The sequence below is a fragment of the Prionailurus bengalensis genome, chromosome D1, assembly GCF_016509475.1.
Source record: "Prionailurus bengalensis isolate Pbe53 chromosome D1, Fcat_Pben_1.1_paternal_pri, whole genome shotgun sequence".
Taxonomy (NCBI): Eukaryota; Metazoa; Chordata; class Mammalia; order Carnivora; family Felidae; genus Prionailurus; species Prionailurus bengalensis.
Genome location: NC_057346.1, coordinates 7,842,371 through 7,914,459, shown reverse-complemented (window position 1 = coordinate 7,914,459; position 72,089 = coordinate 7,842,371). Strand labels below are relative to the sequence as shown.

The window sequence follows — 72,089 nt, the reverse complement described above, 5'->3', positions numbered from 1 at the left end:
AGACACAAAATGTGAAAGCAGGCTCCAGGCTCTGAGCTGTCACCACGGAGCCCAGGGCAGGGCTTGAACTCTAGGACCATGATGAGTCAAAGTCAGTCGCTTAACCAACTGAGCCACCCAGGTGCCCCTGTTAGAGGTGTATCTGAAGGTTATATTCCTAGAAGTGAGACTTAGAGGTCAGGGGGAAGTGCATATGGAGTTTTAGGAGACACTGTCAAGGTTTCTTTCAAAAGGGTTGAGCCAATTTGCATTCCCAGCAGCACTGCACAAGTGCCTGTTTCTCCACATTGCTGTGAGGAGAATTTTGTCAGTCCAATAAGTCATTAATGGTTTCTCAGTGTTGTTTTGTTTGCATTTTCTAATTATGAGTGAGTTTGTCTTTTAAATGCTTTTATTTCCAGATGTCTTTATGTATGTTATTTTTCTATTATTATTTTTTAGTCTTTTGTCCCTCAATTTTTTTTTATGCCATCAAACTTATCAATTTTTTACTGGCCAGGATTTGGAGCCATAGTAAATAGCATGTCCCTACACTAAGGTTAAGTAAGAATTCACCTTTACTTTCTTATAGTACTTATAATTTAGTCTTGTATATGGTGTGAGATATGGATGTAATTTTAACTTCTTGCAAGTTGCCACCCCGTTGTCCCCAAACCATCTATTTTTGCCACCAGTGACTTGAAATACCTTTTTAAAAATGTTTTATCTACAAAAAGAATTTTAGCTTCATGCTATTTTTATTCTAAGCTCTTTGAAAATGTCATTTCATTGCTTTCTGGTTTCCATTGTTCCTCGCGAAAACTCACCGTAATTTGTATTATTGTTCTTACGTGCTCAGTATGTTTTATTTTCTCTGGCTTTTTAAAGATTCTCTCTCTTTCTCCCTTAAATAGCAGTTTGTGATATATCTACATATGGTTTTATTTCCATTTATGTCTCTTGGGATCACGGATCTGGGGTCTTTGGTTTGATAGCTGTATTAGAAAGTTCTTAGCCATTATTTCTTCAAATAATTTTCTGCTTTCCTTTCAGGGACTCCAAGTACATGCATGGATGACTTCTTGATATTGTTGCACAAACCTGCCACTCTGTTTTGTTTCCCGTTCTAATGGAAATGAAAATGTCCACACAAAGATTTGTACCTCAATGTTCTTAACAGCATTGTTCACAACAGCCAAACACTGGAAGCAACCCAAGTGTTTATCACCTGGTAAATGGATAAACAAAATAAAATGAAACACCATTCAGGATAAGAGGCAATAAGAGGGGACGAAGGACAGATATAGGATACAACAAGCTTGCCTGAATCTGGGGGTAGGGAGATGGGGACGGGCAAATGACTTTTTCTCTTATTTTTTTCTTCCTTTTCACCTCTTCAAGCTGCTTCTGAGCTCCCAGAGCAGTTTAGTCAACCTCTGCTTTCCTGAATCATAATTTGTATTTAAATGTGTTTCAGACACAAGCTCTTAAGGACACAAACTATGCTAGACACATATATATTATATATAGATAGATATTTGTGTCTATGTGCAGATGTATACAAAACAATGTCTTTATCCGTCAGTGGACACTTAGGTTGTTTCCACATCCTGGCTATTCTAAATGTTACAATGAATATAGGGGTGCAGATACATTTTTGAGTTCATGCTTTTATTTTTATTTTTGGATAAATACCCAGATGGGCAATTGCTGATCTTACGGTGGTTCTATTTTTAATTTTTTGAGGAACCTCCATTCTGTTTTCCATGGTGGCTGCACCAAGTTACCCTCCCACCAGCAGTGCACAAAGTTCCCTTTTCTCCACATCCTCACCAACACTTGTTATTTCTTGGCTTTTCTATAACAGCCATTCTGACAGGTATAAGGTAATATCTTATTGCGGTTATGATTTGCAATGCTCTGACGATGAGTGATGTTGAGTCTCTTTTTATGTACCTATCGGCCAGGCATTTTTCTTTGAATTAAAAAACAGATTGTTTGGGTTTTTTGCTGTTGAGTCATAGTTCTTTACATATTTTTTTACATTAGACTCTTATCAGATATATGATTTACAAATGCCTTCTCCCATTTAGTAGGCTGCCTTTTCATTTTCTTAATAATTTCTTCACGGTACAAAAGTTTTGCAGTTTGGTGTGGTCCCATTTGTTTCTTTGTGCTTTTGTTACTTTTGCTTTTTGTGTCAGATTAAAAACAAAAATCATTGCTTATGTCAAGGTTTACTGCCTAGGTGTTCTTCGGGGCTTTTATTGTTTCTTTTTCACTGTTTTTTTTTAATATCGCAGGTTTTGTTTTTGTTTTTTTTTATATATATTTCAGTTTAGATCCTTTTTTTATTATTATTATTATTATTTAACCTGTTTTAAGTTCACGGAGTCTTTCCATTGTTGGATCTAGTCTGACCATCTAATAAACTGTTCATTTCTGTTATTTCATTTTGCACTTACTGCATTTCTATTTGATGCTTTTTCAGTAATTTCCAAGTCTCTGCTAAAACTTCCCATTGGCTCCCACATTTTGTCCACCTTTTCCACCTCCTTTAGCACTTTAAAAATCACAATTAAGTTTTTCGTCTGACGTCAACTTCTCCATCAGCCCTGGCTCTCCGTCACTTGACTGTTTCTTCTGTTGTCTATGTGTCACAGTTTCTTTCGCTTCGTATGTATTGTAGTTATTATATATATATATTTTTAAAGTACACAGTGAAGCAAATAACATGCACTCTCAGAAAAATGGCACATTTCATGATGTGTCAGTCTTCTAGATTAGCTGCTTACTTTTATTCAGTTCTCCATCACCTTCAAGTGTTTCGTTGGGAAAACAGGGCTTTCTTTTCTGTATGACTTAAGGTCTGAGCACTGGTGGACTTCCAGAATCCTTATTATGATTTAAAGTTAAGCCACCAGCCTCACCATAAAAGATCTCCCTTTCTGCATTATAGCTGGCTGCCAGCTTATTAAGCAACTGGGGAGTTCTTACTGCTTTCTAATACCACTATCAGCTTTCTGTATCTCTGTACAGACACCTTGCATTTGATGAAGGCCTTTAATGCCTCAAAGGGATTTCTCTCAGTTCTCTTGCCCTTCGCCCAAACCTCTGAGAGATAAATTCCCAAAGAGAATCAGATGGATTTCCCTCAGCGCTCATGCTCTTTCCCTGTCTATGGAGAGTAGCTGACAATCATTTGAAGTAAGCACCCTTTGCTTCAGGGGGTGTCTCTCTTAATTCTCCTGTCATGTCTCTATGTGTTTAGTTTACTATCTCCGAGCCCTTGGCATATCCTTAAGACAAAGATTTGGAACATGCTTCAGATTCATTCTGTGGCTAGGGGGCACTGGAATTCTAACCTCTCAGGACTGTCTATATGCTCTTCAACCACTTGATGTTTTGGCTCGTTCTCCTTTTTCCTATCTATGGAAGCTTAGATTGCCCAATACTCTGTTAGATTAGAACAGCCACAGGTGTCCCTTCTTTTGTGAAAGATTCATCATTTTCTGCAAGCTAGTTACTTTAAGTTCTTTTGAATCATATTCTAAGCTCTTTATGAGTTAAAAAAAAGCAATTATTATTTTGGAGTTTATCCAGGTTATTTTGGTTGCTAGAAATAAGAGTTGTGGTCTCTTGTGCTTTCTACGTACCAGCTCACCCTTAGAGCCAAAGATATCCTCCTTGGAGAGATCCATAACCCACGCATATCATCATTTCTCTCACCTGGAAGCACCAGCTATCAAAAGAAAAAACAGGGATTGCTTTTGACATCCCCTACAAATACGATGAAATTCTCATTTCCCTCAAAAAAAGTATTTTATAAATCCTCTACTTTTTTTTGACATATTTATATCTGTAAACTTTACTTTCTCTGTGGATTAATGTAAACTGTATGTTCACTAGGCGATGTGTGAAGCATCACTTCTTTTTGAAAAATAATTCCCAATCCCCATAATTAGTTGTGACCTCATTTGACTACATTGTTCAAAACCCTGAGCAACGCTTACTACAGCTTGTAATGATATCTTTATACTTTCCCTAAAGATATACTGTTAGCTCTGTACTTCCAGAGCCATGAAACTCTAATTAAAATATTATCTGAGTATTTATATATAATGGGACCACTCATATTTTCACAGATGTTTCCCCTCCATCATCGAATGTCTAGATTTGTTATCAGGCTGAATAAATCCCGTGGCAGCCTCCTCACAATGTCATGCTGCTACGGGACAGAAATGTATGTTCGATTTCCTGCAGTTTTAGAGATATCTATGGAATTGTGTGCGTGTGCCTCAATTAGAACACCGAATGCTTCTTCACCTTGTATTACTGTCACTTGGATGTTTGGCTGTGTATGCCCCTTCGGATCAGGACTAGAGTGCTTGGGGTCAGGGACCAGTCCCTTTCAGTTTTGTATTCTATATTTTCAAAACAGTCAGGGCTCCTACATAAGGCTATGCAGCTTGCACACTGATCAACATGGCAAGTCACGGTTGAAAATGATCGCTGGCTCTAATAACGAAGCTTTATGCCCTGGCCCAGGGCTCAAAGAAAGGTACGAGTTAGTATTTCTCTGCCAGATAAAGTCTTTATCCCACAAATTATCTTCACGTAGGTGGTGCTTTTACTTTTAATTCCATAAAAGCACAGTAACCTTGAGTGCAGTCCATTATGAATAGTAGGTACTCAATACACAACTTTTAGTTTAACTGAATCCCATGAAAACTTCAAATTACAGTTCTACCTCTTTGCTAGTGTTCTTGGAGACCAAAAACGCTGTCAGGGAGTTCTTAAACTTGGTGTTCTACAAAGTCTCCGACATGAACACAAGAGCCTTCGTTATATTCCTGTGCGATTAGATCTTCTGCCCTCTAGACATGCCAACAAGTGTTGGAGCCATAAAACATGCATTCTCATAATGAATATTCTCATCACTTATTCTCTCTATATTTCTGAGTTTCTCAAGATCAACTATAAACCAACAAAGACTCCCTCCTACGTACCCTTTAAGGATCTGTTATGTAATAAATCTAATAAAAGAACATAAAAGCACAGTGCCTTTATTTGTGACACTTATATACAGTTGTGTCTCAAGAAAAGCTATGACCGAGGCTAATTCTAAAGGCTATTAAGCCGCAAGTTATTCATAAAGTCTTAAATACACAGGTACTCACAAACTGGATCCATGAGATACCGACTCCATCATGAATTGCAAGAAAGAAAGCAGATCTACTTGTTATCTACGATGCTTCATTTACTGTACCAGATGAGTGTATAAAAAAAAGAATAACACACAGACCCTGCCCACAGAAGTACTATAGTTTGGTTTGAATGAAAGTGAAGCGAATAGTAGTATCCCATTCCTTCACAGCAAGAACTGCGTGGTAATGAGATTCTTACCTCATTATCTACTTTTATGGACAGCTGACAAATTTGATTCATAAATTCATGGGAAAGAAGACTCTGTTGTGAAAGTCTAATTCCTGCCTGAGCTATAGATTTAACTCCATTCTAACTTCTTGGGAGCTCATTCCAGCAAGTATCTCTTCTAAGTATCTCTTCTCTCCTTCTTCTTTATAACCTCTCCTACATGATTCAGAAACATTCCTTTTCTTAACCATATATGTTTTTCAGGCTCTCATTACTGATCACAACCTTCTAAGTCATCTCCCTGAATCTAGGCATGATTTCCTATGCAGACGGTACCATACTTCTAAAATCCTAATCTGACGACATTACTTCCCTCGTCAGAACTTTCAAATTCTTTATAGAATAAAATCTGAATTCTTTTGCACGGTTATGGTTCTTCATAATTGGACTCCACTTAATATTTTTTGTCCCAATTCCCCCATCTCTCTTTTTTTAACAGCTTTATTGAGGTATAAGTGATATACAAAGAACTATGTATTTAATGTGTGGTTTAATGAGTGTGGGCGTGTAAACACCCATGATGCCATCATCATGTGGAATCAAGGAAACAGACATATCCAAAACCTTCCTTCTGTGTGTATGTGTGGTAAGAACTCTCAAGATGAGATCTCCTCTTTTTAAAAAAATGTTGAAGTGCACAATTACCGTATTGTTAACTATGAGCAGTATAAGGAAGGTCTCTAGAACTTTTTCAGTTTGCATTACTGAAACTTAGAGCCCAGGGAATAACAGCTCCCCATTTCCCCCTGTGACCACTACTGCAGTCCCTGTTTCTATGAGTTTATTTTACACAGCTCAGGTAAGTGGAATCACAGTTTTCTGTGAATGGCATATTTCACTCAGCGTAAGTCCTCCAAGTTCATATTTGGTGTAACATGTGGTAGGACTTTCTTCTCTTGCTAAGACTGAATAATATTCTATTGTATGTGCAGCCCGTATTTTCTTTGCCCACTCATCTCTTAGCAGGACACATCAGCTATGTTCCACGTCTTGGTTACTGTGAATAGCGCTGCAATGACCATTTTCCACCATCTCTTTTTAGTCTCCTCTCCTTACCCTGACCTTGAATGCTACACATAGCTAACTTTCCATTACTGTCACACATCATAATCTCTTGCCTCTTCGTGTTTGTAAGAAATATTCCTTTTCTCCATTACCACCTAGATAACTTAATCCTTACTTATAATATTCAGCCAATGCATCATTTTCTCCCAGAAATCTTCCCTGATAAGCAATTCTACCTCATCCCATACAGTCTAATCAGTTTCCCTCCTCTGTGGTCTCACAGCATCTTACATATACCTTAATAATACAGCCTATACCACATTGTGTGTTTCAGCAGCTTTCTCCCTCAAAGACTCTAAACACCTTGAGGATAGAGACTGTGTCTTTTCATCTTCTTATCTCCAGGATTTCTTACAAAGCCTGGCCCATAAAAGACTCTCAATAGATATTTGACAAGTAATTTAATTATTTCCTACATTTTATCTGAATCTTATTCTCTTCTTTAAAAAGGTTACTCTGTTGCATGGAGAATATACAATAGGGGCAGTAAGAATGGAAGCCTTATTTAGATACCCGAAAAATAAAAATGATCATCTATTTTATAATCCAGTTGAATGGCTACCAGTCATTCTTAAACCCATTGCTTAGGTAAGCAACTGTGTCTGAAGCACTGATTGGTTGCTGCCAGTGAGAAACAACTCTGAAGCTGAGGCAGTATGGAGATGTCAATTAGCATCAGTAGTTTTAGATACACACACACACACACACAAATCCATTTGATTCTGTATTGAACATATATTTTACCCCCTGCCCTTCGTTCCTTCAACCAATATTTACTGATGACCTACTGTGTACTAACGCAGTGCTAAGTGATAACAGAAAGATGAACAGACACAGACCCTACCATTTTGGAACTTTAGCATTCCTAGGATGCCTTCCATCAATACTAATGCTTACCTCCTTGGAAGCTCAGAACACTGCTTTCTTCCCTAGAATCCTTGCCTCTGGATAGACTCCTAAAGGAAAGGTTGGGTGCCTCTGGGACCGAACACCTGTACTTGTAATTACTAACTCATTCTCTATGCCACTTGACTATCAGTCGAAGAGGAAGAGAGAAGTGTCTTTCGTTTTGTGTCCCCAGGACTCAACAGCGTCCAGTGAAAGGAAGGCTGTAAATAGTTTTTAATAAGTGAGAAGATGATAAGCTAAGCACTCACTGCACTAAAACACACCCATTTCACCATCAGATAACCACAGTCGAGGATATAGCGCCCAGCTACTTTAAAGACAATTTTAAAAGATAAACGTTTCACCTCAAAGGAAAGAGGATGCCACTGAACCTGCAGCTTTGAAGCTGCAGCTTTAACACGTTAGTTTCTTGTTGTTGTTGTTGTTGTTAGAATAGGAAGCAGACGCAAGATTTCATGGCTCTCTTGCTGTTAACTTCCGTATTAGGTGGTCGTCAGGCTATTAAAGCCTGACAGACCATTATTAGCCCATTAATAACTATACATTGATTTATACATCGTGTTAGTGTGCCCTCTTCATGGTGAGTTAATGTACCTCAGGAAAAAATGAGAAATAATGTTTGTTGAACGTATAACAGAGTCCCATTTCCAAAGTAGGCCTATAAGTGAGGTTATAGGAGGAAAGCATTCACCCCAGAAATTTAAATGCTAAGGACTTGGGGAAAAAAAGCCTCAAACTCCATAAGAGAAATTTATTTTTCTGCATTCAGACGGGTACATAACAATTCCAGACAGACTGGATATCAATTTTCCACATGTTATTGGCAAGATTAAAAACGTATGAAGATCTTGGTGGTATCACTGAGAAACTGATTTTAAACTGTTAAATCATGTTTGAAAATGGTATTGTGTGCTTTTAGGTTAATACCTTCTAATAGAATTTGACTACTTGTGGCAAGGATCTCTAGGGATTAGGAAAATCCTTAACACAGGATCTCATGTGAAACTGAGTCCAGGTAGGGATATCTAAATTTTTCATAAGCCTATTTAGTCTAACAGATCTAAAGAAGAATAAGGTGTGATTAAGTTGTGTTAGAAAATGCAGTTAAAATTTCATTTAATATTGATGGGCTATAGTGATCTTTGGCCTCTTACCAGAAGCTCATTAAAATGATTATAAAGGATTTTTTAAGAAAATAAGACGTGAAGCAAACAGAAAAAGATGGCAGCTGAGATAGGATACTTTATCAGAGATCTTCCTGACCCTCCATAAGATAGTAATTCCCATCCCCTAGCTTGATTACACCATTCGCTTCTTCGCTTTATGGTACTTATATCATAAATAATCCTAGGAAGTAGTGAGGGGATCAGTAAATACAGCAATGAGGAATCTCTAGCCAGGTCACCCTTAGAAATGCAGGCAAGGGTGGATGTCTCAGCAGGGAAGCATGACTCTAGCATAGAACCAAGGAAAACTTCAGTCTTTAGGAGCAATTGCACATGGCAGGGCTGGCTTTATTAAGACTAAAACTCAGCTGCAGGGAAACAAGACAAATCCTGGTCAGGCTCAGTAAGAGGACCCAAGTACAGGGCCAGGGGGGAACAGGTGTGCTGACGAGAGGACCTGTCTTGGGGAAGAGTGGAAACCAGAGCCTCGGACAAGAGGACCTCCAAAAGACATCAGATAGCCCCAATTTTAGAAGCACAGAGGTGAGACAGCTGGCTCCTCCCACTGCTAGAATACTGGTTAAGAAAAAAAGTTTAAGTGCTGAAAGAAATAAAAAAAGAATTGACAGACTACTAAATAATGTTCCATGTGAAACTTCTCTCATTTGTAAATAGACACTTATTTATTTATTTATTTATTTATTCATTCATTCATTCATTCATTCATTCATTCATTTTGAGAGAGAGACAGAGCACGAGCAGGGAGGGGCAGAGGGAGAGAGAATCCCAAGCAGGATAGACATTGTTTTATAAAGCCCATTAGCATGTGTTTATTTTCAGCTGATCACACAATCATCCTGTGAAGGACTCAGGGCAGGTCTTTTGAACCAGTTTCATAAAAAATGAAACAATGGAGGAGCCTGGGTGGCCCAGTCAAACGCCCACCTCTTGATTTTTTGCTCAGGTCATAATGTCATGGTTTGTGACATCGACTCCCACATCAGGCTCTGCACTGACAGTGTGGAGTGTGCTTGGGATTTTCTTTCTCCCTCTCTCTCTGGCTCTCCCTCTGCTAGAGAGAGAGAGAGAGAGAGAGAGAGAGAGAGAGTGAGAGAGCACGTGCACGTTCTCTCTCTCTCAAAATAAACTTTGAAAAAAAAAAAGGAAAAGGACTTGCTGAGGTCTGCACAACTGATAGGTAGTAAAATCAGGATTCATGCTTGGGCCTCCTAATTCTTAATCCAGTGTTCTCTCAATGCCCCACTTTTCTTGCCAACTCTGTTAGCCATTAGTAAAAAGAATAGTTATGGTGTGATGGGGAAGATGAATAGAAAATGACTTTTTAGAAAGAGGATGGGACGGGTCTAAGATTTTAGTCTTTGAGGCACAAAGTATATTGCTGTGCATTATAGTCTGTCTAAAGACAGGCTAGTGAGTTTCTCATAAACTCACTGGACAGAATTGCCTTCCCATGCCAAGATTTTTCTAGATGTAGAGATGCTGCCCAAATGAGATCTGAAACTAAATTCAGAATCCCCAAGCCTAGCAGGAAGTTTTAGGAGGCACCAGAAGGAGAGATGCTCATACAAGTGTTCCTTAATAATAGCCAATGACTATTATGCACAGCAAGAAGTCACATGCTTGGGAGGGGAGGGGTAGGGAGGGAGCAGATGACTGGTATATTCTGTGTTACCAATCAATCAAGAAGCAGGATAAACATTGGTGGATTTTTTTCTAATTATCATAGCAGAAATTACTGTAGATAATATGATACACATTTTATGAAAATAGAGTTAAATATTGGCTGTTGAGGTCCCCCTTAGTTTTTCTTTACCAAACGGGGTACCCAGCTACTGGGAATGGTGGCTGCTAACAGTTCACAGCTGCACCACTGTGCTGAGAATTGTCCTCCTCAAAAGAAAGGCACATCCCCCAGAAATACCTAGAAGGTTATGCCTTCTCCCACAGGTATCCCACACAGGGACGGACTGACATGGGGTACAAAAGTGCTGCCCCCTTGCCTCAATATGGAATAATTCTGTGGAGCCATTCACATTCCGTAGCTTTCTGGGATCAGAGATTGGGCTAAATCTAAACTCAACTGAACTACATCTTTGCTTAGCTACTTTCTCTGTCCTATCCTGCCTTCCTCACTCCCTTCCAGGTTTTACCTGAGAGAACTCCCTCACAATAAATTACTAATACAAGAATGCCCATGCTGGGCTCTGCTTCTAGGCAACAAGTCCCCAAACCAGGAGCAATGTGTTAATCCAGTGGGATCATATCCCGTCCCCCAAACGCCAACCTAAGTCTTCATTTATTATTTAGCAGGAAAATGAAATCTACAGATTTGTGTTTTATCCATACATATTTTTCTCTTTCTTAAAAAAGGGCATAATGCCCTATTTTATGCCATGGGACATATCATGGCATGTTAATGACGGCTAGTACATATGTGGATATGTATCAGGCGTAAATCTCTAGAACAATAGTTTTAGTATGATGCCATTTGACTCTCACAACAACTGAGGTAGGTTCTCTTATTATCCTCCCCATTTTATAGTCAAAAGAACTGTGACCTAAAGAGATTAACTACTCCGTCCCAAAGTAACATGACTCCAGGGCCCAAACTCTTAACCACCATACTGTATTACTTCTCCACAGTAAGCCAGGTTTATACAAAATGATTGCTGAAATGCCCAAGTAATTTGAGAAAGTTCTTCACAAACTGTTCACTCTGTCTCTTCACTTGCATAAATCATGAAATTCTCCATCAATTTAGTTCACTGAAATGTCTGAAGCCCCTCTGGCCCAGAGCAACCTGGGTGAATGAAGGTCATGTTTGCCTGGAACATTTCTCAGGAGGGCTATGGTAGCATTTAGGGGCTGGGATCTCTTACTGCAGAGCTCCAGAGGCAGACGCCGGTTCATGTGCTGGAGGAGGCTCATATCTAAAACTGGAGTATTGTACGTTGGATACTCTGAGAAGCAGACTCTGAGACCAAGAGGTAAGTAGAATTCATTGATTTGGGAGGTAATTCCAGGAAGCACCACTGGAGGAGAGCAAAATGGGTCCAGGAGAATCTCCAGGAGAGTATATAGAACATAGTTCAGAATTGGTCCATCCTAGGCATGAGGAAACTGAGCTATTTATGTACCAACTCCCAAGTGTCATTGGTGGTTGCCTGTTCCTAGGGGTGTTAACCCCCTGGGACTTCAGGCTACCTGAGCAGGAGGCTTGGCATTCTCCCACAGCCTGAAAAAGCACTCAGAGAGTTGTGATGTTTACTGTAAGAAGCCATTCACGTGGAAGGGAATCCACATGACATTCAGGATGTCAGGGAATTGGGAGAGGCACCTACTGCCTCTGTTCTAGCTAACAGGACTGAAACTGGCTCATGGATGCAAGAGTTACAGGGAGAACGAGAGCCATAGCACGCAGCCAACGTGGAACAAGCTGTAAACACAACAAAGAGCAGAGAGAGAAGTAGCCCAACAAGCCGAGCGGCGTGGCCTGAAGCAATTTTGAAGAAGACTCCCCGTGGCGGCTGCGAAACAGCCACCTTGTACTTGTGTATCGGACCCATTTAATGGGGACGGACACGGCGGACTGTTAGGAAGCTGAGCGGTAACTCATGTTTACCGGTACGTGTGCCATCCCCAAGACCATGTCTGTAAGAGAGCGATAAAACCTACCTACCACCTTGGCGGTAAGATCAAGCTCTCTACTCCTTTGAGAAGATAACCATCTCATTCCGCACAAAGGCACCTCTAACCAGAAAAGCCCAAATCTCACACAGCGTGAGGTGCCTCAGACGTGCGCCCCTGTGTGTGTGCCTATCAATTTCATTTTGGTTTCAAGTCTATGGAGAAGGTCCTGGACCCGAAGCCCACGAGGGAACACTTCCTGTGCTATGAGGGTCGTTTGCTGGTCCTGTTTTATTTGCTCATCTCTCACCTAAGCTAGGGTAGGTGAAGTCCATTACTTAGAAGGATTCCCTGCTTTAAATGAGCTGCTCTTGTAAAACTATAAAACCAGTGTTTCACTGAACGTTCAGGTGCATTTAGGTTTCAAATTTGGAGGCCCATGAGGCTTCCTGGGATTCACTAATATGAGAAGGAGTAATAGAAGTCAAGGAGGTGAGGGGAGCCTGGGCGGCTTAGTCAGTTAAGCGTCTCATTCTTGGTTTCGGCTCACGTCATGATCTCATGGTTTCATGAGTTTGAGCCCCGCATGGGGCTTTGGCTCACAGGGCGGAGCCTGCTTGGGATCTCTCTCCCTCTCTCTCTGCCCCTCCACCACTCATGCTGTCTCTCTCTCAAAAATAAATACATACGCTTTAAAAAAAAAAAGTCAAGGAGGTGACAACATACCCAGTGAAACACTGAAAGGTATTCAGGGCCCTCATTCAAGGATAAAAATGAGTGATAACACCACTGACAATCACGTGCTAGAGTATCAACCAGAAGGCTTGAATTAAGCCAGGGTGATCCTTCCGAACCTGTTGTGTAACAGCAAAACTCCTCTGGTCTCTTCTGGAGCAGGTTATTTCAGAACTACAGGATTACAAGACCTGAGAGTCAGCCTCTCAAGTGCATCTTCCTTCTGAAGATGAACCGCATCCAACAGGATCCGTCGGGTCTGCTGCCTGGCTCCGCTCCACTCACTCCCAGCTGCCCTGAGTTGTTACTCAAGCCCTGAGAATAAACAAGGTCCCTTGGCTAACTTTATTGATCACTAACACTGTAGTCTATGTATCGGCTGTAAGGGCAGGTGGTCTTCGATGCCATATGTTTGCCTTTGGAGGCCTGCACGCCCTGGAATGAAATAAAGGGTGTATGAAAGGGGTAGGAAAAGTGCACGAGTTGAGCTGAGACTCAGAAAAAACCAAGATGGAACCATGGGTCTCACGCATCCTAGCCATGTGACTTGGGAAGGTCATTTCAGCTGGCCAACCCTAAATTTCTTCATTTATAGAGAAAAGAGTTAATAGAACTTATCTCATAGAACCTTATAAAGGGACATAATGGATCCTAAGTGCCTAACACAGTACCTGTCTGCTTTGCAAGTACACAATAAACACACTGCTGCTGTAGATGGGGAACCACGATCCATGTTCCCGTTGCTGTGTGAGATGCACAATATAAAATTTTTTAAAGAAAAAAACCATCAAAGTCACTGTATAAGCAGCCATTATTATCCCCATTGTAAGGTTGAGGAAATGAAGGCTCAGAGGTTCTAAGTAAGTTGTCTCAGGTCCTGTGGCTGGCAAGTAACGGAGCAGGAACTCAGTGTAGGCCTGACTAACTGCAAAATCGATGTTCTTCGCCCCACGAGATGCTTCTTCGTGTCTCCTGCAGAGGCGCTCACCCAAATGGCACTGAACGAGGTGTGGGCATTGCCGAAGGATGCTCTCTTTGGGGTTGTCCTGGGCAGGGCCTCCTGGTGCCCGTAAGTGGGTGGCTGTTCATGCTGCTGCCCTCCTCCCACATTTCCCATGGTGTGAAAGGGGATTTTCACAGCATCAGAGGAAGAGCACACTGCCCGAGGCCTGAATTCCTCAGAGTATCATCTGTGGTCTACGGTACCGGTGCCTACGAGAGTTTTCTCAATGGTCAGAGAACAGATCCAAAACTGCAAGCCTTTTTTTCTTTTTTCTCCAGTTCTCACTATTTTTATTTTTGTGTGTGATCACATAAGCCACTAAGGCCTTCAGTCTAAGGGTTACTGAGATTTGGTGTCCATAAACTGAGGCTCACACATTCCCAGAATTTGCTAACAAGTCTGACTTCAACGATTGGCAAAGCTGCCCGAGCCACACGCTTAGAGTAGCTGGTTAGAAAAGCCCCAGTTTCGAGCAAGCATGTGGTCTTAAGCCGGTCTTTTGAATTGTCATTAACCAATACTTAGACAGTTCCTGTTCTGTTCCAGGCTCTTCTCACACACTTTAGAAATGTTAACCTGTTGTTAACCTTTACAGTATTCCTTTGGCATAAACACTCTTATTATTACCTTTTCTCAGGGGGAAAACCGAGGCAAGAACAAGTTGAGCAAGCCACCCAAAGTCACACAGCTGGAGCGTGTCAAGCCAAGACGTGAAGACAGGTGGTCTGGGCCAGCATCCACACTCTCGTTTTATCTGAAAGTTCCTGTCGGTTGTGCTTGTTGTGTATTGTTTGAATAATCTTGCATATCACCATACTGACGACCCCAAACTTTCTAATTATTAACCTTTAATGACAGCAACAAACAGCAACGCTATCTACGGGGCATTCACTTTGCGCTAGTCACCATTCTAAGCACCTATTCCTTTGTCTAATATATTAACTCATCCATCCTCCCTGCGACCGTTCCACACTTACATCCCCAGATCAGTTTGCAAATTACAGGAATGAGGAGGAGGCAGCTTAGTGACACAGCTAGTAAGTCATGAGGCAGGGCTCAAACCCAGGAAGTCTGTCTCTCCAACGTATGCTCTCCACCACAGCCTATCACAGCTCAAAAATGGGTCCTTTGCACCTGTCTAGCTTTCTCCATCAGAAAGCAGGGACAGATACAGTACCTAAGAGGCAGTTTGGACCCCGCGCCACAGGTCATTTTCAAAACTGTAACAAGAGAGGCTAGCCAGACCCAGCATTCATGGAGCAGCCAGCATGCAGAGGAAAAATTCTCATTTTGGACCAGGCGTAGCCTGCTGTTAGCAAAGAATCATGATGGGGATGCAGAGACAATGCAGGAATAGGGTGAATCAGCCAGAATCAGAGCTGCAGGGCCAAATGGTCTCTGCGACTGGGCGTGTGGTGACAGGCAAGCCACTCACCTTTCCTGAACCCTGCTTTCCTTCCCAGGAGTTTATGGGTGGGGTCAATCCCACCTCAGAGTTTTGTGAATAATGAATAAGATAATAAAAGTGAAATTCTTAGCATCGAGACAGCTCATTATTACTGAATAAAGGACAGTGAAACATTTCCAAGAATTCCATTTCTGTTATTTTTTTTTTTAAACTTTTTTTTTCAACGTTTATTTATTTTTGGGACAGAGACAGAGCATGAACCGGGGAGGGGCAGAGAGAGAGGGAGACACAGAATCGGAAACAGGCTCCAGGCTCCGAGCCATCAGCCCAGAGCCCGACGCGGGGCTCGAACTCCCGGAACGCGAGATCGTGACCTGAGCTGTAGTCGGACGCTTAACCGACGGCGCCACCCAGGCGCCCCTCTGTTATTTTTTTAAAAAACACACGAGCTCCAATCTCTACTGAACACGTGACACAGGTCTCTTCAAACTCTGGATAGCGAATGACCCCGCTGGTGTGTCTGCTTAACTGAAGTACCTTTCCTCATTCCTGCCTGCACCTCGGCTGAAATGCTTCCCTCTCTTTCTGGCTTCTGGGAGGAGGATGCTGTTAGTACTTCTGGTACAGCATTTGACCTTCTCCGGTCCTAAAGGGGTAACTGATTGGTTTCACCAACGATGTCAACATACCAATAGCCATATTGGTAGCGTTTTGTTTCAATTCATTTGAAGCCGCCATGTACTTCCTCTTGGCCACAACTCTGTTTCATGCAATTTGGTGGGTGTCTGTGGCTTTTGGGTTTGTTTCAGAGGCAATGACTTTGCCAACCCAATCTGCATAATTCTGTTTACTTGCCTTTGTGAAGGAGAGACCTTGCCAGAGCCATGGACTCTGACATCAGGGTCTGAGGGCCGTGAGGTTCTTTTGTCTTTTTCATGCCAACAAAAAGGAACCACGCTCAAAAACGTGGGCAATTCCATTCCGTTCTGAAGCTGTGTGTTAGTACACAAAGAAATAGCATCTCTGTTCCACCTGTACAATGAATAATGAGCATACGCCCTCCATGGCATCCTGAAGAATACGCTGCTTCCCACTCTCATCTTGGTAGAGTCTACAGAAATTAGATTTCCCTCAAGGTCCTCATTCTTCTTCATGAGGCACCCCTCCACCATATGGCTTTAGTTGGCATTAGCCATCACTTGGGGGCTTCACTAAAGACGTGCTGTCCTAATACGTATTTCCAGACATAGAGATTCAGTAAGTAATGGGTCAGGCCCAGGTCACCTGTAGATTCAATACGTTGATAATCTTCTCCCTTCTACACACACAGTCCTGCAGGTTCTGAGGCAAACGGGTCTTGTACTACACCTTCGGGCGTGCTCTTGTACACACGGTTTTGTTAAGTCCTTTGTTACTGAGGGGAGGCTCACAGAAGTAATTATTTGAAATCGATGATAAAAAGCCACAGTATGGAAATAGAAGATGAGGAGCTCTGCAACTCGGCAAAGCTTCGTTCAAATCCAGGCTCTATCACTTACTAGCAGGGTGAGCTTGGGGAAATTACTTACTATCTTTGAGACTCAGTGTTTCATCTATAAAGCAGGAATAATACCCTCCCCAGCAAAAAACATTTACCCTGAAGGTGAACTGGGATATCTTGGTTAAATAAAAACAGGCACAAAGCACCCACTTTGAATGTGGATAGGATAGTTCCTAAGTGGTGCTGAAGCGTCCCCTCCTTTAAATGACGTTGTTATGTTTCTACAAGGAAAAAGAACAAAGGTCAATGATATCTGTAGGCTTAAAACAGGATTTTCCTGGAGATTTTGCCTCTGACTTGTTTTTCTTTGGCATTCAAAGGAAGGGAACAAGGCCTGGGTAGACTCTACTGTGGGCCCACAGACGGAGTGACCCAAAGAAGGCTGTCAGTGATGACCGATGGCCCTGGACTAACCCCTGAAGTAGTTCTAGCATCCAAACAGGCAAAGAGCTGACTGATTAGAGGCTGCAGGAGTGAGCACACTCAGGTTCCAAGCCCAGCTGATGCTCAAACCCGTGGCCAAGTACAGATCAGCGTCAACCTGGCCTGACAAGACGCTGTGGCCCCCACGTCTCTTCTCTGCATTGGAGGAACCACAGAGATGTGAAACCAAAGATGTCCCTGACTGGGATCAAGCCCTGCAGGTGTAGAGGATTGGTTGATCAACTTTCCACAGACAGTACCTCAGTCATGATCTGAAATATGAGACTTTGTACAAGTGACACTAGGTTGCCCAGTTACTCCATTAGGGGTGCCTGGTGCAGCTAGATGTTCTATCAGGCACACTGAGCGGGGAAAAAATAAAAACTGTTATCTGAACAAAACATGGAAATAGTTGCCACGGGGCAGGGCGGGGGGGGGAACAGAACTTTACTAATGGACTTCTTTATTTTACATTTTTGCATTATTTTTGTGTTAAACCACCTATGACGATACACTAGGAAGCCACATCTTTGTTTTTATTTTTTTAAGGCCAAAGGCCTATATAGATCTTCATCTGTCCTGGGTCCTGCCTGCTGAGGGCTGAGTAGGTGGTTACTCCCTTGATCAGATCTTAAGGTCCTGAGGCCAACAGTCCTACACCCCAAGTCCGGCCTTGAAATATGCCCTCCTACCCAAGGCTTCTGTGAAAATGGGAATGTTTTATTAAATTATTCATAGCCATTATTGGTAAATACCAAATATACATGCTCAGTACTGGCAAGAGTATGGTTCTAAGAAGGAAAAGTCAGGTAATACTACAAGAGGAACACACTTTCATACTGAATTTTCAGAGAGAGACACTGGTCCTAAATAGAAAGTGTGACTTTGGGAAGAACCATATCGTGATTTATAAGAAAGATATATATTTGGTCATTCAGATGACTAAACTAGACTTCTCATATATATTTGGTCTTGATCCATGGCTCCTGGCTCACAGTCCCAAAACCTATGAAATTTCCTGAAGTGTAGAGAGTGAGTAAGGTGTCTTTTGTTATGTTAATGAGGTGACTTTGGGAAAGCATCTAAGAATGGGGGTTAGTTGCCAGGGGAGTCAACCATTTTTTCTTTTTTTAATTTTAGACAGAGAGCCCTCACAAGCAGGGGAGGAAGCCAGAGGGAGAGGGAGAGGGAGAGGGGGAGAGAGAGAGAGAGAGAGAGAGAGAGAGAGAGAGAGAGAGAAAATCTTAGGCAGGCTCCATGCTCAGCACAGAGCCTGATGCAGGGTTCAATCCCACAAACCCTGGGATCATTACTGAGCCAAAATCAAGAGTCAGATGCTCAACGGACTAAGCCACCCAGGTGCCGTGAGAGCCAATCATTTCTTTAGAGGGTCAGAACTTCCAGTTCAACCTGGTGGGGAGAAGAAGGGTTGGAAGTGGAATCAACCCCAAATATCAATGATTTCATGAATCATGCCTATATAATCAAGCCTTCGTGAAAACCCACAAGGGTGGGGTTCAGAGAGCTTCCATGTTGGTGAAACCAGGCAGATGTGGGGAGATTACACCCATAGAGGGCAGGAAAGTTCACACCCTTTCCCCATACCTCGCCCTGTGCATTTCTTCAATCTGGCTCTCCCTAAGTTGTATCCTTTTATAAGAAACTGATGATCTAGTAAGTGAAATGTTTCTCAAAGTTCTGTGAGCTGCTCTAATGTATTAAACCTGAGAAGCAGGTCTCAGGAACTGCTCAGTTGCAGCTAGTAAGTCAGAAGCACAGATAACAACGTGGGCTTGCCAATGGTATCTGAAGTGGGGCTGGCGACAGTCTTGTGGAAAAGGGCCCTGTACCTGTGAGATCTGATGCTGTCTCCAGATAGTGTCAGCATTGAGTTGAACTGTAGGACACCCAGCTGGTGTCAGAGAATGCTTGTTAGTGGTGTGGGAAACATCCCCCTCCATACATTGGCACTAGGTCCAGCAACCCAAAAAGAGGACAGACCTTCAAGTGAAAGAAAGAGAGTGGGACACTGGGCACTTGAGAGAGCTTAAGAGCATCCTGGGGCAGGTGAAAGGATTAAAAAGAAGGAATGATGGATTGTGGCAATTCTGCCAAGGGCCTGTGGTTTTCATAACCACTGAGGTTTGCCTCAACTCCAAATCTTGCTGCCAGATCCAGATTTCTCTGTCTACACACGAGTGGAATCCTATGGCTCCCTTCTGGAATGTGAGAATGAAAGAAGATTATATAATGATCAGTTTGTGTTCATTCAACTTGGTTTTGCTTATACTGTTTCATTCTGGAAGTCTTGTCTCTCTAACGGAGCCATAATCTCTTTGAGAGGATTGGGTCCTACGTTCTTCTTTAGTGTCTTCCTCTGGGCAGAACCAATGGACACTGACAAACGCCGGGCGACTGGCCGCTCACCTGATTCTTTACCTTCAACAAGTGTTCATTTGGCCCCAGGGGCTCTATGGTGGATTCACTCTTCCTGTACCAGTTGTGAGAAGTATTAATGCTTAGGTCCTAAGAACAAGCTTTGCTGAGCTATTCACACCAGCATGGAGTAGGGACAGTATGTGGTGGAGAAGCATTGTATCTGCCAAGCATCTCCCTGAAGATTTAGATCATTGAAAATGCCAAAGATTCCAATGATGTCATGCTTCTTGCCATCTAGGAGTCAAGTGAAATTGGTGACTGTCACAAATATCCTGTTAATTTTTGCTTTTCCGGTGTATGACTCTGGCTAGATCCTAGAGCAGTGTCACAGACTTCATCAGGTGTGTGTCTGTAGAATTTTAACTGACTGACACACTTATTTGTTCAACATTTATGCTGAGTAACTACTGTATGCCAGGCACTTTGCTAGAGACTAGAATGTGATGTTGGAGCACAGAGAACATGACTTTGCTACTGATCATCCCCTAGGAAACTCTGCCCTCCCCGTGCCACCGAATCCTCACAGAAGTAAAAACAGGAACTACCATGCCCACTATTGGTAGACCTTTGCATGTATTTTCTCAGGTAATCCACACGACAAACCTTCACGAAACTGAAACATGGAAAGTTATGGAACTTGTCCAAGGTCTCACAACTACCAAGTGAGAGAGGCATGATTTGAACTCAGGCCTTTCCCCATAATTCCGGTTGTACTGGGTTTTCAACAAATTCACCAACATCCTGGGATTCCTTCTCAGCAGCGTATCGATTCTTGTCCCTGCCAATGGTGTCAAGTCTGATTATTTCTCTCCTCTAAGAGAACCAAGCAGGGTTTATCATAGATCCTGTACAACTTCACGATTCTCTGCAGGCATGTCTCAGAATTGCAACAAATGCCTTAGAAACTAATGTCAGAACGCACACACTTCCAGACATACGGAGGACTCCTCCAACTTGACAGACGATGAGTAGTCATCCAGGAATTACATGATAGTGACAGTGCTATTTCTTGAAGCTCATATGCCAAATTGCAGGCTGCTCCACAGCACTAGGCTTCACCAGTCTGAACATGGCCTGGGGACAAACCCATCGAGGCTGTGCCAGCAAAGCCCAGACCTCCATGTGAACGCTCATTATGAACGATTAACTTTGTCCCCGACTCATGACAGCTAAGCAGCACTCGGGCTAGGGTCGCCCTAACCAACAAAATAGGAAAGCATCCATCCGTTCCCTGCTGTCTCCTCCTTCCTTTGCTTCCTCTCCCTCACATCACGCATCTAATAATCAACAGCTCCATCAGTTCCATAATCTCACATGCTCGGCAATATACCATTATTCTTCACCGCCCCCCCCCCCCTACTGGTTCAAACTCTCATCATTTGCTGCACGATTACCGCGGCTGTATTCTATCTGGTGTCTCTACGTCCAGCTCTGCGACCACCAGTGATCTACTCTGCACGTTGATGCTGCCAGAGTAATATTTTAAAAATCCAAATGTATAACTCTATTCTATATTCAAACTCTCCACTGACTCCCCATTGACAACAGAAAGGCATCTTCTTAAGAGCTACTCTTGAAGGGCCTTTAAGAATATTCCTTCTACTTTTCAGACTTCTTTTATGTCACTCTCAGCGTGACATTCTCCAAAGATGCGCAACACTCCTCCTTCTGTGCTTTCAGATGACGTGCTTTTCTTTCTGCCTAAATTGCTTTTCCTTTTCTTGGTTAACTCCTACTCATCCTTTAAAGCCAACCTAAAGTCTTATCTCTTCTGGGAAACCTTTCCTAACCCTACCACACAGACCACTGCTACTTATTTTGTACACCCAGAGTAACTTTTGCAAGTATTTGCTACCACGGTGGAACAGAATTGAAATTTATTGTTGAATCAGACTATAAGCTCCTCAAGGTTAGGGGCAGATTTTTACCCCTCTCCCCTACTTGAGGAGTGACAGCTGACATACCGTTCAGTAAGCGTCAGTTTCCTGCCTTCTGCCTACCAAGATCCCTAGTTGCTTACTTACAAAATTACGGGCTTGGGTGAAATGGGTTTTACAAATCCTTATAGCCAAACGGTCTTTCATCAGTTAACTCATATGTTTGCATGGCTCCTTTAAGTCTTTGCTCAAATATCTGTTGTCAAGGAGGCTTTCTCTGACCACCCTATTTAAAATGTAGCATTCTCTCCCAGCACATCCCTTATCCTCTTTACTGAATTATTGTCTCTATAGCACTTTTCTCCCTATAACATAATCCATAATACTCATGTGTTTTATTTACTGTTTCTCTCCAAAACAAAACAAAACTCCCATGAGGGCGAGAAATTTACCTGCACTCCTGTATCTCTGGCACCAAAAATGATGCCTGGCATAGAGCTGGCTGTCAAGGAGTATTTGTTGACTGAATGAGCTCTCAAATGTTAGAGGTGAAAGGTTCAAAGGGATCATCTCATCAACCAGATTTAAAAAAAAAAGTCACTGACACCTAGTCAGCAGCCACACCAGGATCAGCTACAGAGATGTGGTCCAACAGTGAGGACTGCAGGCTGACTGACAACTCAGAAACAGGGTAGTGTAATTGAAGCAAGAAAATGAAGCTAACTGTGAGTCTAAGAATAGGACTAACCTGGGTGGCCCCTGAAAATACAGCTGTCACATCAAGCCCACATGGTCACACGTTGGGCATAATCATGATTCTCTGTGCATCTCCCCATAAAACACACTGTGTCAGAAAGAAGTGGGTGTAGCCCCCAAGGGCAAAGATGGAGGAGTATGTCTTCTAGCCTCTCCTTTCTTTGTTCTTCTCTGATGACGTGTGTACGTTTGGAACTTAGGGACCTACACTTCTTCGTCTTCTATGGCAGCACCCTACAAAAGGGTGACACTTACTATCTCTCTCATAGAGACTTGACTGGGGCCCACAACATAAACCCCCCTGGGACCAAGCTATTAATTTAGGGATTTCACACACTGCCAAGTAGAAGGGGGAGACGGTGTCTTTCTTTTATCACCAAATTCTAGCCATTCAACTCGAAATAACTACCTCTGTGTAAACAAGCATAACTATTAAGTATTTCTTAAGCACCTCTTAATGGAGGCCCATTTATTAGCAGGTCAATCCCTCTTCCACAATGTATTCTCCACTTAAGACTGACCTGTGTGGAGGCAGTCAGGGCACAGGATACAATATTCAGAAAGCAAAACAGCCCAAATCTATGACTTCTTGAGTGGTTTTACCTAAGGACCACATAAGGGACCATATAGAAAAAAAGTCTATCCCTTACAGTTCTGTGTAGTTTGGAGGGAAGAAGGGAGTCAAATGTTGATGGAGAGAAGGGTAGATTCCAAGGTTCTTGGCTGCCAAACCCTTTGATTGCCCTTGATTCAGGACAAACAGCTATTGAGAGACGTCCAATGATATGTACTCTGTTAGGATCAGAGAGTCCGAGGACTTTGAGGCCAGGAAGGGCTTTGGAGAATCTCCCTGGCTCTACTAGGGGGAACAATTACTAGAGACAGCTATAGTACTCTTCTCTCTCCTACAGAAAGGCAGTGGCACTGTGACAGGGGTGGTGACTATAGGCAACAAGAAGTGTTTTTATGTCCCATGGCGTGAATGGGACTCAGAGATACTCATTGGTCCCAGGTGAGGGGGCCCAGAGATGCTTAAACACAGGAAAAACAACAAAATCCTGCATTTGGCACAAAAAAGCCACTGTGGACTCAGGTTTGGGGAGACTCGGTGGAAAAAGACCAGAATCACAGGTTCCAGCAGTGGGTGCTACCCAGGAAACAGACTGGCCACTCTCTCACCCAAACCAGAAAGGATTGGTTTAAGACTGTCCAAGTCTGAGGAACCTTCCTCTTCATCCACCAGGATATAACATAAATTATTCCCAGACACTACTGTGGAAAGGAAGAGAGAAGAAGAGATAATTTGAGAGTATGAAATTGTTTTTTTTAAAGGGCTACCTTTTGAGGCCCCTGTGAGAAAGAGAAGCTGGATCACAGGAAGAAAGAATAGAGCCACATTTGTTTTTCACATCTGCACAGGAAAGGTATTTTTGCCATCGTAGTGCATTTCAGGGTATTTTTCAGGATTTTTAAAAGTCTATGTGAAACAAATTTTTGTATCATGGAGTGACTATATATCTCTAGGCTAAAATTAAAAACCCTAAGTCAGACCCATGACCCAGGGAGTGAGAAGATTCATGAATGCAGATAGAGAATTGTCAGCATCAAGTAGAAAAGAAGGGTGAAGAAAAGTTATCACTGGAGCCCCTTCTTGGTCTGTAAAGTTTTGAGAGGTGGAACCAATTTTTCAGAGAGCATTGCCCAATACTACCAGCATCAATTCAAGACTGGGGCATATTTAGAGAGGTATTTTTGGAAAAAAGAGAATGGACTTCAACAACTCATCATAAAGAGCATACGCAGCCAATATTTAATTAAGTCGACCCAGGAAGATCCCAGGAGTCAGGGAGTAGGTTCATTAGTAGTCTTGTGAAATCTAGCTGAGTCAATACTCATCCCCTCTCTTGAGGTAAAAAAAAAAAAAAAAAAAAGAGAGAGAGAGAGAGATTAAAAAGTATTTACTTCCTGGGAATAAAGCAGACCATGATTAAAGATTAGATTTGGCACCAACCAATCCATCTTTCCCAGTGTCTTTTGGTAAAGAAAGTCACTCATCTCCACTCTAGAAGCCACTAGAAGTTTTTCCTAGCTCAAGGAAAACATTTCCAACATACTATCTGCAACTCTTAGGTGTGGGTGTAGGGTCATGTAATGGACCAGTATTGGGAAGAGGCTGTGCCTTCTTGGGAGACCAAACAGTGATACAAGGTAAAAGATTCAATCCATCCCCAGATTTGCTAGCCAAACTTGGAGGGATTGGGTACGAGCGCACAAAGAAATAAATGTAGGATAATAATCAAGCTCTCACCTTCTTGGGAAAAGGGAGAGTAAGACCTTAATCACGAATTAATGTCTTTTCAAGAATACAAAGGTTTACTATGGTAGCAATACAGGTTTCAAACATCTCCCAATTTAGGCTCCCTTATCCATTAGCTTCTGTCTGTCTCCTATTCCCTAACTGCCATGAGGGGTTAGTCACAAGGCTGAAGTCAGAAAACAGACAAGGCCCACTTCAGAGGTAGGACGCCACCTATGGTAGAAGGAATCTCAGGTAGATAAAAGGGGAGCTTTAAGAGAAAAATCTGCTTCTTGCAGTCTGGGGTAATTCTGAGGGGGGAAAATGAGACAGAATAGAAGAGTGAGGCAGGCAGCTGTTAAGGCTATCATGTTTCTCTTCTCCACACAGTTAGGAGTCAGAAAGAAGGGGGTGGTGCTTCATAAACATGTAAATAGTTTTGGAGAAGCCCAAGGATTAGGGCTTAATGGCAACCTCTCCCCCCTGGAATGAAAACCTATTTTGTGGCACCACCTGACATGAAACAAGACTAGATGGACGGAGGTGGAAGTGATAGAATAATCATCCTGGGCTAGAACCAATGCCTCTCAACGGGAGGTTAATGGCGTGCAGGACACCCAGAAGTTCCTGTATCTCCAAGAAGAGGACAAACTGTGAGAGCCCTGCTGGACCCAGGGATGGCAGGGTGTGGGATATACCGTCTCCCATGGAAGAGGACTCGAGACTGGGTACACGACTGCAGTGGTGAATGTCAGGACAAAAGCACCTCAGCCTGGAGAGCAGCCCTACTCAACTACTTTCCAGCACAGTTCAGCTAGAGCCCAAGGGATTTCTATGAATCTGAGGCTCCCCCATTCCATAACTGCCACAAAATCATGTTAACCACACCCTTTCTCCACATACCTGATTATATTACAGAAGTGCAGGCAGGCAAAGAGGAAATCTGAAAGACGAAGTATATGACCTAGACAGCCTGAACATCTGCCAAAAAGGATTGCTAAATTGGACTGGACTCAGTTTATCGGGTTATAGTAAAATTTATAAACTTCCCATTTTTTGACGTGGTTGGTTTGTGAAGAAGGTCAGATGAGTAAAAGTAAAAACTAATTTCTTTGTGCATCGGCAATAGAATGAGTAATTTTATAATCTTGGTATATTATAAATGAATAACGAATAGTGTCCAAAAAGCCAATTAACAAGAAAACTCTTTTATTGATAGAAAAGCAAAACAAATTTTCCATGAATTCTAATATCTGTTTTATTCTATTGGATATATTGGAGCTCAAAAATCAGTTTTTCTGTTGCTCTTGTCATTACTGTTGTTGTTGATCTCCCTATACAAACAACCCAAAGAAATCACAAGTGTCCCTGCTTCAAAAAAGGTAGAACTATCTTAGTAAGACATTGTCCCCAACTGAAGTTAATTAAAGTCTTATTGTTAGCAAAGCATTCCTACAGGGCACCAATGGCATTACTAGGTTGGTGACATTAATAAGTACTGATGTTAAGTCATCAAAGCTGCTTCTCAAATGCTATCAAGTAAATCAGAAACCAAATCAGAATCAGAGTGATGTTCAGTTCAATGATTAAATACCCCTCGATAGATACATCAGTTCATTCGAATGTGAATGAAAACATCTAGGAGCCATGATCACTAATCCCCAGAAAGGACGGCCCAGATTAAGTGGTTTTTCAAATTCAGATTCAAAATTCAGATTAACAGGGGGATGGACCTGAGTAGCCTGACCAGATTAAAGTTTCTGGTTCTAATTTAACCTATAACTTCCACATAGTACCAGCTAGCAATTGCTCAACTGTCACCCACAGAAAAACATTTAAAGCGTAGGTGTACACAATAGGGGGAAAAATGGAATTTTAACCATTATCTAACTAAGTCAATCGATACAGAAATGGTGGAAAAGTCAGATGCCAAAGGTTTTTTTTTTTTAAAGCTAATTTATCCATATTTTTCAGAAGCTACATATCAAACTAAACAGATAATGGTCATATTTTCACTTTACCATTAGATATGCAGATATAAGTTCTATCTCCACACAACATACAGGCTGAAAATTAAAAAAAAAAAAAAAAAAAAAAACCTAGCCACAATCCAGGTCTGTGGCCCAGATAGCCCTAAAGCTCTTCTAGATGTGTTTGCTTTCCATCTAGATATTTAGACCACATAGATATGGTCACAAGTTCATTATCATTGCTACATTTGAGTCACTAACTAGGAAAAGAAGCTTATCTAATTACCAATTCCCAGAGCCAACTGAGACTCTCCCCTTTCATTAAATAAAGAGAAAGTCATTCAGATTTAACCCGAGAAATAAGTACATGCATATACCTGACACCTCAGTATCCTCTCTGGAGAAGAGGATGGAACAACTATTTGGTTTCCATCTCATTCTTGTAATGACAGAAAAGAGAATACAAAAAGTCCATTGTAAATTTGTACAAAATGTATGCATATATAAATACATATCTATGGGTGTATATAAATTCTAAAGAAGATTATATTTATCTACATCTTTAAGATTCAGAGTCCCATACAGCTGACATAATGGTATTCTCTCTCCAATTGTCTCATTTTTAAAAACAGCAAGAATCAAGCATGCCACCTTAATTTATACTGAAGAGCCATTGCAGAAGTTGGGCTGCAGCTATAGGGATTTGAAGCAATTCATTTGACGGGACATCGGTGAATAAAATCCTTAAAATAAATTTAGCTATTTCCAGATTGCTTTTCGTTTCATACAAATGAAATCCAAAATGCCCTGTTGGTAGCATCCCAAACTCCTGAGACTGTCATTTGAGCTCAATAAGACACAATGCTCTAAACAGGGTCTGTGCAAATTGCTGGGATATGTGCTTATTGCAATAAGTGGGTGTGGGGACTGGTCTTACTAGAATTTCGTGTAATTCACTATCATACAAATCTCAAGTGACACCACCAGAAGCTTAGAATTCTGAGTATCCTAAACTCAGTATGAAATCTGAGTCACAAGCCACATCATCCTTACAAAGAGCACTATTAAAAATATTCGACCATAGCCAGTTGATGGAGAAAGGCATACATATTTAAAGGTGCACAATAAGGTCATATTATGGATGTGTGCCCATGTTTAGAGGTATCAAGATATTTTTTAAACAGTATTCGTAATGCTTTCATTTCTGTTTCCTCTATGCCTTTGGGGAAAAATGATATAGGACGATTTCCTAATTACCCCCTAGAGTGTACAGGCTGCTCCTTGGAAGGGGATTATTATTGCATGCCTTGAATGCACTGTGATTCATAAGGCAAGAACGTACGAGTAGCTTCAGCACCAAGGATATGGAATCATCATCCAGCACTGCTCACAACAGAACATCTTATTGCTTTAATAAAATGGGAAATTATTCACTGTAAAAAGTGCACCAAATAAGGGGGAGAAAGTAATATCCATGCACTTAGTGGAGCTTATTGGAAATGAGGAAGCTCCCTTCTGAGTCCCTGATTCTATTCAAATTTCAAAAGTCCAAAAGTCATTCTGTAATAAGGTATTAAAGAGCTACAGCTGGATGAGGGTGAGCTACAAAATTTAATGGACTTTCTTGTTCACAGTGCCTTAGTCATCCTGATGTAGCATGTAGAGCTCTGATGCTCTAAAGGATTCCCTAGTGGCCTCAGGGAGTTAATGCACTCTTTCTAACTATTACTAGGAAGTGACTAAGGCACTGGAGAGAATCTGGTTCGTTGTTTAATCGGCTGTACCCAAAGATTATATCTGGTCTTCCTAACATCACAATATATGGCATGCTTCAGTGATGATCCTCTGTGCTTCAGGAAAGGACTTGAGTATCTAATGGGTCGTTAAAATTAAGCTTATTAAATTATTTGTATAAAAGATGCAGGCTGAGCTTGGGCAATTTAACAGATGACCTAAAACCTCAGAGGTAATCTTTTCTCTAGATACGAGCACAGCAACCTGGAACCGAGAGAGAAAATCTAGAATTACTAGTTACTTGAGAGAGGGATGCACTTAAGGGCATTGTTGCCTTACACGCTGCAGGTAGTAAGAACTCTTCTGGTTGAGCTTTTTGTAGAACATTCTCATTCATACATTATCCAAACATTTCAAAAGCTGTCAAAGAATTGATTCCCAAGAAAGGACGCCAGTGCACATAATTAAGATTGTAATATGCTTCTGGCCCCTTCTATCACCAATCCAAGGGAAACAGAGTGGTAAATGAGCATAGGTGGACCCACTTCTAACACAGAAGGCCTTGTCTGGCAACAGGAGAGAGAAAACAAAAAGACTGACCTTCTTCTCTCTCACTGTGTTTTTCTCTCCATCTTTTTTTCGTATATCCAGGGAAGGTAGGTAAGCCAGAGGAAGAAAAGATAAAGAACTTTCTATCGCTGCATCTCAGATGCAGGCACACATTCGTAACTAAACAAGCTGCAAATGTTTTTTATCCGACAAGCAGTTACTGGGTTTAACTTCTCTTGAAATCTGCATGTCCTGTCAGTTACTGGGTTTAACGTCTCTTGAAATTTGCACGTCCTGTCATCCAAATTGCCCAATATCCCCACCAGTCTCGCCCCCAACGCACACAGTACATGAAGCACACACGCCACTGCCTCCAGGTGGTAGGTGCATGCAGCGAGGACTAGAGGCACTGTTTCAATATTAACCATGTTTTAATAGATGGCATTCCTGCACATCCATTATCTGTTAGTTTTCTGTTGTGGTTGTGTCTGCTATTCGCAAAAGAAAAAAGAAAACATGTGTTATCTCTTTTTAACAGCCCACTACAGAGTAAGATACAAAAGAACACTTCTGGAAACAGCGGAAGCCAGGCCTGTACCACAGAATTGCTCATCCAGTGGTAACCATTGTATCAACAGCTAGAAATTAAGAACAAGACTATACAGTTTGGAGGATGTAGTACAGAACTATAGTTTGCTTCTGTATTTGGTACCAATATAATAAATATATAACAAAGGTGCACTTGCTCTAAAAATTAAACAGAAACATTCTGGTTGGTTAGATACTGCACTTTCAGTACTGCACATCACCTAGTACTTTTTTTTTTTTTTTTTACAAAAAAGGTAACTAATGCAATGTTCAATAATAAAACCAATAGTACACGCGCAAACCCGATTGTAGAAAAAGAAGAAAGAAGCCAACAAAAAGCTAAAATAGTCATTTCCCAAAACAGCCCCTCCTCCGCCTGCACAACCAAATAAAGTAACCAGTTTGGTGAAGCAATTTCAGCACCACACCTGGCTGGACAGCTTCTGGATCCTCTGTGAATCCTGAAAATGCCACAACTCAAAAGGTGTACAGCTGGGGGCAGGGCAGGCAGCAAAAGCAGTAGATCTTTCTTTCTTTTTCATTTTCTTTCTTTCTCTTTCTCTGCTTTTCTTTCTTTCCTTCTTTCTTTCTTTCTTTCTTTCTTTCTTTCTTTCTTTTGTTTTCTTTTTCTTTTCTTTCTTTCCTTCCTTTCTTTTCAACTCATTTAAAGATTTTTAGCCAGCGAGGGACATTTCTAAAAGTAAATTTAAATGCCTGGTCCTAGAAAAGGGAATGGGTAGCTAAGGGGTGAGAAGAGGGCTGACCGGAGATGGGTTCATGTCATTTATGTTTTTCTGGGACTGTCTCTGTGGCCTCTTGTAGTTCTGGTGCTTAATGTAGACGTTTTCTTTATAATATACTATTGCCTGAGCCCGGCTGAGGGTAGGAATGGGGAAGGGAGGGCAGCTCAAGAAAAAGGGAAAGCTTATGGGGGATGGGGGAGGGTGGGGGGGGTGGAAGGAAAGGAAGTTAACTGAACCTTAACTTGACAGCTATGTACAACACACCGGGCCCCCTCCACTCCCTTTGCTCCGGGAATCAATGCCTTCTTTTCATATTTGGTAGCTTGTGCGGTTTCTCCTCCTTATTGTGTGTGTGTGGGGGGGGGGGGGGGAGGGTGCAGGGTGGAGAGGGAAGACGCATCGTTCATTGACAATGAGAAATTATGTGATTTGTCATGCGCTTGGATTGTGTTATTAGTATTATAATAATTACTATAAATATTAATAATAAAGTATTATCAGCGTTATTTCTTCTTCCGAGACTTTCCTTGCCCAATATTTACAAATACCGCACAGTGCCTCGGCGGAGGAGAAACAGAGTGAGGGGAGGGCAGATACGGAAAGAAGGAAGAGGGAAGAGAAGCCAGAGAAAAGTGGGAGGGGAAGGACGGAGGGGGATAAAAGCAAGGAAGGCCAAGATGCTGGACATGAGGGAGAGGAGAGGAGAGAGGGGCTCAACAATCAGGACAGTACCACCGTTTGCAAAAGGCCCTCGCCAGCTGTGTCCAAACAGGAGGAGGCCGCGTGTGCTCCTTGCGGACTGGGGGCCGGTGGTGGAGGAGGAGGAGGAGCGCGGGGACCCTGGCACGGGAGGCCGGGGGCCGAAGACGAAGAGGAGGCGTCGGAGGGGGCGCAGAAGGCGAAGTCCCGGGGCTGCCTCTCCAGCCGGGTTTCTTTGGCAGGGGCGGGGGCCTGGCCGCTCGCCGCTGGGGGCAGCCCCCGGCCGCCGCGGTTGCTGCTGCAGTGATCCCGCTCGTACTCCTCCTGAGCCCTCTGCATCTTCCGCTTCTTCATCCTCCGCTTGTGGATGTGGAAGGTGGAGAGGGACAGCACGATGAGGCAGAAGATGAGGGTGACCAGGACAATCAGCACCAGCGTGGACGAGAAGGACTGGAAGAGCTGCTGTCCCACCTGCGTGATGCAGGTGCCGCCGCCGCTGCCGCCTGCACCCGGGCCACGGGCGCTCGCGTTGCCGCCGCCGCCGCTGGCGTTGGGGGAGGCAAAGGTCCGGTTGAGGAGACACGGCGGCAGCGCCAGCCTCAGCTCCTTGGGCGCCCTGGCACTCATCGGCACTGGGCGGGGAGGGGCCGGGCCCACCACACTTCCTCTCCCGGGCACACCGTTCCCACCAGCCAGGAGGAGGACGGAGCCCACGCCACCCCAAACTACTCCCTGGTGCGGGAGAGAATGACGCGCGAGCCAAGGGCCGAGGGGGCCACCGCGGGCGGGCGAGCGAGCCGGCCGGGAGGCGAGCGGCGCGCAGGAGATCCTCTCCGGCCCCGCCTGGAACGCGAGTCCGCGCGCCCTTTTCCTTTCCCAAGGCACCAGGCTGCAAAGAGAACAGGCTGAGTTAGGACCCCGGCCGCTGCCCGGGGCCGTGCGGAGGGCTGGGAGGCTCCGCCAGCCCCGCAGAGCGCCCCCCCCACCCCGGGCACGCTGCCCCAGCGGGGCGCCGCCCCGCCGTCCCCACGGCCCGGCCCGCGGACCCCGGCCCGCCCGCCCCCCCGACCGCGCACCCGAGCCGCCGGCTTCGTGCTCGCGCCGCTCGCCGGGAAGGGGTCTGCGCCGGCACCGCGGAGGCACGGATTACTCAGCAGATAAGGCAGGCTTCCTGCGCCCTCCACAACTTTCTAATTGCAACCGACACACGGCCGCCGGGGAACGTGGTCCCCGCTTCCCAGAGCGCCGCCTCGCCTCTTTCCTTCGCCCTCCTAGTGGACGTCTTCCCGTGGATCCTGCCCTTCCCAGCACCCACCCCCCACAGCCCAGCGAGCCGACTCCGGTACGCAGTGCTCCCTTCTCTTCCCTCCCCCTCCAGACTCTCCTTCCCTGGCCGGCTTCAGGTCCCTTAAGTCCCGCGCCCCTGGGGGACCACAACAACCACATCCTACTCCGCCTCTGTCCGTGGTCACAGCTGACGCGCAGGATCGCGCTCCATCCTTTCTCCAGCCTTCTTCCCTGGTACCTCCCCCCAACCAAAAAAAAAAAAAAAAAAAAGCAGCTGAAACACCTTTTTCAGCTAAAGCACATCCTCGCAAACGCCCCCTTGTCCCCATCTCCCGGTGCCCCGCACTGGGCAGTATCCTGCTCCTTTCTAGGGGGACTGGAAACGGAAGGCTAAGGGTTCTCGTCTGCAAAGTTTGGCGAACGGACCTTCTCTCCAGCCTTCCCGGCCCCAGCTCGAGGCTCTTCCCGGGCACCAGAGGTGGGGGGCGCGGCACCCAGCAGAGCCCCCCGGCCGTTCTCCGGAGGCAGCTGCTAACTGTTGCAGTGCGGAGCGGAGAGGAGGCGCGCGAGCCGGGGCTGGGCAGGGTGGGGGTCGCGTCTCCCGCCAGGGGGGCCTGCGCAGGCCGCGGGAGCCGTCCTGCCCGCGGGCGTCCCGGGCCCCCCGGCGGCCCGGAGCCTGCAGCCGCACCCCGTCCCTTACCTGGGGCCACCGGCTGGCTGCGGGGAGGGAGCCCCCGCCGCGCGGCTGCAGTGGCGGCTGCAGAAGGCGCGGAGTGAAGGGGCCGGAGACCGAGCCTCGCCGCCGCCGCCGCCGCCGCCGCCGCCGCTTCGGGGAGCTCAGCTCGCAGCCTATTGCCAGAGAGGCCGGTGACGTCAGGCAGCCACCGCCAGGGCTCCGAGCCACCCCTCAGGCCCCCACCCCACCCTCATACCCCAACACCCCGGCCTGGCCGAGCGCGCCTCGGCCACACACATGCCCAGACTCCCTCTGCGTCCCCGCCAGGGGCCACCGACCGGGAGCAACCCCAGCAGCGCGCTCTGAGCAACCCACCTTCCGCCCTGCTCTGCCTGCGAAGGGCCGAAGCTTCAGTTCTGGGGCTGCCCGACTCCTCGCCCACGACCCTTTGCCACATGGTCCCGGCAACACATTTTTTTAACACTCTAGACAGCCATCTCCCGCCCCCCCCGTCCCCCCCCCCCCGCCCCTACACATGAGGGTTTGTTGTTGGGTTTTTTTTTTTTCCCCCTCCTGTCTCCGCTATGAGGATGGCTCTCCTCTGGGAGCCTGTCTATCCTGGCCCGGGCTCCGCGCAGAAACTGCGTGAAGGTGAGAAACGAGAGGGGCATTTCTGAACTCGGGTGGCAAAACATGAAATGACAAACGGAACGTGCATTTAACGTCCAACACTGCAAATGAACTGTTCTTCTCTCCACCCAGAGTCTCCGACTTCTCTCTCACTCCGCCGGGCTCGTGATCCCACCCTGCTCGCTCACACGTTGGTCTTCAGGCCCGACACCCACTCGGTATATGAAACACTCTTTCTCTTTCGAAATCTAGACACTCATGAGCACACAAAGCACATGCAAGGCTTACAAGGCTTACAAGGCAGGAAGTCAACGCTCACTAAGAGGAGGGCAGAAGGAAACAGAAAATTCTGAATTTACCCCTTAGTTTACCACAGTGTTAACAACAGCCTCTCAGCACAAGGGAAAGGGAGAAAACTTCCTGGAAGATTGCATCAGCCTGCCCAAATCTAGGCAGAGATTAATCAACTCTTGGTTCAGAACCCTTGGCAAAACATGAACGGTGTATTTGGTGACAATGGCCAATTTTAAAATGAAGTATTGTCATTTTTCTACTAGAGAAACCGGCGTGGAACAGCACCTCAAGGCACCGTGTGATCTTTGAAAGCATCCAGTTGTCTTAGACAACGTGCATTTCCTTCCTCCCTCCATCTTGTTTTCTTCCCATCTTTGAGTCTAACACGATGCCTGTACAATATTTACTTGCAAGTTTGAGTGATGCAGTAAATACTGCTTTTTCCAGCTATGCATCTGAATTGAGAGATAGTAGGAATGACTGACACCTCCTTACCTGGTTGCAAGCAGAGGGTTTTATTTAAAAAAGAGAGTTTGACACTGCGAGTAAAAGGTTGTTTACAATCTGGGGGTCCCTTCTGACCCTGATCCTACTCCAACTTCTATTCCTCTCCTTGCTCATGACTTAAATTTGAAGGCAGAAATGCAGCATTTCTCCTCAAAATTCTGTTTTCATTTATTTGAAGAAAAGCCATCAGATTTGTCTTCATAATTGTCTCAATAAAAAAAAGATCCCTATTTAAGCTAGTATCGGTACATGCTGAATAATTCAAGATCATTTCAGAGCACAGATTAATGCCCTTGGCTGCCAGACTCACACAGTTAATGGTGGCCAATGACCCCAATGCTGGCTTAGCCTTCCTGCCTCGAATGAGGGCACCCAATGCCATATTTGGGCATTCTGACTCTGATGGGCTCAGTGGATGCAATGGTGAACCTTGTTCTCATTGTGATCACTAAGTGAGACTTCACCATTAACACCTGCCATGTGATGCCCCATTTTTGTACACTCTCTCTGCTCCTGAAAAGTTGAGTCTAATCAACATTTTGTAAGGCAAATCCAATTTTGAATATTCCAAAAAGAGATCTGGCTATTTAAAGAGACTCTTTAGAAGCACTGTCTTGTTAAGCAAAGAATCTTTACATAATTAGAATTAACTCTCACTGATCTGTTTTCTAGACGTGGAAGTAGGAGTTACCAGGTTTTCCCAGGGAGACACATGTGTACCTTTGCAATATGTTGTAAGGGGATTACAACATTTGTAACTCTATAAATATAAATACATAAACATGTATATACAATGGGGTTCCTTTGGTACACCAACTTTCTGGGATTTGTGAGTAGGCTGCCATTGTTCTTATTCTTTTGTTATAAATGATAACCATCTGTTATCCCACGACTGCTACAAGTGTCTATGCCATTTTACTCAACCTAATAGAAGACATGGTCTTGCCCTGGAAAATTTATACTCTACAGCAGATGAATGTGGTCCACAAGACAATGGTATTTAACGGGAAATGATTTAGGTAAAGACATCAATCCTCAGGTGAAAAGCCCAGCACACTTTTCTTTTCATTTCTCATTCAGGAAGAGTAAGCTATAGGTTCATAATTTGTTCTTACCCAGAGAATGAATGGGCACAAAGACTTGATGTCACTAGGCAGTGGCATTCGAGACCCAGGAACACCAGTGACCGCAAACTCACACACCTCTTCATCTGTAGGAACAGAGCCCACTGAGTTGCTACGTGATTTTGGAACATCTGGCACGATGGCAAGTCTCTTCCAGACAACATGCTGCCACGGTTTTTGCCACCAAACTTACTGAGCCACACTTTCAAGACTGGGAGGGCCAAGAAGCTTCTGAGATGCCTGGAGTCTTCCCTTTGTAATAGGAAAGACCCTCTTGACTTAGGCAGACTCCAAATACTCAGCCACATAAAATACTCACTCTCGACTTTGATGAGGGATCTCCATCCAGCGTAGAGAGAAGTGCCAGATGGGCACCTGGTATGTCAATCCAAAAGAAAGCACTGAATCAATAACAACAAATGCTGGGAGTATTATGATTTTCAAAATACCTATGTGCCAGGCTGTAATAGTATTAATCCTCAACCTAACTTTGCAAGGTTATTTTAGCCAAAATACAAAATTATTTATTCATTCATTCATTCATTCATTCACTCATTTGCTCAACAAAAAACGTTGACTACCTGCTCTACATGTCAGGAGAGGAAAGTAACCTTCAGAGCAGCTAAAGATAATGCCTGGGTCACTTAAGAGTAAGTATATTATGGAGATCAAACCCAAGCAAACTGATTCCAAAGTTAGTATTCTTTTCAAACTGGTGGTTTGTCTCTCTCCCTCTCTCCCTCTCTCTCTCAGACACACACACACCTCTATTTCTATCTCTATCCACAGGTGTGAACAAGTCAAACTAGAGAAAAGCACAGCTGTTTGGTTGAAGTAGAGGAGGGGAGATGCAAATCCCCATTTCAGGGGTCTCCCCCACCCCCGGCAGCAGTCCACACTCCGCACCTTCCTTGGACTGAGTAGAGTCCAGATTGCAAAGCCCTCCAAGCACCAAGTTACCTAAGCAGGTCATTCTAGACCACAGGGCAGCAGGACACACACGAGGCTCCTCGCATTTACAGGGACTTTGCCAGAGGATGTTCAGACCCTGACATCCTCCCTAACCGTGTATCTGGACTACCCTGGGCTCTGCATCCCCACAGAGGCACAGTCTGTAAGTCATCAGGCTGCTGTTACATCAACTGCTGGCCCAGCCAGCAATTAGTTAATCAACAAAGTAGTGACTAAAGCTCCAGAGTTTGTTCAAGCTGCCTAGTTGTTTTTTTTTTTCTGATTCAGTTTCTCATCTATAAAATGAAAATAAAAGCAGTATCTTTTCCGCAGTGTTATTGTATGCACTAAGCATATACGAAGCATTCAGTAAGGGGCAGTTGTTTACATTATAAAGAAAACCACTAAGATTAGTATTTTATCTCTAACAATAGAAGCACGATACTGTTTTGGACATCAAAAGTCAGGACAATTTTGGTAAGTTTGATTCTTTATGGGAGGATAATCATGAAGGTAAATGGTTGAAAACAGTAATAGATAATGAACAATTCAAGGAACTTGAAATATTAATCCTAGAGATAGAAAGACACCACGGATGCATCAGAAAATCTTCAAATGTTTGGCGCATCAGCAAGAAAAGATGAATTTATGCTACTATTCTAGGAACTTAGAGGAGAACTGAAACATAGTGGAACAGATATAGGGTAGAAAATATATTTCGATTCACTATTTCAGTATTGGAAATACTGAAATCATGCAGATTATCTAAACCAGCAGTCTTCAAAATGGGGGACTGAGATCTCTGAAAATATATTAAGATTTTGTTTCCAGGGATATATGAGTATGTATAGCTTTCAAGGAATCATTTCCCAAATCTTCAACCTCCATGTGTACTTTTCCAGAAAATGTACCTATCTAAGGTTAAAATTCTTTGTCACCTCTCTGTGCATTTCTCCTACTTTACGTAAGAGGAACCTATATTTACCAATCCTCACCAACCATGCATTACTCAGGGCATACAAACCTTTAGAGAACCAGACAAAGGAATACCGTGAGGTTGTATAATCCCTGACAAAGTGACAGCAAAGCATAAAGATCATGTGTAAGAGACATTGATGGGACAGAGCCATATTTCCTCCAGGTGACAGACTCATTTTAAGGCTCTCTACCTGTACATTGATTTATCTTAGAATTAGAATTGAGAAGTGAGATAGTTGTCACAGAGATACAAGTATTCAATTTATTTAAATTATTTAAATTGAAAAATGAATCCAGACTTTTTAACACAAAACATAAACCCAATTTGTCTATTTTGATTAACAATTTGGACTGCATTTGCCTGATAGGTAGTATGGAAGACATATAAATTGAATGAACTAAATCTATCAATCTGATTTTTGACTAATACATTTAACGTACATACATGATAGGGAATATGCGAGAAATTACAAGTCATTCTTTGCAAATATTATGATCAGAAGTTTTAGATGGCAAATTAAAATGTCCAAAGGAATCCATGATTTTCCAAAATTCTTTTATGAAGTATTCAGGAGGGGAAAAAAAAATACTTTGAAGATTTCTATTCCGAAGTGTCCAAATCTTGTGACACCATCTGGAAAGTTTCAAATGCAAATTAGACCCATCGGGAGTGTCGTAAAGGAGATTTCATACTGGGGTAAGACTTGAAACCAGGTAGCTTCTCTAAGAAAGTCTGAAAGCCTACAGACCTTTATATACCTATCAGGGCACTTCTAATCTCTAGTTGCATAAACATATGCTTTACCCTTTTACACCTCATAATAAAGCACTGTCTAATCAAGCCTAAGCCCCATTTATATCTGGTTATTTGTACCAAAAGTCAAGATTCATCTTACTACATTATGCTTGACTGCAAAAGTCATCCATTCAAAAAGACTGTGTGCCTACCACGTACCACAAATTGAACTAACGTATCTGTGACCAAGGAAAAGTCTCTGTAATCAGGAATTTGCATTCTAATTACATACACGATTATATTTTGATTACCTGGCCAAAGGCAAAACAATGCTAACATCCTTGTCTTCTCCTAATACTTTTAAATAAAATACCATTTGTATCAAAGAACAGAAGAATGTAAACCATCTAGACTGATGGATGTGAAGCTAGAGAGGTCAATGGGTAAAGATGGATGGACCAGCAGATGTCCAATAATTCATAAGATCTTTGTGACCAACAGCTCCTGGAAAATGAGAGTTTTGGGTCATGGTCAGAAAGCCAGGGGCACATGCTTCTTTCAAGTGCTGCAGGCTGTGAATCTGCCTTTTGTAAGAAAAATAAGCTGAAAACATTTCCACCATGCACAAAAAGGTACACCTAGATCAAGGTTTCTCAATCTCAGCAGTACTGGTATCTGAGGTCAAATAATTCCTTATTGTGAGACTGTCTTACGCATTACAGACTGTTGTGGTAAGCAGAATACTCCTCACCTTGCTTCCAGATGCCCCCCCCCACCTCCAATTATTCAATCAAAACTAATAGAGGGGCTGCTGTGAAGAGACTCTGTAGCTGTAATTAAAGTTCCAAATAGGTGACCTTAAAATATGGAGATTATTCAGATAGGTCTGATCCAATCCGGTGAGCCCTTGAAGAGTTTTCTCTGGCTGCAGGCAGAAGAGGAAGTCAGAGATTCAAAGCACAAGGTCAGAGGGCTGCAGGGAGTTCAACATGCTATTGTTGACTTAGAAGATGGAGGGGGACACGATCAAACTCAGGTGGGTGCCCCATAGGAGCTAAGAATGTCTGACAACCAGCAAGAAAATGGGGACCTCAGTCTTAAAACTGCAAGGAAATGAATTCTGCTAACAATGTCAATGGGCTTAAAAGTGGATTCTTCCCCTAGAGTTTCCACAGAAGAGTCCAACCTAACCAACACCTTGATTTCAGCCCTGTGATTTTTTAAGTATTATTACTTTAATAACCTGGTCAAGCACCCTTCCCAATCTCCCCAGAAGGCTCACCTACAAAACTGTGAGTTAATAAAGGAGTGTTGTCATAAGCTGCTACATCACGCAGGGACAGGAAACTGTTTCTTCAGCAACATCCCAAGCCTCTACCCACTAGAGGCCAGTAACACCATCACTGCATTACAGACTGTTGTGACCATCAAAAATAGCTCTAGACTTTGCCAAATGTCACAAGGATGGGGGTACAAAATCACCCCTGGCTTGAAAACCACTGCCCTACACATACAACTTGTCTCTGTTTAGTTAGTAAACACTGGCCCGCAAGAAGAGACGGGCATCTTGAGCTCTACACACAATGTATGACAATTTCAACTACTGTTACCTCTGAGCTGTTGAATTTGACCAGGAGAGACTCTTATGCAGAAGGAGACCATCATTAATTCTCTAAGAAATCAATCTATAACAAATTCAAAAAACATCAGGTCCCAGGGATCAATCAAGAACATTTGGAGAATAAAGAGTTCCAACAAAAATTGTTGCCTTCCATGTTGGTGTTTTGTTTTGTTTTGTTTTAACAGAGAGAGCATGAGAAGGGGAGGAGGAAGGAGGGAGAGGGGGAGGGAGGGAGGGAGGGAGGGAGGGAGGGAGGGAGGGAGAGAGAGAGAGAGAGAGAGAGAGAGAGAGAGAATCTTAAGCAGGATCCATGCTCAGCCCAGAGCCCAACACAGGGCTGGGGTGATCCCACAACCCTGGGATCATGACCTGAGCTGAAATCAAGAGTCACAGGCTCAACTGACTGAGCCAGCCAGGCAGCCCTGTTGCCTTCCACGTTAAACAAAAATACATGCAGAGAAAGTGGAAATGATCTCACTAGATTTGATTATTAGCTTTGGATTTTGTTTTCTGTAACACAGAATATCTCAGCAAGAGACAAACACTTGGTTTAAGTCATAGATCTGTTGGTAGGCACACTCAGTGCTCTTGGAGATCCTGTTGGAGCACAGCGGTGGCAGGTGACTTATTGCACATGGTGGGTGGCCATCTCAATTCTTCCTGTTTCTCTCTTCCTCATGAAGCAAACATTACTGTATTTATTTTGATAATCAAGAAATAAAGCTAAACAGCCTCATGCTTTCAACCTTTTGTCTCTTACAGTCTTCCCCGCCCCCCATTACCTATACATCATCTTATGCTTCCAAAACAAAACAAATCAGACAATGTTACAAAGTGTCTTTAAAATAGCCTGGGAGTGGGGCACACGGGTGGCTCAGTTGGTTAAGCATCCAACTCCGCTCAGGTCATGACCTCATGGTTCATGGGTTCAAAGCCCTGTGTTGGGCTCTGTGCTGTCAGCTCACAGCCTGGAGTCTGCCCCAGATTCTATGTCTCCCTCCCTCTGTGCCCCTCCTCCACTCACAGTCTGTCTGTCTGTCTCTCTCTCTCTCAAAAATAAATAAACATCAAAAAAATTTTTTTAAATAGCCTGGGAGTTATCAATCACCAAGTATGATGGGCTAGGAATAGGAAATAAACACGTGAGACAACCAAGATTTCTTCCTGCATGAGCACCTGGGTGGCTCATGGCTCAACTAGTTAAGCGTCCTACCCTTGATTTTGACTCAGGTCATGATCTCACAGTTTGTGAGATCAAGCCTCATTGGGCTCCATGATGACAGTGGGGAACCTGCTTGGGATTCTCCCTCTCTCTGCCCCTTCTTCTCTTCTCGTGCTCACTCGCTCTCTCTCTAGCTCTCTGTCTCAAAATAAACTTTAAAAATGAAGGTTTCTTCCTGCACTCCTTATTACCTTTTGTCCACATCGGTTGCTGTCAACTCTGCTTTTTATTTTTGTAACAGAACACATGGGGAATAAAGCCAGAGTGTTTCTGAGGAAGACAAAGGCAATAACCAAGTAGTAGGGGGCACGTGCTGATTGCATTTGATGTAATCAAATGAAACTTTGTGTTTCTGCTTGTTTCACGGTTCCTTTGAACACTGTCCAGAAATATTTTCTCTGTTGCTGAACAGAAATTTGATAGTTATCATAATTTTTTGGATCACTTTTTCTTAAAGGACATTCTTATATCCTTTTAAATCAAAATAAAGGGTCAAGACAATAATTATAATATCTACTCTCAGACACATAAAAATTCAAAAGCCAATTAATCATATATTTTCTCTTTTCTCACAGCTTTTGTTTATTTTAGGCTGAAAGCCTAGAGACATGAAAAGGAGTAATATTTGGCCCTTTCTCTATTTCTCTTACTTGTATGTCTTTTCCTTTTTCTTCACCACCCATCCCTAGATTGCTAGACAGTTTCATATCTCTCTGGAGATGAACCAGAAGGGAAAATGGTAAAGGGATAGGAAAATTTTACTTCGACCGTTCTGTCCCAAGATGACGCTACACTCCTGGGGCCTAACAGATGTCCAGGTTGACTCAGGATGGAGAACTTCTTGCCTGACCTGGTTATAGTCACCCCTTTATGCAGCTGTCACTGCATTGACTATTTCTGTGGACTATTTCTTCATCACTAGGAATCTATTTTTTTCAGCTTCTAGCTTCTTCATCCTCAGGGGAAACCCTAGGAAAGAGTGTCCAACAACCACCTAAGAATTTCCCCACACAAAGAGCGAGAAAGCTGGGTATTTACACACTAACGGCCTCTCTTTTGCTGCCAGCTAGCATTTTTCATACTTGGAGGAACTATCCCAGAAGCGTGTTAGGGGTCCACTACGGGAGTCCTTTCCAGAACATTCAAGCTGACGTCACGGCAGAATGCCCCCATTTAACCAATTCTGCCTATCCAGCCTGTGACTCCTCACTGTTGGGGCATCACCCTCAAAGTCCACTTTCAGGTATTTAAATAAATAAATACATTACCGTATTTATTTTGGGAATCAAGAAAGAAAGCCAGATGGCCTTGCGCTTTTCAGCCTTTTGTGTCTTAAAGTCTCTTCTCCGCCCTCCATCGTCTATACGTCATTTTAGGATTGTAAAAGAAAACAGACAACACAGTGTTACAATGTGACTTTAAAAGAGCCTGATTCTTCCAGGATATATTAGCCAAGTCTTGCCGGTATGTTATTAATGATCTTTTTCCCCCCCTGGGGCAAGGAAAGTATTTTCCCAGGAGTTCAAGCTGAGTTCTGACCCTAGTTATTGTCCTCTAATCTATGAGGCAAGTAAAGGTAAACCTTGAAAAAAATTAAGTATCACTTCACAAGGTGCCTGCCTCTGCATCATTTCTAGGCACTGACAATCTGCTGTCCTATAACAATGGGGAGGGAACCATTTTCATCGACCCAGGGGTTCAGGACAATCGGTTAACTCAAAGTTCTCACACAGATCAGTCCCAAATATCCCCATCTCAGGTCTCAGGTCACATTCCTCTCGTATCGAGACCCTTGATTTCAGCATGGGAGACTTGCCAGGGCTGAGAATCCTATGTCTGCAATTCTGCTTCTTTCACGCTCACATCTGCACCTGTCAGCAGCTGGATCTGCCTTCTGGCCACAGGAAATATGGGGTCTTTAAATGCTGAATGAAAGGTCTTCTGGGCTTCACATGGAGAATAATTTGATGGTGAGCTGAACTGAGGTGGTCTTTTTCCTCCAGTGCGGCTGTGACGATCAGTATCAATCCCAGAGTCCTCATAATTACCACTGCCACCATACCTAAAAAATGCTGGAGATATTCTATAAGCCTGTTTCCCTTTCCGATTCACCAGAGATGAAAACATTCATTAACTGTGAGGCTTGGCATGGCAGGGATTATCATCACCTCTCTTATCTAGTTGGTAAGCGCCTTTGTTTTTGTTTTTTATAATCTGGTTGGCAAGTTCCAGAATCGTATCGTAAGCGACTTCTTCCTTGGACCTCTTCCTTGGCCAACTGTCTTGGTCCGGTTTCCTCCACAAGGAGGTGCTGACGGAGGATTTGGCAGCTGCAGAGAATACCAGTAAAGTAATGACGGAAGAAGAGCTTCCAGTGAAGGAGCAGAACAAAAAGCCAGTTACCTTGAGATTTCAATCCCACGGGGAAATTTGGGAAATAGTGTCCGACGCGTGCTTCAGAATCATCCCAGCTTAGAAACAAGGGAATTGTGCTATTTCTAAATATACACATACACCTCAACTTCCTATTTCAAGTCAATCTTGTTTCAACACTGCTCCAGAGGGGTTAATTCTCTGACACATCTAGCCTACTTCACCCCTGGGCAGAATGGCACCCTCCCATTCTAGCAAAATCGTTAGGAATAGAGTCACTAGTAATGAGAAGTCGGCAGGAGCACACAGAAAGGGAAGGGTCTGAGGGCCATGTGTGAAGTACTGAGGACATCTGTTAAAGCTGCTCCATGTGGACAGCAGTGACCCGAGAGAAACACCCATATACCTTTGCCCAGAATGAGATTAAGGAGCGCAGATTAATGCAACTTGAGAAACACTCCCCTGATTCTGCCACCAGAACAATCCGTCAGACTTTCGTCCTCTAGATCTCTTGCCTAACAATCTGACCCACACAAATGGAGTTCCCCTCCCACCAATAACTGCACTGACTGTTTCTGTTGACTACAGAGCTTCTCCATATAGAAGTCAATCCCCATCTAGGCAAAGCAGAGGAGGGAAGGGGTAGACCCTCAGCACAGCAACACCCAACTCCCAGGAAATATTTCACCGCTCTCCCCGTCCCTCCCTCATTATGACTCTTCTTTGTATCTTTGATATGGCTAAGGGACCAAGGATCATGAAGGGGGTTATTGCACATTTCTGTTACAAGTTATCCCACATAAAAATGAAGACTAGTGAGATGCCCGGGTGTCTCAGTTGGTTAAGCATCTGACTCTTGGTTTCAGCTCAGATCATCATCTCATGGTTTTGTGGGTTTAAGCCCCATGTTGGGCTCTGCACTGGCAGCGTGGAGCCTGCTTGAGATTCTTTCTCTCTCCCTCTCTCTCTGCTCCTCCCCCACTCTCATGGTCTCTTTCTCTCTCAAAATAAATAAATAAACTTTAAAAAAATGAAGACTGGGGGCACCTGGGTGGCTCAGTCGGTTAAGCGTCCGACTTCAGTTCGGGTTGTGATCTCACATTCCGTGGGTTCGAGCCCCAGGTCAGGCTCTATGCTGACAGCCCAGAGCCTGGAGCCTGCTTCAGATTCTGTGTCTCCCTCCCTCTCTGCCCCTCCCCTACTCATGCTCTGTCTCTCAAAAATGAATAAACATTAAAAAAAAATTTTTAATAAAAAAATAAATAAATGAAGACTGTTTTCACATTATCTGTAGTAATTCCATACCTCAGTAGAAATGGAGGCAGGAAGAATTCTGGTCTGATACCCTCTCAGAGTAGTAACGGAGACTGCAGCCTTAACTGAACTTCTCCAGACACGGTCTTTGTAGTGAACGTGTAGACAGTTTTTAAGGTGATTTTATAATGGGTGGTGATGAGGATTGGAAGGGACTGCAGAGGGCCTGCACTGACTGCACTTTACATGGGTTCCCGTTTAATCTTTATATCAGCTGTTTGACCTAAGTTTGGCTATCTCCATTCCTATGGAGGAATTGGGTTTAAGCCTTGCCCAAAGCACACACTCTGTTAGGAACTGGCTAGGCCCAAACTTAAATGCTTGGCTGTATGGCTCCAGAGCCCACAATCATTCCATTAAACCAAGGACAGAGATCAAAAACTCTAAATGCTAGTAGGGACCAGGAAGAGAAAATACATGTATGATATATGACAGGGTATATCAGAATGAAAATGGCTAACTGGACTATATTCAAAGCCAACCAAGCAAAACAAGATACCATCATCTTGAACTGGGTTCAGGCCCATGAGCCCCTAATTTGTTGATTTAGACCAATGTCATTGTAGAAAATTTGAAGGAAGACCCTAGTTATGGACTAGGCATGGACCCTAGTTCACCCACCACTAATTCTGAAAATTGTGACAAATCATTTATCTGTCTCAGTTTCTACTTCCGTAACATGGGGATAACAAACTCCTGTTGGTACAAAGTCAAGATTTCAAAATATGTATAAAAATTTCCTAGCACACAGAAGGCATTCTACAAACAGAAATTCTTAAATTCTCCCATATACAGTGGTATTTTAGTCTAGTCCTCTCCCCCCACTTTTTTTTTAAATTTCTTTTTTAACCTTTATTTATTTTTGAGACAGAGAGAGACAGAGCATGAACGGGGGAGGGGCAGAGAGAGAGGGAGACACAGAATCGGAAGCAGGCTCCAGGCTCTGAGCCATCAGCCCAGAGCCCAACGCGGGGCTCAAACTCATGGACTGCGAGATCGTGACCTGAGCTGAAGTCGGACACTTAACCGACTGAGCCACCCAGGAGCCCCTCTCTCCCCTTTCTTTAAACCTCCCTCTCTATTCCTAATGATTTTATGTCACAGACAGAAGATGATGATGATGGGGACATCCAGAGTATATAGGGTTCTACACAGATTTCACAGATTATTTACAACTAGGGAGGTATGGAGGGCTAGTGACAGAAAAGCAATCTTTGTCTGACTCTAATGCTGAATTGATAGAGAAACGTCAGGCAGAAGAGGACAGAGAACCACTGTCCCCTCGGGTCTGAAGGGTTAGTGAGAAAAGGAAGCACAGATATTTTTTGATATCCTATGCCATTTCATTATTGAAAACACAGGTATATTTTCTTTTTAAAATAAGTTTGTGATCATTAACATTCAGAAGCCAAAAATCAAAACAGGACAGACAGTCCAACAAATAGTCTTATATTATTTTTGTATCACAGAATACATTTTTGCAGTTTTGTGTTGGTTTACAAAAATCTTTCACGTGTTTCTTAAATCCCACCACAGGAGTGAGATCATATGGTATTTGTCTTTCTCTGACTTATTTACTCTTGTCATTGTAAATAGCAAGATTTCATTCTTTTTTGTGGCTGAGTAATAGTCCCTTGTGTGTGTGTGTGTGTATAAATATACACATATATACATACATCTTTTTTTAAGTTTTTATTTCAATTCCAGTCTAGTTAACATATACAGTGTAAAATTAATTTCAGCTGTACAACATAGTGATTCAACACCTCCATACATCATCTGGTGCCCATCACAAGTGCATCCTTAATCCTCATCACCTATTTAACCCATTCTACATCCACCTCCCCTCTGGTGACCAGCAGTGTGTTCTCTATAGTCAAGAGTCTATTTCTTGGTTTGCTTCTCTTTTTTCCCTCTTGCTTATTTGTTTTGTTTCTTAAATTTCACATGAGTGAAAAACATATGGTATTTGTCTTTCTCTGACTGGCTTATTTCGCCTCGCATAATACACTCTAGCTCCACCTGTGTCATTGCAAATGCCAAGATTTCATTCTTTTTCGGGCTAAATGATATTACATTATATGTATGTATGTGTGTATATACATATACATATATGTATATATATGTGTGTGTGTGTAAATACCACATACACACACACACACACACACACACATACCATATCTTCCTTTTCCATTCATTAGTCAATGGGTACTTGGGCTGTTTCCATAATTTGGTTATTGTAAATAATGCTGCTGTAAACATTGAAGTGCATGTATTTTTGTATTCTTTTGGTAAACATCTAGTAGTACAACTCTGGATCACAGGGTGGTTCTATTTTTAACTTTTTGAAGAACCTCCATATTGTTTTCCACAGTGGCTGCACCAGTTTGCATTCCCACCAACAGTGCAAGAGGGTTCCCCTCCCTCCAAATCCTCATCAACATCTATTCTCTTGTGTTGTAGTTTTTAGTCATTCTGACAGGTATGAGGTGATTATCTCATTGCAGTTTCGATTTGCATTTCCCTGATAATGAGTGAGGTTAAGCACCTCTTCGTGTGTCTGTTGGACATCTGTATGTCTTCTTTGAAAAAAAGTCTATTCATGTCTTCTGCCCATTTTTTATTGGACTTTGTTTTTTGGGTGTTGAGTTTTATAAGTGTTTTCTGTATTTTGGATACTAACCCTTTATCAAGTATGTTATTTGCAAATATCTTCTCCCATTCAGTAGGTTGCCTTTTAGTTTTGCTGATTGTTTCCTTTGCTGTACAGAAGCTTTGTATTTTGATGAAGTCCCTAGATTTTATTTTTGCTTTTGTTTCCCTTGCCTCAGGAAACACATCTAGAAAGGAGATGCTATGGCTTATGTCAAAGACGTTACCACCTGTGTTCTCTTGTAGGAAGTTTATAAGTTTCAGGTCTCACATTTAGGTTTTTAATCCATTTTAAATTTATTTTTGGGTATGCTGTTAGAAAGTGGTCCATTTCATTCTTCTGCATGTTGCCGTCCAGTTTTCCCAATACCATTTGTTGAAGATACTGTCTTTTTCACATGGGATATTTTTTTCCCTTTGTCAAAGATTAATTGACGACACAGTTGCGGGTTCGTTCCTAGGTTTTCTATCCTGTTCCATTGATAGGCCTATTTTTGTGTCAGTACCATACTGCTTTGATCACTACAGCTTTATAATATAACTTCAAGTCTGGAATTGTGATGCCTCCAGCTTTGCTTTTCCTTTTCAAAACTGCTTGGGCTACTCGGGGTCTTTTGTGGTTCCATACAAATTTTATGATTATTTGTCTAGTTCTGTGAAAAATTCTGTTGGCATTTTGACAGAGATTGCATTAAATCTCTAGAGTGCTTTAGCTAGTACAGACATTTTAACAATGTTTGTTCTTCCAACCCATGAGCATGGGATGTCTTTCCATTTCTTTGGGTGGTCTTGAATTTCTTTCATCAGTGTTTTATAGTTTTCAGAGTACAGGTCTTTCACCTGTTTGGTTAGGTTTATTCCTAGGTATCTTATCATTTCTGGTGAAGTTGTACGTGGGATTGATTCCTCAATTTCTCTTTCTGCTGCTTCATTATTGATGTACAGAAATGCCTAACTAATGGTTACCCAGAGGTGGGGGTGGGGGGGACACGAATGGGTGAAATAGGTGATGGGGATTAAGGAAGGCACTTGTTGTATTGAGCACTGGCTGTGGTATCGAAGTGCTGAATCATCAAATTATAAACCTGGAATCAATATAACACTGTATGTTCATTAACTAAAATTTAAATAAAAACTTAAAAAAAAAACACTGTCAAGTGTACTCTAAGAAAAAGTCACAGTTTACTTAGGGTGAAATAAACTACACCAAATTGATTTTCTTCACCAAAACTCACAAGCAATATTTTCTGTACTATTTCTAGATAAACCAAGAAGCACTTATTTTTGTAGGGTTTTCAGGTTTTACTTATAAGTCACAAAGAGGCAACAGATAACAGACATGGAAAAAGACAGAAGAAAACAGGCAAATCAGCTTTCAGGACTCATGGACTCTGATGCTGTCCTGACCATGAAAGAGAAGCGTTCAAACTCAACAAAAGAAAGTAAACAGCAACAACCAGAGGCAGAACAACAAAGGCAGGCTGTTCTATTCAAACTGTAACTGCAACCTGTTTCTTCAAGTTCACTTGACAAAGGCAAAAATCTACTCTGAAATCCTTTTTTGGTGAGCTCATATGTTTCTCTCCCTGTCTGGTAATTCCCCTAAACTGTTCATTACACATTTTTAACAACATACGTAAAACTCCTAGTATTCAAAGGTCAGTAGCAAGCCTTGTCGTAACATTTTATAAAATGCATTCTTTCCCCCTACACTTCTTCAAAATTCATTTCGTCAAAGAAATGATAACCTAATACCCGGTTACTGGTTCTACAGCGGTAATGAATGCAACAACTAAAATGAGGACTAAAGCAAATTCTAAACGCCAGGAGCAGAGATCTCACAGAAGTGTGGCACTTTTAATGCTATCTTCTGGAAGAACAGTTAGGTCTTCAAAGTGAGAGAGTTCAAATGGGAGCCATTTAAATAGGCAGATTATCAATGACTAATGTCCTGAATGGGAGTCAAGGTCAAGATATTCAGTAATGAAGGGGCCTACCTACCTACACCTACAGCTTTTCTGGAAGCTGCTTTGAAATTTCTTTGAGATTTTTTTCAGATATCAAATATAAGCGAAAGCCTACTTTTAAAGTCTCTTAGGTATTTTCACTCGTTTCTGAATTACCTGTAGGAAGCTCTGACTTAGTTGTGCTGACTCTGATGTGTATGTGTCCATCATTATTAAATTCAGATCATGTTTCATGTCAAAACTTAGGTTGAGCAAAGCCAAGTTACCTCACCTTTGGTTTGTCAAAGTGTTCCTCCGGTATGCTTTGAGACACTTCACCTAATTTTTATAGCCTTCAGTCTCAACCTTCATCACAGAAATAAATACATATGACCTTCAGCCATGCATAAACACTAGGGAAAAACTGACACCTGGCAGACAGAGGGCGTCATAAATGGGGGGTGGAAGCTCCATATCTTCCCTTCCACGTTCTTCCCACTTGACTCTTTAACAATGCGGCTGAGCTGAGAGCAGGTCAAGATTATGCAAATCCCCCCATGTTCAAGCCAGCATGGTGCTCCTCCGATGTTTTAAATGTGAGCCGTCCCATGACAAAGGGTATCGGAGAGAAGCATTTAAGAGTTTTCAGGTACTGTCTGAGACTCTGTCTTTCTGTTCCTGAACAATGTGCTCCAGGGTTGGAACTCTTAGTCTCCTCAGGAAATCTCAGACCTTAGCTGACATTCCTCGTTATCTTGCTGGGCTCTACGGAACTTTCCGGGAAGTTTCAACTAACTATCAGGCTTGGGTGCCAAATGTGTGGCTTCTGCAAACCAAAATCCGTGGTGACCTTCAATATATTCCATCAATTCACTTAGTGAACAAAGCAGGGAAGTCAAGTGACCGGCTGCAAAGAAAACATCAGAGGTCTGCCCCCGGAGATTTTTCCCAAGGCTCTTGTAAAAGAACATGTTTAAGAACCACAACACTAACAAGAATCTGTTACTGCACTACAAACTACAAATGCCCGGACATCTACACACTTACCCCACCTAATATTTGTGTCACTATACTATCTGAACATAAAACAGGTGCTTGTAGGAGGTCCACTAAAATTTCAAAAGCGCCATTCCTGCCTGTCCACTGAAGATGGCCAATTTCCTTCTGTTCTTTGACCCTTTCCTCATTGTTCTGAAAGAGGACAGAAATTACACTGCCACACTCCAAAAGCAGGTGCAGCAGCTGATGGGAAAAAATGAGCTTTCTCAACTGTTCCTAATGCAATGCAAAAGATATTCCCATAAAGTCTATTGGTTTTTCCAACCACCGCGTCATTTAAGGCGCCGGCGGAACAGAGGGTGTAGATAGCTTGGAGGCAATCATCGGAAAGTCTAGAGGCAACAGCTTCAATTTTGGAAGAAACTCCACTGGACGCAATGTAAGCCTGGCTATGATGATATTCCGTGTTTAATCCCCACTTCTCAGCACAGTGTGAAGATGCACAGCCAGAATGTCTGCACCGGCTTCCTGAGGTAGGAAGCCCCCATATCTCTCTCTCAGATTAGGAGATTTATTGACAAACTTCACCAACACAGGCAGCTGCTCTTCTCCTGCTATGTCCACCACGTGGTCAGTGAGAATAGAAAAGAAGTGAGCATCTCCTGCTTCCCTGAGGGTTTCTTCCGGAATGCAGCTTTCACAGGTCTAGCACCTGTATCTGCTCTTAACGCCATGGTCTCAAAAAGGCTCTTCAGCATCTCTTCACTGGAATCTATCCAGCACTCGGGCAGCGCAGGGAAGTTCTTAGGAGTAGAGAACTTCCAAAAAAAAAAAGGAGCCCACGATGCCAGCAGTGTCTTGTCCATCCAGAGGGAGACAGGTTTTGGTTTCCCATAAGAATCCAAATTTCAAATGAAGATTTTGAGTATTCGGTGTTTTCCTTCTCTTTAAGGATTAATTTGAAGGGAAAGGTCTTCATCTTCTTCTTGACCCCTTTCTTCTGCACTCAGGCTCTGAGCATTGCTGCTGTTTCTCCATGTTTCTGTTCCTGCTTCGAAGTTTCATCCATTTTCTTTTTCTGTTACAGTGTCCTGATTTCACCCTCACTCAATTCTTTGTCTTCTGTGTCTACTTTGTGGATTGTTCAAATGTCTAGTAAGATCAAATACTGTTGGTATTGCATTATCTTGAAGAACCGCCCTCTAAAGACTAGTTGTACAGATCACCCAGGTCTCAACGTGTTTGACACGTAATCGATAACGTTTATTTACTTGATCGGCTGTTTCATCTTCTACGTTTGCTCTCCTTACAATGATCCACCCACTTCTGGCATCTGGCATGTTTGTGCAGGAACCTGAGGAAGGCCAGGTCTGACTGCCTGTCCACATGCACTGGGGGGCAGCACAGAAGCTGAGCATCTTCGCTGCCCCCTGGCCGGCCCAGCCCTCTCCTCCCCACCACCTCCAAGCAGCTGCCTGCCTGTCCTGGGCTCAGCAGGTGCCTCAAGTGTAACGCTTTTCTTCTTAGGGATTTGACTAGGTAACACCAAGAAACTGACTTTTCTCCTCCTTTAATGAGAAGTAACAAGCAAACTCTTGGGATTATGACGGCATCACATCTCCCAAGAACACTCGCTCTTAGACCGAGATTTCCAGTAAGGGCACTGAAATGTAATACACTGTAATCCATTATTTAAATCAGGTATTATGTCAACAGGAGCTCATTTGTTTTTCAGAACATTAGCACAGTTCAAAATTATTTTCACATCTAACGATAGAAAGTTGCCTTCAAGTTCTTTACCACCATCTAGGAATTAATTCACCAGGAGCAAAACCCAAGACAAATTTAAGAAGGCTAATGTCCCTCCCAGGCCCATAGTTAGCTGTCATTTCAACAGCGACAAGCCAGGAACTCTGTTTAGCTGCATTGTGCATGTGAGAGAGAAAAAAAGAGGGAGAAAGAAGCAGTCTGTGGATCTTCCTGGCCCAGTGACCTGGGTCTACCTCCATTATAACATTTATTACATGCCTGAAATTATTTACCTATATGCACAACTCCTTCATTGGACAGCAAGGCCATGGAAGGCTGTCATCATGTTTGATTTCTCTCTGTACCATCTAGAATAGATGCGTCATAAATGAAGGCCTCATATGTACTCGCTTCCATTAGTAGCTTTTAGCCTCCTTCCAAAAGTTGGGCAAAGATCTGAACAGATGGATTTGAGTTTTGCTCGTTCCATGTCCTCTCGTTCGTCTTTCTGTGGAGGTCACGATGAGGATCAAAATGGTCAAAAGAGGAAGCAGTAGCAGTCAAGAGAGGCAGAGCTCCCAAAGATAAGGGGTGGGGGGGGAGTTACATCTGAAAGTGCTTCTTAACACGTCCTTACCCCAAACTTGCAGACTAGAGAGAGAGTGACAGGCAAGGAAGTTATCAGTAGAGCAGGGATAGGGGACAGCTGCTGCAGTATATACAGCTTCTGCAAACATGATCCTTCCTAATCCTTGGCACACCGCTACGGGATAGAGGATTATCTCCATTTTAGAGAGGGAGAAGATGAGAGGTTAAATAATTTGTCCAAGAGCACACAAGTGCTAAGGGATGAAGCCAGAATTCCAACCCAAGTCTGCCTGTATCCAAAGCCTGCTCCTTCCATTAATCCAAGGTGTCTCTTCGGAAGATACTACATAGAAAGCCACTGGACTTGTGGATATATCCTCCAGTGTCCAGGTCTCTTGGTCCCAGCGGTGATTCCACTTGGGTGGGTCCCTTGAGCCCTAAAGCCAGGAGGTCCAGGTCTTAGGGCAGAGCTGGTGTGATCTAGGCACCTCCTGGGACCCACAGAGTTAACTTGCTCTCAGCTCAGGTTATGGCTGCTATGTTTTCAATGATCCAACACCCAGTGGGTGAGCTGTGGTCAGTTTTATACAATGCACCAAGTACTATTATTTGTTTCTATACTGACAATCTGTGTTAAATGCTCTACCAGACCTTATATAATTTATATGTGTTTATGTGCAGGCCAATTGTCCAAAGGACCTCTTTCTTCCAGCCAGGGCTCTGGCTCTATCTGGGATGTCAAGTGGGACCTTGCTGGAGCCTGAAGTTTTCGTTTTGCACAGCCCATCCTCTCTAAGGATTTGGCACAGAAGCTGTCCTCAGAAGATTTACAGCCTGGAACTGGACGCCTGCCTACTCCTGGCTTATTTCATGGGAAGAACAAAAACCCCAAACACCACCTAACGGAAGAAATGGAATCCGTGAGAATTCAGGAGTAACTCCTGGAAGTGGCCGAGAGCTCACGTTCCTCCTACACCTCCTCTTACTAGAAGCCTCTCTCAACAATCTCATTAAGCTTATCCGTTCTTCTTAAGCATTTTTTAGCATAGCCTTTCTGTGGGCTGCATAGTCCTAGACAGCAGAACTGACACCAGTGAATGCTAGCTATGGGAACAATTGTGACTGGGGGCAGCTGAGTGGCTCAGTCTGACTCTTGATTTCAGCTCAGGTCATGACCTAATGGTTCAGGGTTCGAGCCCCAGGTCGGGCTCTGTGCTGTGTGAGCTCAAAGCCTGCTTCAGATTCCCTCTCCCTCCCTCTCTGCCTCTCCCCACTCATGCGCGCTGTCACGTGCTCTCTCTCAAAATAAGCTTAATTAAAAAAAAAAAAAAGTAACAATCGAACATAAGACCAAACTTCCAAATAACTCCGGGTGAATGGGGGAAGTTATTGAACTGGAAGAGATTTGAGATCAAATTCTATTAACTTCTAAAGTCAAAGTCCTAATTCCATGATTTTAGATTTTCAAATGTAACCAGTTACCTTGCACGGGCTGAGGAGAGGGGAGATGGGAGAGCTAAGTTTTATTGAAATCTTCCTGCTTGGAGGACTATGACCTAGTGGTTCTCTCAGTGAAGAATCCTGAAAAGTCCAGCATGGCCCTGACTGCCTGAAGAAAGGTCTGCGAAGGATCAGAAACCAAATGGACTTCAAGGGGAATGGTTTCTGAGAGGAGCAAGTCAGTGAAGCATCAGTTACCTTGAGCTCAATCCTGACTCTCTAACCCAGAGAGTAAGACAAGCCCATCCCACCGCCACTCCCCACAAATGAAACAAATTTCTAATGGTAGACTCACCATTTGTGAGTCCCTGGTGCTAGAGCTGAGGCTGACTTAAAATCGGAAGCTTGTAGAACAAGGGTGAGGGGTGCAGGGAGGTTAGGAATGGGCAGACAGCACAGTAAAGGTAGGGAGCAGGCTGGGACTAGGCTGAATCTCGTGGGCACTGGATTCCCACTGTAGACCTGCACACCATGCCCCACCCTGAAGCAGCAGGCCCGCTCAACATAAGAGATAATGACCACCCGCACCTCGACTTTGCCGAAGGTCAGTCCTACCCCAGTGTCTGCAAAGGTACAAATAACCTGATCACATTCTCTTCCTCCCTTCCTCCCCACCTCCCAGGCTCCACGGATACCAGTGTGGGAAAGTATGTGACACTACATATAAGGCTTTCAATGTCTAAATGCCGAGGCTACTTTCCCTGACACTAGATTTCTCTGCCTCCTTTTTGATTTATCGTGACACTATGGCCTTCATTGACCTTCAGGAACAGCAGGTTGCTTGATCAAAGGCACTGGCTTTGGGATCTGGCAAATCTGGATCTGAAATCTATCCTTGCCATTAACCAACCATGCTACCAGGGATTTATTTTTTAAACTCTCTGAAACGCAACCTCAATTTGTTCATCTGTGAAATGGGAATCACAGTTAACTCCCTGAAAGGACTCAGAATTGGGATCAGGGAGGATTCAAGGGTGAGAGTTATAGGAGATGGCCAGAGACGCTCAGTAAATGTTCACTCTCTTCCTCTTCCAACCTTCTGTGTCTCTCTGACAGGGTGTGACACTTTAAAAACCGAGTACATTTTCACTGATGGCTATGTGATCTATATAAAATAAAGCACCTCCTGCCAAGTAAATAAATAGAGGAGAGCATGTACTCATTCCTGTTCTAATTTAATCTGTCTGAGTGCCCGGAGGTCTTTTCGAGCTACATATTGTTTTCACTCTGACCTTGGTACAGCGTTCCCATTGAATTTGTCTCAGTTCGTCCTTTTCATGTCATGCTGATGCCTTTCTAATAGATTGAAAGCACTTTGTTGAGAACAGAGATTAGTGAGATCTAATAATCAGTAAATACCTGTCTACCCTGGACGATGGGGAAGTGGGATGTTCTGGGTAACTTGCTGTTCTAATAAAGAGATAGCACGTATGCCTGAATTAGCAATTTTCAAAGAATAGAACCCATCAAAACACAAGACCAGCACTGAACACAAAGAGAGATTTTGTGATCTGGGAGCCCCTTGGAGGCTGGCGGGGACACGGACCTCATGCAGAAGAGTTAACAACTCTGGCAGGTAAAACAGAGTGAGCAGAGCTGTGCTCTCAGATGCTCCGGAATTTTTTCCAAAGCATCTTGGATTCTGATGTAGTCATTCGTTACTTGTCTCTTCTTCATGAGGATTTAGAGAAAACATTTGCTCTAGACTTTCCTCCATGAAATTTTTAAACATGCATTTACGTTTAATGCCCAATTGGACAATTCAGTGAAGGACAAGTGCTCATGTCCAGTGGGTCACTGATTAATGGGTTAGTACAGGTCAGACCTTCCCAGCCTCTGGCTCCATGAGGAAAGATCTCGATATTCAGAAACTGAAGAGGTGCCTAGATTTCCAGATAGCTTGTTTTCCTTAGAAGTATTTTTTTTTCTTTTACAGCAAATGTATATTCATTGTAAAACTTTTTTTTTTCAAAAAATACAGCCAAGAGGAACAAGAAAAAGAACAATATCCATAGTTTACCATTTGGAGAGGACTATTAATACTTTGAGAGCTTTTTTTCTCGGCATAAATAAAGATACACACTTAAAAAATAGGTTCGTGAAATATAAACTGCAATGGTATCTACTTTTTTGCCTCTAGAAAAATATGTCATGACCATCTTTCTATGTTAATATTCTTCCTCAGCATACATTTTAATGAACGCAAAGACTTCTGTGTATCACAAGCCATAGTTTATTCTGAAATCTAGCAACACCCTCATAAGCAACACTATTATTTAAAAGGGTGGGAAAAACATTCTATAAATCTTTGCTTACATCCAAGTTTATTTCCACTGGATGTTTTTTTCTTCAAAGTGGAATTCAAGGACCAAAGTCATTAAAAAAAAAAAAACTTATATATTGTCAAAGTGTGTTCCAAAGATTTAAACTAAAGGATAACACTCCACGGGCAGCATACTGCTTATAGGTGTCTGTTCCCAAGAAAGTTGTGATATTCTTGATGTCAGGGATTGTGTCATTGATCTTTGTACCCAACATCTTTATGTTTTTGGGAATTAAGTCACTGAAGTATTTGTTGAATGATGATTTGATGATTCATTGTTTAAACAAATGTATGACACAAGATTGTATGTCTCTGGGGCTCAGCTTTTTCTTTTACAAAATGAGGATTTTATGTTATATGGTAACTAGGATTTCACGTCTCTCGTATGAAAAGCAATGACCTAGATACCTTACGGGAGATTAGCCATATATATAATCTATAATCATAGTTATGCGAGCTGTAAGCATATATCATACGTAACTCAATTATAATTGTATAGAAATATGCACAGATGTGTTAAATATTCCGGGAGAATAAGGCTAGATGACACGATGGGATATTCCAGGAAGATGATGCTCAGCTAAGCAGAGACCACCAACTTTCTATCTGGGAAAAAAGTCTTTTCCCCATTCCACATTTTGTGTTTTATTTGTATCTAAAAAAACAGGAGGTAGAATTATCTTGAGATTCAGTTTCCTTAGGTAATTTCACCCAAGACAACCAAGCTTATCTCCCTAGATTTTAGGAACATTTCAATCGCTTCTAAATTACCCAGGATAAGATTCTATCCGTTGACTTTCACGCTCCTAGACCTCCTGGTTCATTGGCAGTGAATGCCTATAGACCTCTCTAAACTATCCCCATAGCAATCATGCCTACTTTTTGTAACACTTCCTTCTCCAGGCCTCCGTGCTTCACAGAAATATTTGTCTCCCACCATCACTCAATTTATTAGTTACAGAGTTATGGTTATTTACCAAAAGTCTGTAACATGCCTTTTAATCTACTAAGGGGAAATGAGGCCGTGTAGTATACACTACAATGACAAGCATAAACGTGATCTGCCAGACACGAGGAGGAAGAAAGCACTTTCCTCCGGGAGCCAAGACAAGTCTCATAGAAGACAACTCTTGAAGATGATGTTCGAGATGATTCTGGAAGAATGAGCTCCAGCTTGCCAGGCAGATGGAACTGAGCAGGTGACAGGAGAGAACAGGATTCAAGCAGAGATCAAGGGGCAGAGAATGGTTATTTATCAATCTCCCCCAACTCATGGCTCTCTCCAGTTCCCCTCACATAGGGTCACCTGGTGGTCATCTAGCGATCCTGATTTGGTCACCTCTGTTTGCGGTATTGCCTGAAAAGCTCTTGTTGCTTTTCAATCGCGGTTGGCTCTGTGACCACGCCTTCATCCTAAATGCCTCCACTGCTCTTCTCTGCATGAACCCTACAAGATCCAGCCTCTGTAGTACTAGGCCATTTAGTCTCAAACTCGTAGCCACCTTACTCTTTGGGTTTAAAAACTTCCCTCTTCCTAGAAGAGAGGCACTTCGAGAGCAGTGTGCATCGCTGGAATTTCTTGCGGGCTCTGAAGCCAGGTTGCTAGATCAGTATCTCTATCGAGCTTTGATAACAAGACAATGCTGGCCTTGCAAAATGAGTTTGCAAGTGTTTTCTATTCTTTAACTCTTTGGGCAAGTTTGAGAAGGATTGCAATTAATTCTTCTCTAAATGTTTGGTTGAATTCACCAGTGAAGCCATCTGTCCTGGGACATTTCTTTGTTACGTGGGTTTTGATAATTGATTCAATCTCCTTATTTATTATTGATCTGTTCAAGTTTTCTGTTTCTTCATAATTAAGTCTTCATAGGAGGCATGTTTCCAGGAAGGGATCCATTTCTTTGAGGCCGTTCAATGTGTTGGGACATAACTGTTCACAAGTAGTCTCTTATCACTTATTTCTGTGGCATCAGTTTTAATGTTACTTCTTGCATTTCTGAATTTATTTGCATTTTCTTTTTTCTTTGTTATTCTACATAAAGATCTGTCAATTCTGCTTATCTTTTCAAAAACCAACTAAGTTTTATTGATTTTTCCACTTTTTTTTTTTTTTACAATTCTTTATTTCATTTATTTCAACCTAATCTTTAATTTTCTTCCTTCTGCCAAACTTGGGGTTAATTTATTTTTTTGAGTTGTAAGGTTGGTTTTATATTTGAGTTCTTTTTTTTTTAATATAGGCATTTACTGCTCCAAATGTCCCACTTAGTACTGCTTTTGCTGCATCCTGTAAGTTTCAGTATGTCGTGTTTCCGTTTTCATTTGTCTTAAGATATTTCCTTTTTTTGCTCTTTGATTGCTTCCTTGACCTAATGGTTGTTCAAGACCATGTCGCTTAATTTCCACCCATTTGTGGATTTTCTCCTTTTTCTTCTGAGACTGATATTTAGTTTCATTCTGTTTTGCTCAGAAAAGATATTTGGTAGGATTTCAACCATCTTAAATTTGTTAAGATGTTCTGTAACCTCACATGACCTATTCTAATTTTTTTTAATGTTTATTCTTTTTTGAAAGACACAGAGACAGAGCGTGAGTGGGAGAGGGGAAAAAAGGGAGGAAGACACAGAATCCGAGGCAGGCTCCAGGCTCTGAGCTGTCAGCACAGAGCCCGACACGGGGCTCAAACTCACAAGCCCTGAGATCATGACCTGAGCCAAAGTTGGACCCTTAAACAAGCCACCCAGGTGACCCAACATGACCTATTCAACAGACTGTCCCATGTGCACCTTTCCTGCTGCTGCTACATGGAAGGTTCTAGATATGTCTACTAGGCCCATTTGATCTGGAGTGTCGTTCAAGCCCACTGTTTCCTTATTGGTCGTCTGTCTGATATTCTAGCCGTTGTCGAGGGTAGGATATTGAATTCTCCTGCTATTATTACACTGATGTCTGTTTCTCTATTCAGTTGTCCACGTTTGCATCGTTTGTGTAAGTGCTCTGATGTTGTGTGTATGATCAGCCTATTCCTCCATGCCAAGGCCACAGAGAATGAGTAACACTGTCCTTTTCTTTCGGTGGTTTGCTTACAACATGCTTAAGTGTACCAATGTTCTTCGCTTGCTGGAGAAAATGAGCATGGAATACGAGTCTGGGGTAAGGGCCGAAGCTTAAGGGAAGATCAGAGCGGTTATCTACACCATTAAAACATACACGGAAAACTGAGAAGTGCCGTATCTGCCCTCGGGTCACGGTGGCAGAGGGCCTCACTAAACTGTAGGAGTCTGGAAGACACAAAGACATAAAATTCTGAATCTCTGCATGAAAAGGAATCTTAGGTGTCACAAATGACCACATTCCTTATTGCAAGAGAAACACTACCTGGCCATTTGTACAGGTGGTCCCTGCCTAGAATCTCTCCCGAAATACCAGGGGGGAAGAAAAGTGAAACCACACTGAAGAAGGTTTTGTTCTTCCTCGCAGATGTACTGAAAGGCTCCTATCTTGCGAAGAGAAGGAACCTGAGATAAAAATGCACGCTCTGAAGCAGTGACATTTAGCAAAGTGATTAGGCAGTGACATTAAACAAGCTCCCGGGCCATTTCCAAATGATTTCTATGGGCACCTGTGCTGCTCAGAAAGAGGCCAGGTTTGAGGTGGGGGAAAAAAAGAGACTCTTAATTAAAACCTGAGGGTACTTGCAACAGAAAGTTCAGGAAAGAAGCGCTTGTTTTTTCATCAGTGTACCTTTTTCTTTGTTGAAAAGAATTCCTCTTCACCCCAAGGAACATAATGAAGGAAAAATATTTGGCCAGAGTAAGTGGAAGGTGTGAAGAGGGGAGGACATCACTGGTGTTTTCTGGAGTGAAATCATCTGCCTTTGACTCCCGCCTCCCGAGACACACCGGTCAGAGTGAGGGCTGTGCTTCTGACCACAGTGACATAATTATTCTTTAGTCCCATGAGTTTATCAAATCCCTCCTTGACTGTCCAAAATCATTGTCCAGAAAAGGAATGGTATCTGCCAGATGCAGCCAGAGTGAAAGCTCCCCAGCAAGTAATAGCCGGTGAGTAAAAATCAGACCTACCCCTTCTTCCATCATCATCACTGTCTTCTTGCATCTGCTTCTTCCTGCTGGCTGCGAACTGACTTCGGTCCCCAGTTGGCTTCCATCCAGGCCTCTGGCTATGTTCTTGCTTCTCATACCCTGGCTATCATGTTACTTCGGGAAGAAGAGTTGCTGCCATCTTCCACATATGCCTTTCAAGGTGGCTCTAAACATCCAAATCCAGTGGGCAAATAGGTGGCAAGTTTCTATGGGTCTGGTACGAACGAGCAAGCCCAAAGCTTACTTGCAAGGGAGGTGAGAAAAGTCTAGCTGTGAGCTCGGGAGGAAAAAGGAAATGGATTTGGTGAACAGCTACCCAGACCACTCCACTACTCCAAGTTTTCAGGCTAGCTCCCCTCCCCTTGATTTTTACTTTCTGGCCCTCTCCCTCCTGGTGTAATTCAGCAAAGTTCTGTTGTTTCAAACAACTTCTGATAGATGAAGCCTGATTCTGGATGATAAACTTCAATTCCTGGACTCACCTCTGTCAATAGCCACATGCAACCTAAGAGGTAGGATCTCCAAGACTCCACATAATAAGTGATGGAAGGGAAGGAGGAGTCAGGGTGTGTGGTGGGAATCCTCCCAGGACAACGTGCCCAAGAGAACTGGGCCAACACGGCCACCACTCCGAGGGAAGCTGCAGAGAAATGGAGGGTCATTCTCTGAGTATCCAAGCTTCACACACAGGGAAGCTTAAGTGAGTAAGAGGAAGGACAGCTCTGGGCCTGTGTTTTGGCTGTCAACCCATGTTTGTATGCTTTTTAATCCTAGGCTCTAGAGCAGTTGAAAACAAGATTGTTGTCAGTAATTTCTGCCAAGGAATTCTGAGTCATTTACCTTAATCCGTCAGCAATGAGAGGAGAAGAACTTTGCTCCCTCCATTTAATCAACCAGAGCCACATGGATTTTTACAGTCTTCAGAATGTGAATAACCCAAGTTGTTCAGCACCATTAGTCATCTCCCTAAGTCCACACTCCACATGCTTCTTCAAGTAAGAGTGGGATTTTGCAAGATCTTCTCTTCACTTCAAGAATCCCTTTCTCTCCAACTGGACTCCAATTGGCATTTCCAGTACTAGAACTATTGACACTTTGGGCCAGATAATGTTTTATTGTAGGGAGGGAGGGAGCTATCCGATGTGGGGTGGGACATGCTCCAGCAACCCAGACTCCTACCCATGAGATACCAGTAGTACTCTGTCCTGGTCCCACTGGTGGAAATAAAAAATGTCTCCAGACATTGCCAAGTGTCTGGTGGGGAGCAAAATTGTCCCCAACTAAAAACTGCTGACGTGGACAGAAGTACTTGAGAATAAGAAATTCGAGAATAAGAAATTCCAAAGACATGTATTTTCCTGGCCTATCATAAAAGGAACTACTCATTTACAGGCTTCCAGGGTGATCTACACTCATAACATATTTATTTATGATTTGTCAGTTGGTTGATCGATGATTTGCTTAAAGTTCAGTGAAATCAAGGAATGTAAATGTGTGGATGAACTGGTCATGAGAGGAAGGGCATCAGAGCATAAAGAACAGAAGCTCCCAAGAGGTCGAGAATAAGGGGCGCCAGCGTGGCTCAGTCGGTCAAGCATCTGACTCTTGGTTTCGGCTCAGGTCACGATCTCACCATTCCTGAGATCAAGCCCCACATTGGACTCTACATTGAGAGCATGGAGACTTCTTGGGATTCCTTCGCTCCCTCTCTCTCTCTGCCCCTACCCTGCTCATACATGCGTGCTTTCTCTCAAAATAAATAAACATTTAAAAAAGTCAAGAACAAGAGAAGTGATAAGCAATAAAAGCACCTCATGTTCACCAAGCATGATGCTTTACATAAAAATATGCATTATTTCACTTAATCCTTGCATCCACCACCCTTTCAAACACATTACAAGTAATTGATAAATATTATCAATTACAGTAATACCAATTACTGAACATACCAATTTAAAAATAAGTGAGTTCAAGCTGAAAATGGTTACATAACTTGTGCTTACAGAGACAGAAAATGGTAGAGCTGGTTCAAACTCAGGGCTGTCTTACCTTCTCACCCACACTGTTTATAATACCTTTTCACCTGTGAATTCCTCTGTAGCCTCTAAGAGTTCTCAGTACAAACAATTCATCTTGGGAAGGATCCTACCTGTCCATCAGCAAAGCAACTGCAAGAGAAAGCCGAGGGTGTGTCCAGGGCTCATCAGAAACACTGCAAGTTTGCATTAAGCCAATCCAGAATTCTCTCAAGGGGACACTTGCAGTCTATGTGACAGAGTTAGATAGAAGAAAGAAAAAGAGAGCAATTGTTGCCAAGAGTAAATGGAGGCTTTGACCAAATATATGGCAATTACGTCTACAAAGATGACAATAAAGAGCCAATGTTTTACCCTTGAATAGATTCAAAGGGTAACTTTTGATCAGGGTCCACTCTTTCAGCACTTCTGCTTTCCAAACAGAGTAAATATACCATCCAAATAAAGATACCACCACCTGTCCATTTCAATTCATCACAGTGCAACTATACAGTCCTTACTTAAAATGCCTGAGAATTTGGAAATACTCACCAACTGCTTACTCTGAACTGATGGCACCCCTTGGAACTATTCTCATGGCTCACAGGTCTAGCTCTCGACTACCTCTTGGTATATGCTAAAGGTGACCAAAAGCAGTGGGTGACCAATAGGTATGTCAAAAGATGATGTCTATCATATGTCATCATGGATATGCAAAATTAAGACAACAATCAGATACCATTATACCCCTGGTTACAATTACCAAAATCTAGAGCACTGACAAAACCAAAGGCTGGCAAGGATGTGGAACAATAGGAACTTTCTCTTATTCGTTGCTGTTGGGGACACAAAATGGTACAGTCACACCGGAAGACAGTTTAGCAGTTTCTTACAAAATTAGACGTGCTCTTACGATATGAGCCAACAAATGCACTCACTGGTATTTACCCAAAGGATCTGAAAACTTATGTCCACACAAAAACCACCACATGGATGTTTTTAGCAGCTGTATTCCAAAGTTGGAAGCACCAAGATGTGCTTTAGCAGGTGAATGAATAAATGTGGTACATTTAGACAATGGAATAGTATTCAGTGCTGAAAAAAAAGAGTCATCAAGCCATGAAAAGCCATGGAGGACCTTAAATGCATATTACCATGTGAACGCAACCACGCTGAGAAGACTACATATTGTCTGGTTCAACTATATGACATTCTGGAAAAGACAAAACTATGGAGAGACGAAGACCAGGGGTGTCAGGGATTAGGGGAGATGAATAGGCGGAGCACAGATTTTTAGGGCAGTGAAACCTGAAATGGCAAATCCCTGCGCATAAGAACGCATGCTTCCTGTTTTCAGCTGATTTTTGCGGTGGTTTCTCACACAGCAATTACACACTAACAAAAGCCCAAACAAGTAGCACCTAATAATAACTATGTATACACACGCGCACATGCACACACACACACACACACACACACACACACGCACACTTCTATGATAAAAATTAGCCTTAAAAGCAGTCAAGGGGCACCTGGATGGCTCAGCTGGTTGAGTGTCCAACTCTTGATTTCAGCTCAGGTCAGGATCCCAGGGTGATGGCAATGAGCCTCACATTGATTCTTAAGATTCTTAAGATTCTCTCTCCCCCTCTGCCCTTCTCCTTGGCTCATGCATGCATGCATGCTCTCTCTCTAAAATTAAAAAAAAAATACTTTGGGGGGGAAAATGGAGTTAAAAAATTGAAGCGGATAGTGGAGAGACAGACAGAGGCAGATAGAGACCATCCCAGTTTAAAGGAAGGCAGGAACAAAGATGTGCAGCTAGAAATGGCCAGGTGGCTATGGGGGGTGGGGGGTGGTCCTGTAAGGAACCACTCTGGAGGAAGCAAAAGATTTTTCATTTTTCTTGTCTTGGTATAAAGTGCAAAGGTAAGTTAGGATGAATGTGTGAAAGACTCTGAATGTCAGCCTGAGCAAACAGGAAGCGTATCCTAGAAAGAATGGTTAAAAAAGACTGAAGCCGCATTTGTGTTAGGGGACTGAACAGGCAACTTTAACAAAAGCTCTTTGCACCAGTATCAGAAACAGGAGCTGGAGGCAATTCCCAGGGACAGTGATTTCAAAAAGAAGAGGAAATAAATTCTTTTCCACATAGTCAGGGGGCTTTGAGGAGACCAGTAGCTCGGCTGTGCTATGTGTTTATTTGAAGGCAGAGACCCAGTGCGGTTCAAATGAAGACATGTCCAATGTTCAGAAGACGGACATCCAAGTTAAGACGAAGATCAATAGAGGAGGCTGAATTAAACGTCAGCCTGTAAATTGCTGAAACACGGGAAGTTCTGAATCGCCTCCTCGTTACTGATGAAAAGGAGGGCAGGGAGGAGGAGAACGAGATACCCTGGAAGCCGGGATTTTCCTTTGAGGAGTTCAGAGTCACCGGAGCAGTTATGTGCAAAATGATGTGCTCCCTGAGAGAAACCATCTAGAACAGGTCCTGGAGCTAAAATCTTAATCCCTTTTTGCAATAAACTCCCTAATCCTATAGCAAAGAAAACCAGTAAAGTTCAAGGGAGAAGGACGGGCCAGTTTGAGGCAGGATTTCATTAGAGACACAAAGGACTGAAGTCCGCAATTGCAAATCACAATCTCAAGCTGTCAGTCAGAGGCAGATAAGAAAGGGCATTTTATGCAGAGTCCTTTCTTGGGGGAAACTGCTAAGAAAAAAAGAACATGCCCAGATGGCCAGTGCCTAAGGGAATATGAGATGGGCCTACAGGAAGTGAGGCAAAAGAAGATAAAATAAATTTCACATGCACTGTTTCTTATTGCCATTTCTTCTTTGTATGGTTGCTATGGGAACTGTGTTTTGGAAGTTCTCTAAGGCTATGTCTCTCCAGTGCAAAGCAATCAAGCATTTGGGCCGAAATGACCAGTCAATTTAATTCAACTGGTTTAATTGATTTATTTCCAACGCATGCTCTCCCTCACCCGTGGCCAAATTGAGTAGTTGCTTAACTGAACTTGGTGGCATCTTGCAGAAATAAAACTGGTTCACCTGTGGTAGAGATTTGTGTTCTATGCTGGTGAAAAGTCTCTGCCATCGAAAAGGCCTTCTCCTACCAGGGCCTTGCAAGCGGCTCTAGAAGGGGGTGAAGGGTGGCTGTGCAGGCAAGAAAGGACTAGTGGACTATTTCAGACACTGGTGTGGAAGATCTAGGTACGCTCACAAACTGAGGAGTGGGGGACAAGCAGGGTATGAGAGGCCAGGGAGCCGAAGAGAAAAGATCCAAGAGAGAATAGCTACCCAAAGCAAGGGAGAGCCGTGACAGGCGGAGACGCAGGTGCCTGGTGGGGGGCGGGGGGGTTGGTGGGGGATCCGGGCACTCCGGTCATCCTATCCAAGTCAGGGGCTGCCTATCAAGCCACTGCTCGGGCCGGGCTGTTACCAAACTGCAGACTTGGGCTAACATCGCCTGTGGCCACCTTCTCTCTGGACCCTAGTCCCATCTTTTCTGACTCTAGCAGCATATCAGTAACCTGCAGCCTTCAGCCGGCCCTGATGTGACACCAAGTTATGGTGATCCAAGGTGCTCCTGTCCATCAGATTCCCCCAAGCGGTTGCTCTGGGCACCTTTGCTGACTCTGCATCAAAGAATTACCTTCTTTGGCTCCACCTCACATCATGAACCCCAAGTTCCCCACCCTTAGCACATAGCTTCTCTCCGCCTAGGACTTTAGCCTCTCTCCTTTAGGACCAGAAGCCCAAAATAACCAGGAATCAGAACACCATCTCTGGGCTGGTCAGTCATGGCATTTTACAATCAATCACTCTCTCTCTCTCCCTCCCTCCCTCCCTCCCTCTTCCTCTCTCTCTCTCTCTCTCTCTCTCTCTCTCTCTCTCTCTCTCTCGGCCAAAGAAGAAAAGAGCAAAAAGGAAGAACTACACATAAGGCATGAGAGAAAGCCAGATTTATAAAATCCATATTCAGGTAGGGTTTTCTTTGTGGGAAATATTGAAGACATATAAATATCAGCCTTTCATGAGCAGAACTGGCCTGTGATGTCAGGAAGCCGGCTTAGAGCTCTCTCCTACTTCTATATGGTCCTGCATCTAGTTGCCAGGACCCTCCTGCTCTAACTCTCTGCCCCTCCAGATGCCCCCAAACACATGCCCTACGACCCAGGCAGCTTCATGGTGCCACAGCCTCAGTTTTCTCATCAAATGAACCTCCCCTGTGCTTCACACCCTGAGAGACAGGGCCCTCCTTCAGGGAAATGGGTGATGATTAGAAAAGTCTTAAAACGCCCTGCCCCGGCCAAATTATTCCACGAGAGTCCCTTCTACTTCAGTTGTAAAAAGCACCTCAGGAAAGGAAATCAGAGGTTGTCTGGTGAAACAGATGCTTCTAATAAGTCAGAAGATTAGGGAATTATCTCCATCTTTCAAAAACAAAAACAAGAAACAACTGTGTTTGCTGTTCCCTGGAGACTAGAACTCAGTGCCCGCTCAACGAAAATCAGTTTCACTATAAATATTGAAAAAATCATGATGATGATGATGGTGGGTAGTAACTGACACGCCACTGGAGTTTATAAAACACCTTCACACACATCTCCTTGATCTCCGTCTTCACCTAGAAGGCCTGTTTGATTTTACAGCTGAGCCTCAAAAGACAGTAAATTTCTAACCCGGGCTTTCTTATTCCAAACTTCACCTTCTTTCACCACACTTTCATGGAATCTCTGATTTCCTTAATCTATATTTTCCTGTCATTCCAGCTGGAGTTTTTTTCAGCAAGCATTTTTCTTCTTCCATGTTCTACGCAACTGCTTGATATACTATGAACTCACACTTGGCTTTTGCCTCTAAATAATATATTTACTATGTTATTAATACATTATTAATAAATTTGTTGTTGAAAATCTTTCTCAAACACTCAGGATCTCACTTACATGGAGAATCAAAAAAAAAAAAAAAGAACTCATTAGAAACAGGAGATTGGTGGTTGTCCAGGATGGGGGTGGGCAGGGCAGTGAAGAAAGCTGGGGTACAAACTCCCAGTTTTAAGATGAGTAAGTTCTGGGGGTGTAACGTACAGTATGGTGACTGTCTTTAACAATACTGTGTTGTGTATGTTAAAGCTGCTAAGAGGAGATCTTAAAAGTTCTCAGTGAACACACGGAAGAAGTTGTAACTACGTGAGGTGATGGATGTGTTAACCAACCTTCTGTGTAATTATTTCACAACACAGACATATACCAAATCATTATGTTGTATACCTTAAACTTATACAATGTTACATCAATTATTTCACAATAAATCTGGAAAAAATTAAGTTTCCAGGTGGTTGCACCCATACAAATTTGCTTAAATTTTATATTAGACAGGTTAAATGTTTTGTGCAATAAATAAATATATTGCACTTACATCTACAGAAGTTTCTCTTCTCACTAAAACACTGCCCCCTACCCATCTTGCCTTAAAAAATTACTTTAAAATTCTGTGTGTCTCCCCAAGTACAAGACCAGATGTCTGATTTGGGATCAGACATCCAGAGCGATATGAACCAGGTGGAACCAGTGATCACAAATGATGAGGCTCACAAGTCATTATTCCAAATATGACTACACTTATGGATTTAGGGCTTTAATTACTTTGATCTATTGCTAGATGGTTGTTAGGAGTGTGCTTGTGTGTGTGTGTGCACGCATGAACACTCACTAGGGGGATGGAAAGAAGGTGGGTAGCTTGGGGGATGAAGCATTTGGGAAAACATCAACCTATCTCTCTACTTGTTAGATACATAAGAACATTCTCATGTTTACTGGGTTTCACATTAGCATAACCCAGTAGTGATGGTGATTTTAAGAACTTAATTTGGCAGATGACTGATTTATAAGTTGATCCAATCACTTATGGTATGTTCATACAAAAATAATCAATAACAGAGGGAGATGTTCCAATTTAAAAACTAATGTCTGCCCAAGAAAATGCATATATCCCTGGATTTTCATAATGATTTTATTCTGAGTAGACGAGAACACATCCTAAACACCTAACTGAATGATAGATCATGACTGTGACAATTGGACTGAATGTGTTATGTAAGTGACATATTCTTCCACAGGACAGGGGGATATGAGCTTTACAGGTGTGAGCAAAACAGTGCCTCCGATGTCTCCTTAAGGGCTGTGCACCACAAAGTAGGTCTTCAAGGACTAGAGAGGGAGGAGCATTACAATCCCACTTAGGATAGATCACATGAGACACCAGAACTAGGAATCGAGGCTGAAGGGCTCCACAAGAAATACCTATAGTTTTCTTGCAGAAAAATAAATCACTCCATGAACAATAATATTTACCCTATACTGAAGCAGTTTTAATCTTGGGGACTTTTAATACTCTGAAATGATTGTACTGGGTGGTCTAATAAACTTGCACATTAAAATGACAAGCTATTGGGGACAATGACACAACCTGTTGACCCAGGGTTATTGTCAGTAAGGACAAGGATCCAGCCTCTGAGGCCAATTTGAAAACTGATTAGTAATTCTGCTTCTCCATATTTGCAAATGACATATCCAATGAAGGGTTACTACCCACAATATATAAAGAACTTATACAACTCAAAACCCAGAAAACAAATAATCCAAATAAATATAGGGACAATAAATGAATAGACATTTCTCCAAAGAAGACATCCAGATGGCCAACAGACACATGAAAACATGTTCATCATCACTTACCATCAGGGAAACGCAAATCAAAACTGCAATGAGATGAGGTGCCTGGGTGGCTCAGTCAGTTGAGCATCCGACTCTTCATTTTGGCTCAGGTCATGATCTCATGGTTTGTGAGTTCAGGCTCCGCAATGGGCTCTGCACTGCCAGTGCTTGGGATTCTCTCTCTCCCTCCCTCTCTGCCCCTCCCCTGTTTTCTTTCCCAAAATAAATAATTTTTTTTAAAAAGTAAAAAAATAAAACACTACAACGAGATACCACCTCAGATCTGTCAGAATGGCTAAAATCAAAAACACAAGAAACAACCAGTGTTGATGAGGATGTGGAGAAAAATGAACCCTTGTGCATGGATGGTAGGAATGTAAATTAGTACAGCCATTGTGGAAAACAGTACGAAGGTTCCTCAAAACATTAAAAATAGAATTACCCTACGATCCAGGAATTGCACTCCTGGGTATTTACCCAAAAAATACAAAAACACTAATTCAAAGGGATACACGCACCTCTATGTTTATTGCAGCATTATTTACAATAGCTAAATTATGGGAGCTGTCCAAGTGTTCATCGATAGATGAATGCATAAAGAAGATGTGCTCTGTATATATACAATGGGTTATTATTCAGTCATAAAAAGTATTAAATCTTGCCATTTGCAACAACATGGATGGAGCTAAACAATACTATGCTAAGCAAAATGAGTTCATTAGAGAAAGATATCATATTTCACTCAGGTGCAATTTAAGAAACAAACCAAAAACAAGCAAAGGGGCCAAAAAAAAAAAAAAAAAGAGTGAAAGAGAGACAAACCAAAAGGCATACGCTGGAGAAGAGGTGGTAACCACTGGGGAGGAGGGGGGATGGGTGAAGTAAGTGAAAGGGATTAAGAGTACATTTATTGTAGGGGCGCCTGGGTGGCGCAGTCGGTTAAGCGTCCGACTTCAGCCAGGTCACGATCTCGCGGTCCGGGAGTTCGAGCCCCGCGTCAGGCTCTGGGCTGATGGCTCAGAGCCTGGAGCCTGTTTCTGATTCTGTGTCTCCCTCTCTCTCTGCCCCTCCCCTGTTCATGCTCTGTCTCTCTCTGTCCCAAAAAATAAATAAACGTTGAAAAAAAAATAAAAAAAAAAGAGTACATTTATTGTAATGAGCTTTGAGTAACATACAGAATTGCTGAATCACATCCTGTACACCTGAAACTAACATAACACTGTATATTAACTATACTGGAAATTAAAATGAATTTAAAAAAAATTAGGGGTGCCTGGGTGGCTTGGTCGGTTAAGCATCCAACTCTCGATTTAGGCTCCGATCATGACCTCAGGGTCATGAGATCGAGCCCCACGTCAGACTGGGCATGGAGTCTGCTTAAGATTCTCTTTCTCTCCCTCTACTGCTCACTATCTCTCTCTAAAAAATAACAATAATAATAATAATTAATTAATTCTGCTTTTCCTTTCAGGCACAGACAAGCGGAAGAGGTTTTTATACCCCTTTTTTCCCCCAGCAGAGGACTGCAGCCGGCGCGTGGCCCCTACCCAAGCTCACAGGCAGTCTTGATTCCAAGAGACACAAAGAAATCAGGAGGAGGACCGCATGTCCCCTGGATTCTGTGCACAGGGCAAGGGGTCCAGATCACCAGAGGGGAAGAAAGGAACAAAAGACCAATGTGCCAAAGTCCTCTTTTCCCAGGATGCTTCCTCCTGTCTTCAGCTTCAGACGCTTGTTAGCCTCTACTTGAGACCCTGAGGAAATAAGGAAACACCACCCACCACCTTCGGGCCAGGATTCCCCTGAGTCCCCAATCACCCTGCTATACAAATAGGAACCAAGGCCCACGGTCAGCCACAGTCTCCGGCGCACGCTGCAAATGCTCCACTGCCCTCTGTCCAGTTCAACTGACGATCCACGCTGAGACCCACCTCGTGGTGCCTTCTAGCAAGTGCTCGGTACCCGGGGAGGAACACCGGTGTTGTCGGTCACAGGAGCATCAGCCTCCTGAAATCAGTGGCCGCCCAAAGCGTCTCACTACAACTCCACCAGCTCCTACCCCGTGCGGGACACAGAGTCAACAGGAACCGTTCTGGCTTCCAGGCACCCTCAGTCTACTGAGGGAATGAGGCGGAATCCAGCAACACCGAATCAACACACAAGTTAGGTGCGGTGGGACCGGAAGCCAAAAGATACCTGTGGTAATGTGGACGGGGCTCCCGGCAAGGGCAGAGAGTACGTCAGACACGCTCGGTACTCCACGGGCCGAGACGGCAATTCGCGAGCTACTGACGTTTTGGCCAAACGCTTCTCTGCGCTGAGCGCTATCCTGCGCGTTGGAGGACATTCGGCAGCATCCTTGACCTCCCCCTACCAGATGCCAGGAGCACCAGCGTCCTCTGTCATGAGAATCAAAAATGTCTCCAGACGTGCCCAATGTCCTTTAGCGGGCTGAAGTGGCCCCACTTGGGACTATCACTTGGGAAGAATGTAAGTGACACTCTGCATTCAGGGACGATTCCACTAACGTGGATAATGTCCAGGCGGTGGTTTTCTATCAACCGTCCTTAACTCATCCCAACCTGCCAAGGATAAGCGCAGATGGAAGTCACAGGATTAATGGAGATGGGATCCAGAGAAGGATGGGTTGGTTATTTTTTATTTCTTAAACCGGTCCAACACCTGGGCAGAAAATACGTGTCAGCACTGACCGTCACCTTGTATCAAGTTAGGTGCTAAGCATGTCAGATTGTATGGATTTATTTCCCAGCTGCCGGGAGCTTTCCCGGAAGACAGTTTTAAGCTGTTG

General features: G+C 43.2%; 2 protein-coding genes and 1 pseudogene across 2 annotated transcripts; 1 reads left to right on the top strand and 2 right to left on the bottom strand.

Moving 5' to 3' along the window:
* Window positions 1-30,865: 30,865 nt before the first annotated feature.
* Window positions 30,866-31,698, bottom strand: CD1H11orf87 (chromosome D1 C11orf87 homolog). The gene has a single exon (XM_043579269.1). It carries the CDS (start codon window positions 31,588-31,590, stop codon window positions 30,985-30,987), a length of 606 nt encoding a protein of 201 aa, XP_043435204.1. The 5' UTR covers window positions 31,591-31,698; the 3' UTR covers window positions 30,866-30,984.
* Window positions 31,699-31,710: 12 nt separating this feature from the next.
* Window positions 31,711-33,407, top strand: LOC122483281 (translation initiation factor IF-2-like). The gene is made up of 3 exons (XM_043580111.1): window positions 31,711-31,813; window positions 31,845-32,305; window positions 32,622-33,407. Exons 1-3 carry the CDS (start codon window positions 31,711-31,713, stop codon window positions 33,405-33,407), a joined length of 1,350 nt encoding a protein of 449 aa, XP_043436046.1.
* Window positions 33,408-50,038: 16,631 nt separating this feature from the next.
* Window positions 50,039-51,691, bottom strand: LOC122482925 (annotated as a pseudogene).
* Between the last annotated feature and the right edge of the window lie 20,398 nt (window positions 51,692-72,089).

Bases quoted from the DNA above. Each gene is read 5' to 3' on its own strand.
- CD1H11orf87 (XM_043579269.1), bottom strand. From the start codon at position 31,590: ATGAGTGCCAGGGCGCCCAAGGAGCTGAGGCTGGCGCTGCCGCCGTGT.
- LOC122483281 (XM_043580111.1), top strand. From the start codon at position 31,711: ATGACGCGCGAGCCAAGGGCCGAGGGGGCCACCGCGGGCGGGCGAGCG. The intron at 31,814-31,844 runs GCGAGTCCGCGC...TCCTTTCCCAAG, and splicing joins TCTCCGGCCCCGCCTGGAAC to GCACCAGGCTGCAAAGAGAA. The intron at 32,306-32,621 runs GTACGCAGTGCT...GCTCCTTTCTAG, and splicing joins AGCCCAGCGAGCCGACTCCG to GGGGACTGGAAACGGAAGGC.